At 42.6% G+C, this 72,089-nt stretch overlaps 1 protein-coding gene and 2 pseudogenes across 1 annotated transcript; all 3 read right to left on the bottom strand.

Moving 5' to 3' along the window:
• Positions 1-18,709: 18,709 nt before the first annotated feature.
• On the bottom strand, positions 18,710-33,791 carry LOC147465096 (Major facilitator superfamily protein). The gene is made up of 4 exons (XM_086518259.1): positions 33,597-33,791; positions 20,620-21,240; positions 19,741-19,916; positions 18,710-19,445 (listed from the first exon to the last, which is right to left on the bottom strand). Exons 1-4 carry the CDS (start codon positions 33,602-33,604, stop codon positions 18,826-18,828), a joined length of 1,425 nt encoding a protein of 474 aa, XP_086374385.1. The 5' UTR covers positions 33,605-33,791; the 3' UTR covers positions 18,710-18,825.
• Positions 33,792-37,428: 3,637 nt separating this feature from the next.
• On the bottom strand, positions 37,429-37,980 carry LOC147465095 (pentatricopeptide repeat-containing protein At4g14820 pseudogene; annotated as a pseudogene).
• Positions 37,981-38,460: 480 nt separating this feature from the next.
• LOC147465094 (pentatricopeptide repeat-containing protein At2g03380, mitochondrial-like) lies at positions 38,461-39,482 on the bottom strand (annotated as a pseudogene).
• Between the last annotated feature and the right edge of the window lie 32,607 nt (positions 39,483-72,089).

Genomic DNA, 72,089 nt, shown 5'->3' with positions numbered 1-72,089 from the left:
TTTTTTTTTTGGGGGGGGGGGGGGGGGGGGGGGGAGCTCTTTCTTCCATGATGTGGGAGACTTTTGTTTCTTCCACCGCTTGAAGTGAACCCATCCTTTCTCGAACATTGGTCCTATGACCTCACCACGTCCCTCACCACTTAAGAGGGTTCTATGTGGTGCTCTATGTAATCGTGTGTTAATGAACCACATGAGTTTAGTAGGAGGGCTTTTTTAATACACACATTTTGGAAAAGTAACAGAGTACATTAACAAAAGAGATGTTTATATTTCATTTTTAAAGAAATTCTTAAAATATGTAGTCATTTTTTTCATTTGAAAATCTTAGAAAAAGGGCTTTTTGATTAACCTTGAACGCACATGATATAGGGGTTTTTTGAATAGTGCACCCCTCAAGCATTGGGCAGGGTGTAGCCCACTTGAACGCACATGATATAGGGGTTTTTTGAATAGTGCACCCCTCAAGCATTGGGCAGGGTGTAGCCCACTTGGAACAAGGCATTTGAGATGATTGTCTCCTTGATGGGGCAAAAACTAATTGACTTAACAGAAAGTGTGCAAGGGTTGGGCCACCTGCACGATGGGCGATCTACCCTCGTAGCAAATTTTTGAAGTACGTTTCAGGGAGTGATGCAGACAAACTTTGAACATGTGACCAGCAACCCAAGTGTAATTCATTGTTCCTTCAATTCCATTTCTTATTGTTTTGCTTGCATGAATGATTTGTAGAGTGATAAAGGCGCGCTAAAGCATGTATGTGTATGTTATCTGAACCCAGCCCGGTGGTGTGACAGTGAGCAGCGGAGAGGGTGTGAGCCATGCATGTCAAAAGAGAGAGAGAGAGAGAGAGAGAGAGAGAGAGAGAGAGAGAGAGAGAGAGAACACAAGTGCTCTGCAAATGATGCTCTCAATACACAATTTGAATGACTACAAGACCTTAAGCATTCTATTTATAGAATCTTAGGTTGACGTAGGGCAAAATGTGTAACTGGTGCAAAAAACATAAAAGCCCAAAAATGGCTAAAATTGTGTGCACCCAGCCAGGCTTAGAAAATGACCGATCGGACACGTGCTAAAGTGTCCGCCCATGTAATCTACATGATGTGCGATGGGTGGCCAACCCGAGACAATCACTAGCCGTACAAAATGGTGAAACAACGATGGTGTAACTCCAACACCCTCTCTCAGCACCGTATGCTGAGACAACACAGATGAGTCGAAGGTGAGAAGCCAAGGTCCGCTGAGGTACAACCTTCATGAAGATGTCTGTTGCATTGTCCGTTGTAGGGACATACTCCAAATGAAGATCTCCAGCCAAAACCCGCTCCCGAACATAGTGGTAGTGCACCTCAATGTGCTTTGTCCGAGCGTGAAAGATAGGGTTCTTGGCAATAGCAATGCAACTTTGATTGTCGCACAAAAGACAAGTTCTAGCAGTCTAGGGAAAGCGCAACTCTCCCAGTAATCTTCGTAGCCATATGGCCTCACAGGCAGCATAGCAAGCTGCTTTGTACTCCGCCTCTATGGAAGCTAGCGCAACGGTGGGTTGCAGCTTACTGCTCCATTCAATGGGTCCCGAGCCGAGTGTAAAAACTACTCCTGTAGTAGAGCGCCGAGTATTTGGATTTCCTGCCCAATCTGAATCGCACCAACCAAGTAAGGTGCAACCCTTGGAGCGACAATAGAACACACCATGGTCCAAGGTGCCGCTGATGTACCGCAAAGTACGTTGAGCATACTGCTTATGTTTGAAAGGAAAACGCTATTTCAGACTTTTTCATCTCACGCACATAGGCTAATTCTGCACTGTTTGACAGATATTTCAGTTTTTGTGAACTGCTGCTTTTCAGGTTGCGGAAAGGACAGAGAAGGTGACAAAGCTCTGAGGGAGCCTTTTGGTGTATGCTCCACCATATCCAATCACTTGTTGGAGAAGAAGGAAGCTTCGATTACATCGTCTCTGGTGTTCTCTCCCCTATCCCTTCTTCTTTTCTCTTCTCTTTCGTGCAAAGGTGTTGGCGTGTGTAGGCAGTGTGTGAGCCCCCGAACCAATTGGTATATGTGCAAAGAGGGAGAAGGAGAGAGGTATTATGTGTGTGGTTGAGAATAGAGAATCGATTGTGTTGGTTGAGATGCAGTAAGCTTTGCTTTTGTGTGTGAGTGTGGGCTTGGGTATGCGCAACCGAGTGTTCGCAGCAAAGTTTTGTGGTTTGGTGTGTTTCTTTGAGTGGATCGGGGTGTTGTGATTCCATCTGAGCTATAGAGAGGCGTGTGTATGTTGTCGGGTGTGTTTTCCCTTTCCCCCCTTCCATCTTTTGGTGCCCCCAATGAGGAGCATCTGATTGCTCCTATTTGAAGGTAAAGTTGTGGTTCCGGAGCGGATGAAGTGCAGATTTTGAAGAGCAGGTGCAGTGAAAGATGGCTTGGACGGGTTTTCATTTTTTCATTGGGGTTGAAGATGCGAAAACCTGGTTGCAAGATTATGGTTTATTTGTGTTGGAAAGAAGGTTATCAAGAGAAGAAGGCGCAGTTCAAGTTTTTTCACTCTTGGTTCGTGGAAAAGCAAAAAGATGGTAGGACGGGTTGCGAGATGAAGAAAAGATGGATTGGATAGCTTTAGAAGCGGCTTTTCAACGGCAATATGTGCCAGATGTGCAAGTGCATGAAGTGAATTGAAGGGTTGGATGGTCTAAAGCAAAGCCTGGACAATGATTTTCAAGCTTTTGAATGGGAATTCGAGGCCCTTTGGAGACAACTGATAGAGGTAACTGCTTCTCAAAGTGTTGATTATTTAAAATTGAGCAAGTTTTTGGATTGCCTGCACAAGGATGTTCGAGACAAGGTTGAAGCCGATGGGCCAGTGAGATATGCGGGAGAGGTAAATTTGGCAAGAGGCCGGACTAAGAAGATTTTGAATACATGGCAAGCGAGGCAAAGTCTGTCAAATATGGTGGTGCCCAAGCCAGTTGAAGTGGTTGAAGTGAAGCCAAGGGTTCTGCAAAGAGACATGCCGATACAAGAGGAACCGAGGGTTTTATGGTTGCAAAGAGGTGGAGCAATTTCAATGTCAAGGATGCCAGTTAGGGAAGCTCCAATTGTGAAAGAAGTGCAAACGGTTCCAAATTGAGTAGAAGATGCACGAGCAAACTCAGGTCTGGCTGGTCAAGCTCCATTGACAAGTGCTAGGGATCAAAGAGTACAGTTTGCAGACGATCTTGAAGCGGTAAAGGTAGAGGAAATCCAAGCATAAGAAGAAGTGGAAATAGAGGATAGCAATTCCATAGATGCTGACACAACATGGGATTCCGATTCTTCTCACTCGAGGTATGAGGAATTTGATCTTTTTCATGTAGATAAAGATGTGCAAATTGTGTTGGAGGAGCAAGAGAAAGTGCAAACCGATGTGCTTGATGAAGTCCAAGTGGAGGAATCCAAGCCTACAAAGGTAGACATGCAAGTAAAGATGTTATGCGGTGCCATGTTGATGTTTGTTCTTGTTAAGGTCGCTATGGAGTGTGCCACAGTAGTGCAACAGGTACGGAGTTATGCCATGAAAGGTAAAGATTCTCTATCTTCTTTGACCGAGGATGAAGTGGAAGAGCAGGTAGATGCAGTTGACAAAGCGGTGGTGCTGATTGATCTTGAAGGGCCAATCGACGATGAAGGGCTTGATGACAGTGTAATTGAGTTCGAAGAGGAGGTGCAAGAGAGCATGAAGCCAGTGTAAGAGATGTATTCTATGGCATATGAAGGTGATTCCCAGGATGTGTCCAAGCTTTCAAAAGAGATATGCAACTCATGGTTAAAAGATATGCTTTTAAGTGCAGTTGTGCAGTATGTTATCCATCGGATACAGGGTTCCCTTGAGAGGAGCTCTACTTTACATGGTTGGGGGGAGGGCTAGAAGTGTTGGTTCATACAGATGATGTGGCTACAAAACCAGGTGTATTGGTTGGTTCGGGTAATATATTTGTAGAGCCATATATGTTGATGAGGCAAGATGATATTCGAAGAGGTGCTAAAGTGCTATGGGCCTTTTGTGTGCATGGATGGCTACGTGCTTGGATAAAGCACTATTGGAGGTTGTTGCACATGGATGAAAGTGAACAGAGCCAGGTATTTGATCCAGGAGGACAGACTATGCAGGGGGTGGGGCAACCCACTTGAGGATTGGCAGTAGGATGCAGAAGTAGGGTTTTGTGCATATGATAGTGGCTCTTTAGGTTTTCTCACGATGTTTTCTAGTGTTGAAGTTTCTAGGTGAATAAAGATCTTTTTTGGTTGAACATGAATGTTCAACAAGGGGGTTGGGCAATGATGGTGTAGCCAAAAGGTGTCGATGCCAAAAAGCGTGAAAAGCAATATCAAAGGTTCTTACAAATGTGTGTTGAGATCTCAAAGCATATGTGAAGATCCAGTGCCGATGAAGAAGTTCGTGATGTGTATGATTTATGTGGCTAGATGGACTAAGGTGAAGATTCGATGCTTCAAAGAGGGTTCTCTATGTGAAAAGCATCTTGGGACATGAAGATAAAGTGGAGGAGTGAAGGGCATGCAGTTTATGACAAGAAAAGAAGGTGGATGTGTGGCTGAGCTTTTTTGCATATGGACAGCCGAAAAGTCCTATTCTGTAAAAGTTTTGCAAAACGCATTTTTTCCAAAAAAAAAAAAAAAAGGTTCACATTGTTGGAAGGAAAATGCTATTTCGGACGTTTTTTCATCTCACGCACATAGGCTAATTCTGCATCATTTGAAAGATATTTTAGTTTTTGTAAACTACTACTTTTCATGCTGCGGTAAGGACAAAGAAGGTGACAAAGCTCTGAGGGAGCCTTCTGGTGTATGCTCCACCATATCCAATCACTTGTTGGAGAAGAAGGAAGCTTTGATTGCATCATCTCTGGTATTGTCTCCCCTATCCCTTCTTCTTTTCTCTTCTCTTTTGTGCAAAGGTGTTGGTGTGTGTAGGCTGTGTGTGAGCCCCCCGAACCAATTGGTGTGTGTGCAAAGAGGGAGAAGGAGAGAGGTGTTGTGTGTGTGTGGTTGAGAATCAAGAATCGATTGTGTTAGTTGAGATACAGTAAGCTTTGCTTTTGTGTGTGATTGTCGGCTTGGGTATGCGCAGCCGAGTGTTCGCAACAAATTTTTGTGGTTTGGTGTGTTTCTTCAAGTGGATCAGGGTGTTGTGATTCCATCTAAGCTATAGAGAAGCATGTGTATGTTGTCGGGTGTGTTTCCCCTTTCCCCCCTTCCAACTTGTCTCCATAGCTTTCATCATTGACTTGATCTTGTTGGTCCATGATCCTGTGAAAATGAGATCGTCCACATAGACAATCACTATCGCAACCAAAGAGCCATCAGAGAAAACATAACAGTTGGAATGTGATGAGGTACGATGTAACCCCAGCTTCACGAGAAACTGGTCAAGAGTGAGGTACCACTATCGTCTAGCCTACCTTAGTCCATACAATGCATGTCATAAAATATAATATCTAACTTTACCAAATGATTTTCTAATATTAAAGTGATCATTTAATATGGGAAGATAAACGGAAAACAAGAGTTAGGATATAGATATGTGCTTCTAGACCTATCTCAACAGGGGACCAAAAGGAGAAATGGTTGCATCTCAATAGGGGTCCAAAAGGAGACGGTCTACCAAAGAGCAATGTGCAATAAGTGCTTCTAGATTTACCTCAGCAAGGGACCAAGAGGAGAGATGGTTACATCTCAATAGGGGTCCAAAAGGAGGTAGTCTATCAAAGAGCAACGTGCATCTTATGGAGCTTAAAATACCTTAGGGTTAGCTTCATTAAAGACCTCCAAAGGTTAGTCTTAAAAGTCCTTAGACCTTAGGCAAGCTAGGGTTGTGCTTAAGGTGGGAACCCGGCCCTCTTTTATTCTCCTAATTCCGCTATTCTCAAAGTTCATGGTCCATTTTCATTACATTGGTATCAGAGCATTTGGTTTCTCTTTTCTTGCTTAAGAAGAGAGGTGTAGCCTATCAATGGTTGATTTGTTAACTATATTAGGGTAAGTGGGACTGGGATCTATTATCGGTTTTGTTGAGCCCACTACGTGGGATATGGTGCACACTTCGGGATCTTTGGTCTTAATAATGTGGTCTTTTTATACTTGCCTATGGCTTTACCATTATTGAGCCATATGAAGTCCAAAAGAAGCTATCCCTCGACAATTTTGCTATGTTAGACCCACTCCACTACTCTCTATAATTAACCGATTTGAGCCGTGGGTGTAGATACTTAAGTGCTAATTTTCAAAGGCTAAGAGGAGTAGCAACTAAGGTTTTGAACTGCCAAAGAATACACTAAGTAAATACATAAGTATAATTAGCATGTCTGACAATAACCAAGAGAGTAGAATGAACATTGATAACTTTAATTTTGCACATGAAGGTGCTAATGATGATGCTCCCATGTTTGTCAATTAGTCTGATACTAGGTTGCAACAAGCTATGGGCAACCTCACTTTGCAAGCCGAAGTTACTCAACAACTTTGTGCTTATGGCATTTCTTTTCCTCTCCAAGAGGAGAGAGAGCTTAGGAGGCCTCTTGATGAGACCCCCAAAAGAAGACTCTCTCCCATAAGAGAGGACGAATCCAAAGAACGAGAAAGAAGAGAATCCCTAAGCTCCTCTAAAGATGTGGCTCCATGAACACGGCGGTCTAGACGATCGCCAACTCCTCCTAAGAGGAAACGATACCCACAATCCTTCTCCTCGTCACTCCGAAAGGGAAGAGAGGAAAAAGAAAAAAAAAGGGTTAGAAAGAGGTCACCTTGTTCTCCCTCTTATTCACCTTCCTCCTTTTCCGACAAAAGAAATAGCTATTCTTCTAGAGAATACAAAAGGGGAGGACATCGCAAATCTTATCCTGCATGGCGAAGGTCCCAAAAGCTCAAGAAGTTCAAAGAGGGAGGAAATTGTATTTCTTTTCTCACCTATGATGGCACCTTTGGTGCTACCAACAAAGTATTGGCCTTCATCCAGCAATTTGATGCGGCCTTTGGAGACAAGGGGTTCACAGAGTCCTCTAAGCTACGTCATGTAGCTATGCACTTTCAAAAATCTGCTTGTCAATGGTGGGCTAGCCTTCTTGGCAATGGCAAAGCCCCAAAGACATTGAAAACTCTACGACCTTCAATCATGAAGCAATTCCTTGCAAGCGATGCAAAGGACAAAGTGCTTACCGAATGGCGGAGTTTGAAGCTTCTCCCCCATGAGTCTATCCACAAATATGTGGAGAAGTTTTCGGATTTACATCTCAAGGCTATTGCCTTTCAAAAAATAGACTCTTTTGAGCAAAAGCAACAATTATGTGCAGGATTACCCAAAGAAATGGCCGAGTATGTCAACTCCTAATGGCCTGGTTCTATCATAGAAGTAATCCACCACACTATGGTTGCTTCGCGCATCAATTTTCAACAGGATGCCTATCATGATTATATGACTATCATGTAGTCTATCACTAGTTGAAAACTTCTTTTTCACAATTCAACTAAGCTTATGTGTTATTAGAACTTGTGCTTTATGAGATTGGTTACTATTTGCATGATCAGAGCAAGCAGCTTGAAGTTTATGTAGGATAAAAAATTTGCAGGTGATATTAACACTCAATCGCAAGTAATGGGTGTGTATTTTCAACTAAGCAATATGAGACGAGCGCATATATTAGCTATAGCTTCAGAACATGCTTGTGTGTGTGTGTGTGTGTGTGTGTGTGTGTGTGTGTGTGTGTGTGTGTGTGTGTGTGTGTGTGTGTGTGTGTGTGTGTGTGTGTGTGTGTGTGTGTGTGTGTGTGTGTGTGTGTGTGTGTGTGTGTGTTGCGAAGAGTGAGAGAGGGAGAGAGAGTAAGAACGAGATAGACTTTGTTTCTGTCATCGTTGTTTTTATCTCTTTTCTTGCTACGGCTTGGAAGAGCGTCAGAGCACCAATTAGTTATCATTTTTTTATAAAAATTATTGATGCATGCACGTAGGTAATATCATAATGGGGCACAAATCCTGAATATGAATCTTTGAAAACCAATCATGGATTTAGATCTAGTTGTCTCGAACTCCAGCTAGGTATGAGTTCTTAGTTTCTCAGAGGAAGTGAGCCTTTCATTAATAAAAATAAAAGGTAATTCCAAAATTTTAAATTACCTATTGGCATGTCTTGGTTCCACCAATGTCCTGTTTCGGCTAGATGAAATCAAACAAAGGGCCATGCTAGAACAGGAAGTAGTCTAGCAAAGGAGGAAGCACTATCATGACAGTAAGATTAAGGTTAGAGAATTTAAGAAAGCTGATTTGGTACTACTTTATCAGACCAAGTTAGGACCCAATAAATCGAATCTGAAGATAGCTTGGTTAGGACCCTATGAGGTAGATTGGGTGTTTTTCGATGGTACGGTAAGACTCGGAGATTTGTCAGGGTTGCTGTTACCAGGAGTATACAATGGGGCCAAGATTAAGATATACTACGCCATAACAAAACCAGAGGTACCACCTGAATCAGATGATGAACCCTTGAATTGGTTTCATATTAGACCAATGGAGACAATTCTAGAGCCAGTGCATACTCAACTGAGACTAGTCCCAAACCCGATAAGCTAGTTTAGAACCAGTGGGACAATTTAGTCACATCACATAACGGTTATCAATAGAAAATAAATGCCACAATCACAAAAAGGATCTTGTCAGTAATAACGATTATAATTGACCACTACATGAGTGACATGTCACAAACAGTGTGCATAATTTTGAGACGGCCAAGGAGTGGTGCATTCATGGCGCGTATGCATATAATTATGTGAAGGATGCACCCATCCTCACTGTGACTCACATCCTCTTGTGCAACTTGCATCACCACCTACAGAGATCTCCTCAAGCTTGTAGGAAAAAGCTTCTTCGCTACACACAACCACTCCCTCAACAGTTGCAGCGATGCTACCCAAAACTCCTTGATGTTCTCTGTACGAGCCTTTTACTACCACAAGTAAGTCTTCTTCTACACAAACTTGCTTGTCTGAGTTGTGTATGGGAAGACAAATAACTTCACAGAAAATGCAAGTGACATTAGACATCACGACTGCAGAAGAAGAGATTTTGAAAGCCATTGTAGCAGAAGCATTGGGAGTAGTAGCACACAGTAAAATAGCCAAGTATGTATTTCAAGAAAAAGAGCAGACCTTGTTAATGTTATGGCATCTAGAGGTAGTGGTGGAAGTAGCTGCATTACCCTTCAATGTAGAAATTACACAGCAGGTGCTAGCCACAAATCAAGCAGACAAAGGCACTGCAGTGGTCAATGGCAGGTCACTAGAGTTGACAACTGGGGAACTGGCCCATATTTTCAAAATGCCAATAGCAGAGAGACCCGCACTTGCCACTATTGAGCAGGTTCGTAAATTTTTGAAAGACAAACAAGCCAAGAAGAAGCGGATGGAGCCCAGGGAATTCCAGTAGCAGCACTGGAATGCACCTCAATATACAAGTTCATTGCAAAAACGATCATCTTGAAGAATAATCAGACTTATCTATCTAAAAAGTTGTTTGCCATGTTACTAGCTAAAATCCAGGACCTAGAGGCCAGTATCAACATCACTCGCTTCATGTATAATAGTGTGGTGCAGCAGACTGCTAAGGACAAATCCAAAAATTTGTTCAAAGCATGGTATGTATGGCAATTCCTCTATTGGGCAAACCTAGCTTCGATACACGTCAATGTTCAAAATATTTGGGGTAAGGTGACTAAGGAGAGAGCATCAAAGATCACAATGACATCCTCTAAAGAACCTAAAACTGGGGAGGTTGAAAAGACTAAGGTAGAACAGACAAAGGACGCTGCAACAAAGAAATTTAAAGGCAAAGAAAAAGAGAGAGTGAAAACTAGTGTAAAACAACCATCAACCTAGGAAGTGATTGGGTCATCTTGCAACAAGAAAAAAATGTGGATCTCTTGAAGTATTTAAGGCCAGAACAAAAATCCAGTGAGCACTAAGAAGCCTCCAATAGACACAAGGGCAGGCAGGTGGTCAGTAAGAAACATAGACCACTAATCAAGCTACCGACACAAAACAAGCTCAGACCAATGCCAAGCTTGAGGAGGAAAGACACCAAGCGTCGGGTAGTGGTTCAGAACCTGCCCAAAATCAGATGTCTATTGTGAAACTGGATAGGCTATTGTGTCTGCAAAAGCAACCACTCAAAGGGAGACTATTAATGAAAAAGCAAGATCAAGATGCATTGCCTTATCCTTTCCCAATGATGGTTGAGACAGATCAAGCTGATCCGGAGACCATTACACAAGGGTGCACTGTGGCGATTCACTCTGGCTGGAACACCATCATTGATTCCATAGGCCAGATGATGGAAGCACAAGCATCCATTTCTTGCTCAGAGGTGGACAAGTTAAAGAAGAACTTCAAGCAACTAAAACGGAGTTAAAAAAGGTCAGCAAGGACAAAGCTGGGTGGACACAATAGATTTTAGAATTACATCTTTAACAACAACAACACAACAGAGAAGTGCAAGGTCTTCAAAACAAGATAGATAAATTGACTTATGAAAACAGGGTGCTAGATGAGGAGAAAGGAATTGCTCAACAAGATGCTGACTGATTCCAAACACTCTTGGAGGCCAAACAAGCAAACCACAAGAAGCTGTACCAAAGGATGCAATAATGGAAAAATATATTTATCATTCTCTGGTATAGATACTAGATAAGAATGGCAATTTAACTTTGAATCTAAAAGATCTCGAGAATGTCATCAAGCCCATTCAGTCTACTTATTAGCTGGTACGTACATCACACCTCTAGGAGGCACTAACAGATTATCTAGAGAATCAAAAAATCAAGACGAGGATTATGAAGAGGAAGATAAGGAAGAGGACATTGAGGACAACAGCAGCATATGAAAGATGATGATAATGATCAAGATGGAAACACCAACAGCAGCATAGGAAAGATGAGGATGATGATGATGATAGAGATGGAAACACCAACACAAGGTCAGCAACAGGCGGATGAGCACCCACTGGGAGCCAGGCTCTAGATTGAGCTAAGGATGGGTGTGTTGATGATCAACCACCACCTGTTGATGATGCTCAACAACAGAAACCACCTGACCAATAGCAAGCTGGGCAACATGCAATTCATAGTCAAAGCAAGGATACTAAGGGCAACACCATTGTATTGTACTCACACTAAAAAAAAATGCCTTCAAAAGCAGAAGCACCTCCATATCCAGAAATACTTAGATGATGACTCAGTCTATTTATATTGAGAGAGGTTTTAGATGTTGTATGTGGGGGCCAGATGAATGGCTCAGGATTGGAAATCTACCAGTTATCACAATTAGGCAGTTTGTAAGTTACCCCTAGATCCAATTGTGTCCAAAATACTGGAGAGGGTTCCAGAGTGGTATCTAACCTCTGACGATAAGGCAGTAAACATGGCCATACAAGATGTAACCACTAGCGACCTCAAGTCCTTGGGTTTACAGGTAGATGCTCTTAGGCACAAAATCGACATATCATTGTATGACGGACATACACCTTCAAATCAAAGAAATGCTGATACAAGAGTGCTAGAGAAGTTCTAAAATTGAGGATCAAAGCCTTACTGGAAAATCATGCAACTAGCAGTCGAGGACCCAAGACTAGAATGACTCTCCGAGAGCAAGAGATGCATTTAAAACGAGAGCAAGAGATGCATTTAAAACGTTTATTTCCTCCGGTTCGGATCTCCAAGAAGATGATGCAGTAGGAGAACTAGATGATAATGAACTTTTTGGAATTTTTTCTTGATTCTCCAGTACTCATGTATGCCATCCCTGTTAAAGAAGCAGAGTTATCTCGCTTCTTTCTAGCACTTTATCCTCCACACACTAAGCCAGCTGATTAGCAACGCTACATCTCGATAGTGGATGGGCTCAAGGAATGGTGTGAGGAAGCTACTACGGAGGGGCTAGCTTGGAACTAGGCGCACTGCAAAATGCACTGAAGAAGACTCAAGTCAATGAGCTGATTGCAGATCTTCAGATTTTTTAGCTAAAGATGGGTCAGTGGAAGGTGCAACCTAGCCGCCTCATCAAAATTACAAACCAACTTCTCCAGCTGACAGCCTTGTGCTAAGCTAAGTCAATACTCAAGATTGTGTTTATGAGTCCAAGCTAATCTATCTTGGAACCTAATTCACTTGAGTGATAACCTTGCTTACACACACTCACACACTTGCACCATGTTTCTCTTTCATCCACCATAGCTAGCACGATCCAAATCCTAACATTTGGTATCAGAGCTATGGTGTGCTAGCTAGGATTTTCATTATGCATTAGTGTGTGTTAATCATTAGCATCTCCATTAGATCGATTTGCACTTCATTATCATGGCCCATTAACATTCTTCATGATTAGTTGCATCTCACTAATTAGGCCTTAATCTAGTTATGTGTGGGCATGTCCTTGGCACACCCAAGAGGCCACTACCCTCCATGGCTAGATAGGTTTGATTAGGGAGAAGATTAGCATCCAATTTTTTGCATTTTTAAGTCACTTTTTCATCAATTTTCTAGTGATTTGCACCTCCAATTAATCTCTCCATTTTCGCAATTGCCTAACATCATTAACCTCATCTCGAAGTGCTCGAGGCAAGCTCTCCGTAGAGCCTTCAAGCCGTGCAATCTGAGCTCAAAATCATCTCAAACTCCATCTTCAAGATTGCCTATATTTAGCTGTGTGTGTGTGTGTGGAAAGCCTGCTGAGCTTTGCTTAATAATTAAACTTTCAGAGACCTTCACAAGCAAGCACTTTGGCTTGGTGGCTAGCTTAAAATAGAACAGCTATTCTTGGCTTATGGGGTCCAAGGTTCGAATTTGGAGAGGGGCAACGTGGGCGGACGCCAATCAGGTCTCAAATTGGTTTTTTTTTTGGAGGAATCGGGTCCGCTGGGGCACGTTCCCACTAGCACAGCACGCCTTGGCCCGTTTTTCCTGCCCGCTTATTCGCTGCTCGGGGCTCCTGCCCACCTACCCGCGCCTGCCCAAACGCGCTACCCGCAGCCCGCCGGCCTACCCTCGCCTGCCCGGTGTCGCTACCCGATTGCCCTAACTGCCCGGAGCTGACCCCACCTACGTGACTGCTCTTGGGCCTTAAGAGCCCCTTCCCACGCCTGCTAAGGCTTGACCAAGCCACTACTTGGAACACTTTCTCGCGCTGCTCCCGACTTGATGGCAAGTAAAACTCCAAGGCAAAGCTCCAAGGCAAGGCTTTCTTAAGCCCCTGCTCCCACAGCCTGCTGCCTCAAAACTCCGAGCACCTCAAGAGATCCGACCTCAAGAGCTCCAATCTTCCCGCAGCCAACTCCCTCAAGGGGATAGTCTCACGAGCTTGTTACCTCGAACCTCCGAAGACCCCTTTAAGGGCTTGCTCCCACCAAAGCTACAGCAAGGCACCCTAAAGTTTTCAAAGCCTCCCAAAAGGCATTCAAAGGCGGATCTCATCGAGCTTCAAACTTTTATCGAGCATCCAAGGACTGCCAAAGGGGCCGTTTTCACCGACCGCGGCATTACCAAGCTTCAAGGAGTTCTTTTGAACACCAAAAGCAAAAACAAAAAATCATTTCCCTTATCTGTGAAGAGGGGCTTCACCGACAGTGAAGAGAAGCTTCACATATAGAAATTGGCATTGGAGAGTCTCCAAATCGCTAAAATCTCTCCATGTGTGAAGAATTTGTGACAAATTGTATGAGAAATTCCGCATGCTTGGGCTCTCGGAGTATAACCAAGATGGAAGAGAGCATTAATTTTTGCATAAACCTTTTCATAGGATATTTTAGCATATTGTTGCATGTCATTATGACGCATGGAATAAAGCCTGATTATACCACAAAAAGGGGGACAAAAGTACTTGTTCGAGGGGAGGATACGAAGTCAGACCATGATGCAGTTGAAAGCAACAGCAGAAGCAACGAAGGCAAGAGACCTGACAGAGGATCAGCTCACATAGTAGAAGACAAAAAGGACGAAGATGAAGGTAGCGTTTGGGAAGACCCATTTTGAAGATGCAGACTCTCTACTTGTAGGGGAGGACTTTTTCCTGTGTGGATACCAGCTTATCATCCTGTGTGGACATCACCATCCGTTGTGGATTGTTCTTGTGTGGATTTTACCATCCTGTGTGGACATCACCATCCTTTGTGGATCTTTCTTGTGTGGATTTTACCATCCTGTGTGAATATCACTATCCTTTGTGGACTTTATTTTCCTGTGTGGGTTTTGTTAGCCTGTGTGGATCGTGCATCTTCAGTATCTTGTCTTAGTCCAAACCTCAAGGGGAGGATTGTAAAGTGTGAGCTTTGTCCTAAGGTGTGAGTCAAGGAGAGGAGAGTGGATTTATCCCACATACTGTGGAGCAAGGCTGTAGCGCTACTTAAAGCTCATTTCTTGAATCAATAAACAACAACTCATTTTGCACTACATGCTTGTCTATGGTGAGCTTGTGCTAAGCTAAGTCAATACTCAAGATTGTGTTTATGAGTCCAAGCTAATCTATCTTGGAACCTAATTCACTTGAGTGATAACCTTGCTTACACAAACTTGCACCATGTTTCTCTTTCATCCACCATAGCTAGCACGGTCCAAATCCTAACATTCGAAGATCCCTAAGAAGGACCTAGCCAACAAGGCAGACATTGAACTCCAGTTTAGAGAGATGGTTGAAATCCATTTTGAAGTGCACATCAAGTGCAATCAGCCATTAACTCAAGGGTGGATGCATATTGCTTCATATTGTCATAAGTTAGCGAGACTAAAGGCTTCCATAAGCGGTAATCGAGAGATAGTTACCACGGTAATTGACACAGTACATGGTCAATTAGACACCAGTCCAAGGACTATAAATAGGACCCCCTACTTCATTTTGGAGACCGAATACGTGATAGCCTGATACCTGATAACCAATAACCGAGAGCTTAGAGTCTAGATCCAATCCCTAACCCCAAGCCTCATAATTGTATCTTAAGCCATTGACTGATGTACTTTGTACTTTTATTAAGATGGACACTCATTCAATACTGATTCCAATTGTACACTTTTCTACTCTAAATTATACAATTCCAATTCCAATACCAGTTGTCATTTCCAATGTTTTTCATATTTCCTACTCCATATATGTCTTTCAGTATACTGAAGTCTGATTTGATGTCTTAGTTTGAACCAAACTAACTCTAACTGCCAACCTAGAATAGCTTTTTGAACACATTCAGGTCATTCGAGCTTAGGTACTTTGAAGAAGATAGCTAAAAGTCTTAAAGCACCCAAGAAAAAGTAGATGGTAATTTCAAGATACAATGACCTTAACATTGAATTGCATTATACTTTTTAATGAGTTTTAGTACAAGTTGAGCTTTATGGGATATCCCAAATGTAATATTCACACATCAAGATCTCTCTTAGATGTTTTGAGGGACTCAAACCCTTGGTTTGTTCACAAGTTAAAGGATCGATACACATGTTGTTGTATTGTTCACATCCAGGTGATATACCTCAAGGAAGCATTCATCCACATGAAGCAAACCAAGGCAAGAGTCCACGTTGAAGGTTGCGGTTGCATGTGTGCTATGTGTTTGATAGAAGAGGCCCCAAGAAAGTGTGCATCTATTGTTTACACGCACACTAGCATCAACACTTTGGTTGAGATGGTGTTATGTCCAAAGCCAGATGATTCTCTATTTCATAAGAAACTTGCTTGAAGGGGGAATGTCATCAATGAAGATCACAGTGGTTGATGCTCTATCCCATAGAAAAGCTTGAAAATACAATCCAAATTTCAATAAAGGTATTTGAAGATGTTGCCTCAACCCATATTGGGTTTCCTTTGCATCAGATTATGGCAAAGGAGAGCGTGATGGGGCCGGTGCAATTGTCAAAAGATCTTTGACACATGAGAATTTGAAGCTTGATGCATGGCACACGAAGTGTGCAAAGGATGTGGTCATCCTCTTAAAGCACAAATTTCATGTGTGGTTGGTGAAAATACCCATATGGGGTCAATCACTTTTTTGGGAGATCGAAGGGGCTGATGTGCCTAGGAAAATGAAATGGAACCGCCAACATGTGGAAGGCTCACGCTCATTGCATTTTGTGAATGGATACTCCGCGGATGGCAAGTGTGTGCTTCTCTGCAAAGCTCTCACATGTTTTTTCTTGTTTTGTATGTCACAATGTTGGAGGCAATGCCTTGAAAATACACGTGTTGAAAACTGGGAGTACATCATCATTGAACCCTTGATGGGAATGATAAAGAAAGTGATCAGTCAAGTGACAATGAAGGATCACATTTATCTATGTACGGTGGGCACCGCGATGCAATCAATGATACCCTACACGTAGGTGATACCTTTGCCCCGAATGCCAATGAAGATAGGGCAGACTTCTACCACTTGAAGTGCCCAAAGCAGATTACAAGCCAATACTAGCTCTAGATATTCTTGGGATAGTTGCATTTGTGAAAATTTTATCCTCAATAGAAATTTGCATTTGTGGAAATTTCTATTTGGTTGAGGTCTACTACTATGACCTAGTTCATGCGGAGATTTTCATTTGTGGAAATCTCTATTTGGTTGAGGTCTACTACTATGAGCTAGTTGATGGTACCGAGGATGTATATTACATGCATCCTAGTCAACCAAAAGTGTTATAGGCATCATGCTTAGTTTGATCCATTAAGATACCCTCAGAACTCTCGCATGGTAAGCCACATAAGCATGATCCTTAAACATTGGAAGAGAAAACAAATACGTGGGGGTAACGATTTATAATTTGGACAAGGGTAGTGCTACCTCTTCATCAAAGGTATATATTCGTGTTCTTTTTTGGGGGGTGTCCATGGAATGCACGAACAATATCTTACAAAACAAAAGAAATGTGAATCAAATTTTCTTCAGTGAGCTACATGTTTATTCTTTTTGTAGTGAGGTTTGGCAATTGTAGAACTAAGGTTTTACATGGTATTGTGGGCATTTGAGATGAAATTATGCATCATCTTTCAACATACATGCCTCTATTTGTGAGCTCGTTGGTGAATAGTTTTGTCTAAGGCACTTAAAGGTGGATCTACATTGTCATAAAAATTAGACTATGCCAAAATAGGGGCAAATCCAACCCAAAATGATACAAAGGTACATCGGGAACTTTTGAAATTTGAGGGGTATTTAGGGCATTTCCACACAATTCAGGGGTATAGTTTTCCCTAAAATTTAACTCCTCGTTTGGATAATCATGCATATGCTTCCTCGAAGGTGGACATGATTAACAAAAGCTCGAGAAAATTATGTGAGACTTGCTCCAACAATCAGGATTTTTCTCTGATAAAAAAAGTAAAGGACTGGATCTTTAATTTTGCATCACTTGGGCATGCTGTACCATTTAGAAGATACTACAAAATCTTTGAAGTTATAAATTTGTGACTTACTCAAGATGATGGCCCATACCAAGTTTGCATTGATCAATTTAGTAGTAAAGAGATATAAAACAAGGATTTTGGGAGTATGAGTCTTTTGAGAAAAATGATCCAATAATGTAACCAAGGCTAGAACCAAGGTTTAAAACCATTGGATGCTTCCATGTGGAGTGAAGCATTGAAGAGAATGTTTAATCAGATAATGAATTGCCCATATGAGCACCACGGACAACAGCACTCCTTTTGACCATTGTTACAATCGATCATCGTTTTCACTGCTTAAGTGGAGTGCCAATCAACTAAGAACTAGCTCCTTCCTCTATAGGGCCTCCAAGTTGTTGTGTGACCTTCTAGCCATCTATACACATCACCTTCATTTAGCACATGTGTGTCAGCTAGTGCTTTTGGCACTAGAACTTGCTTTGGTATTCTTCTTTGTACTTTAAGTGGGAGGTATACACTTATGGCCTTCGTACTAGTAGACCACGATAGTATGCAGTGGTCTCAATTGTGAGCAAATGTGTTCTCACTAGATGGAGATCTCTAGATGTTCTTTTTTGCAACTTTTTCTTACACCCAACCAGTACCAAGTCCTACACTTTTTAGTCGATTAAGTGCGTAAAACTAATAAAAAGCTTTGCATTTGAGAACCTTACATTCAAGAAAGACTTGAACATAAAACAACTTAGTATGGCAATATCAAAAGGCTTCTAACACAATGCAACTGGCACCATTAGAGAAAAAGGACTTTGTGACATAATAAAGGGCAAAGTAACTTCATTTAAGCACGCATCCCTCTTAGTTTTGAAGTTAGAAAACATCTTGAAAAGTGTAGTTAGTGTCTCTGCTAGACTGAACCTTTCTGACAACTTTTGCCAAGTGGTTGAAAAGAAAGAGAAGCAAAATGGGTTCGACTTTACCTTAACATGTTTTGAGATGCTAGAAATCAAACAAATAGATTTCAAGGGCAATGAAGATTTTTTGAGCAAATTGGTTTCGACGCGAGATTCAGCCCTCAAGCGTTGAAAACATTGACAACACTATTTTGCATCTCTTCTCGATATGGACAAATCTTATGCCATTTTAGCACCTTGGTAAAGAAAAGCAACCTTGTTCTTTAATTTGTTATGTGCCATGTAGATCTCTTGTTGGAAGATTTGAGTTTTGGTTTTATGTAATCATTTGCCTACCTTTCGAAGTGTACAGTTTATGCAGACATGTAGCCATTATACAAGAAGAGAGAGATCAATAAAAGGAATGGTCAACCCCAAGGTAACCAAGCTCTTGTCATTTTCATTAAGGTTTACTCAATGCATGGACTGGTTCAAGAACATGGCAGCATCAAATTTGCATCGACATTGCCTCATTCCACAGCTCGCTTGTAAACCCCCTCTTCATCGACATAGTATGTAGAATTGTTCACATCGTTATAATCTCTTTTATAAGTGACATACAGAGGGGTGTAAAACAAACTGCACAATGCAAAGGGAATGGCCATCACTGTAAACAAGCCCCTTGAAAGGGCAACAGCTTCCACTTGGGAGCCCGAGTCTGCAACAACTTTGTTGACTCTGTAGCCAAACACCTTCTCTGCCAATAGACCTACCGCTGGTGCAGCCAATGCTGCAAATGAACCCTCAAACGCTCTATCAAATGCATAGATCATAGTCCTATGACTGGGATGAACAATATCTGCAAAAATGGGACTATTTGCACAAGATTGGCACCAACTTATTGTCAAGCCCATGCACGCCAGCGTAGTTGCATACAAATACCACCGTTCAGAATCTTGAGGTAATGCAACCAGTAGAAACCATGAGAAAGGGATACCCATAAAAGCACTGAATTGTGCCGACATTACCCTCCCTATGAATGGATAGTGTTTTGTTGCCTTGTCAGCAACCCAGCCACCAAATAGAGACCCAAATGCACAACCAGTTACAAAAATCCCCATCAAAGAAGCAGCTCCCTCATGACCAAAACCTGTTGAATATTTCCAGGCAGAAAATAAATAACTGAAAAAAAAAATCACATCCTAATATCTAAAAAGGATACCACAAAGCATCACTTTTTCCTGCATATGCAGAGCACTTATACAAATACCTAGGAAGGATAACACAATGCATCAAGCTTTCCTGCATATGCACAGCACTCATAGAAATAGACATGAGAAACACACACCAACATGCGCGCATGCACCAAGATCCAGTAGACAACATCAGTTCCAGCCTAAGAAATCCAATAGTGGCCAATAACTGTTCTAGGAGTATGAATGTACCTATTAACTCAAACCACATTGTAAAGAACACCATTGCCGCCCATGGAATCGAACCCACAAGACCTTGAAGTACTATGATTTGAAAAGAACGTATCCTCAAAACCGTTCGAATCGCATGTAAAGAATCCTTCCACATGCTAGGTGACAGAATTGGAATATGCTCTACATCATCCTTCCTGTAGTCACAGCAGTTACAATATGAGCAACTTTCGTATCTTTTGCAGCAAAAGATAAAAAACTTTCCAGTTAATGACTTGACACTACAAAGGGCAATTGCCCCTTGTGCTTTCTTTTTCCCTTTTGACTACTATAACGGGCAATTGCCCCCTTCAAAGAAATGTAGGTCCTACAACCACAAATGCACAGAAAGTGTGACTTTAATGGCTACATGATGAACTCAGCAATGGTTTTTAAAAGCAGGTAAATTAGGGGTGTAAATTATAAAGCTCAACACATGGTTTTCGTAGGTATGCACACAACATGGTCATAAATTAGGAAGCAGAAAATATAACTTTTGAGGCCTCTGACAATGAATGAGCAGTCGCAAGCCTACTTAATCGATTAACTCTCACATCTCTTTTTAAATTTACCGAGACGTACTCTCTACTATAGATGAGTGTTTTTTCACCATGGTTGAAAATAATTCTACAAAAAATCATTAACCTGTATTCTTGCTTCAATTTAATACTTCCAAACAATTTCTCTAAGAGAGGCATAAACATGCTCTTTATGAAATTGACTAATAACCACAAGATAGAAAAGATGCAGAAAACAAGTTGCTAGCATTTGCTTTGTAAACCTTGTTGCTAGTAAGCAATAACCACAACAGAGCACACCCCTCCAAAAAAAGTTGTAATCAAGATCAAATATAGAGCATACCCTTCATGCAGCATCCGAGCTCCTGTTGTTCGTCCCGAAACCTTTGGATCCACCACAAAGAAATGTACTAATAAACCTATAATAGTACTCACTATTGCAACAAGAATGTGTGCAACACGCCAACCGGCATAGCCTCCAAAAGTGTGACCAGCTAAAATAGTAGCAAGCATTCCCCCTCCAATCCCACCTATACAACCAACAAGGCTTAACCATCCAAAAGCAAGCCCCCTTCCCTCCTCGCTGTTACTATCAGCAATGAAGGAATTCAGGGATGGGATGACAATGGCTAGGCCTATTCCATTGATTGCTCTCCATACTCCACATTGAAAGAGGTTTTGTGAGATGGCAACACCTACAGTAGAGAATGCCCAAAAGAGAGTTCCAATTCCAACCACAGATGGCCTTGAATATCGCAGAGACAAAATGCCAGCCAAAGGAGACGAGAGCGATTGTGTGAAAGCACGGATAAATGAAAGATATCCTAGCTGTGAAGGACTTGCTCCAAAATCCTGACCAACTTCTTTATAAACAGCGGGCATTATGGTCTCATCAGCCCTCTCCATTACAGCTGCCAAATTGATGAGAAAGGCTGAAATAGAAAAGCTCCATAATACCTTCGTTCTGAGAGATTCATAAAATGAAGGCAGAGAAAAATATGTGAGTTGTAGAAATTCTAGAGCAGCTTCTTTTAAAAGCACAAAAAGACCATCCAAACGTAACAAACGACCACTGCTCTATTAAAGATTGAACAATAAGGAAACCTCGTGCATTGCTCAGCTACAACATTGCTCGCAGTAGACAAAAAACATGGTCCAGAACATTATCACACCGATCACAGGCACTTCTTCAACATATACCTTCATAAGTTCAGAGTAGCCTGAACTCACGAATCATAAGAGAGAATAAAGCACTCATAAGACTATAAAAGCAAGGGACACAAGACAAGGAAAAAAAAAAAAACTAAATTACTTTATTTGCTACGAAACAAAAGTAGATAAAACAAAACATTATGAACTTAAAAATGTTTCTAGAAAAGGCATGCGCAAAATAAGTTGACGCAGCTTACTTGGCTAAAACTTAAAACAAGTAGTCAATTAAACAAAAAAGGATAAGACATCTTAAAAACTTAATCGTAGAAATCAAACTTCACACAACAACTTCTAAAGGAACAAATTCTTAAGTCCTAACGTGAGCTAAATACGAAATCGAAAAATGAATACTACTACAAACCTACAAAGAAGAGGCTGCAAATAACCAAGAAGTACAAAGATCCAACCTTGACAATATGTGACCTCAACTTCTTTAACTTAGATTAAACACTTAGAGATGGAAAAAAGGAACCAACACCATGTTGCGGTCCCAACGAACCTTCCCTAGGGGGCTATCTACCCTGTTACCACGTTACCCCCTGCCCATTACTGGAGTAGTATTTCATCCAGAATTAATATAAATAAAGGTGATGTCCGATGTGTATGCAAGGGATGTACCTCATTGAATTTTTCTCAATCAAATGGTGTTTGTTGAAAAAGACAATTTCAGATCTGAAATACATTGCGGTTTTACCGCCGCCTTGAGCTCTCTCCCCAACCAAACGACACGCAACTCCACTAGGGTGGGGCTCTGCGGGGGCTGATTTGGCTATGCCTAGGAACGGATTCAGGCTGAAAACTGGCTAAAGACAGCAACAAACAAATCCACAAAGCAAGCGACAATGCTGCAACCAGTGGCCTCTTAGGCTGCCCACAAGAGCTCTACTCTTAAGAACAAGGTAGCACTATGTTGGGTGCGCAAAAATGCAGAAACCGAAAAGTTGGATCAGCCTTAAATCATAGTTTTTCTCATATGCATCCAGTTGATCAGCCAAACTGCTGCACCAGTTTGCGTCCAATTGCAGATTCCAGACATCCAGGTCTTGTGTGAAAAATTTGGGCCCGATTGACTCAAAGTCCCAGATTTGGCCGTGCGCAAGTATTTCTTTCAGATAAAGCTAAAGCTAATTTAGCAACATGTGGCATGTGCACTTGCCGACGGGCCGAGTCAAGCGCCTAGAGTGGAAATATGTGCAACGACTGAAGCCCCCTCCCAAAAGGGGAATGGACTTGCAAATGTAAATTTGGTGGGCATACTTGGGACAGCGGTCCCTTTCAAATCTGTGCACATATATTGGGTATTCCTGGCTATGGTGTGGGACGCCCATGCCATGGAACGTCAGAGGCCGTTAAAGAGATTGCATGCAAATGCAAGGGGTGATGGATAGGACATAGCAGCATTGGTGAATGATTTGGGAGGAGATGCCTCAATGAGCACACATGCTGAGGGAAGTACACATCAAGCGGCCCTTCCAAGTCTTATGTGGGGTCCTCAAGCAAGAAGAGGAAGATTGCACCAGGGGCATTGGCAAGTGCATTTGGCTTGCAAGCTCACAAGCAAGAAGATCAAGCCTTGTGCAAGTTTTTTTATGTTGAGGAATGGAAAATAAGGAGCCCATACTTTCTAGAGATGGTGAATTCAAGTGGACAAGCAAGTCCTTCACATGTGCCTCCTCTTACCATGCTTTGCGCACCACAAAGTTGAATGAGAAGGTCAAATGCGTACAGACCGAGATGATGAGTGCGCGTGAGAAATGGAATAGACATGGATGCTCCATTGTACGGGATGGATGGTCTGACACTAGACACGAAGCTATCATTAACTTTCTTGCATGCTCTATTCATGGTTCTGTGTTTTTGAAAGTTGTAGGCACATCTGAGGCAATCAAGACGTCATTGTTTACTTTCAGGCATCTCAAGGAGGGTATCCTTGAGGTGTGCGCAAATTTGTGAAGATGAAGACATCCAAGACTGTAAAGGCTATTGAGGTCTCAGACATTGTGTTTATTGCAACCTTTTGGATGAAGGCCAGGCTGATTTTGAGGATTTCTTGCCCACAAATTGAAAGTCTCCGTTTGGGAGATAGGGAAGGAGCCACCATGGGGCTTCTGTAACAAACTGCCGACGTGTCAAAGCCTAAAGAATGGAGCCAACTTACAGATGTGGCCGAGGGGCCTAAACCCTAAAAAGAACGAGTAACAGAAGAAGTGTCACAAAGTGATGACGTGGTTGCCCGAGAGCAAAAACCCTAACCCTAATTTCTGCCAGAAACCCTAACTACCGAAACCCAAATTCCGGAAACCCTAACCCTAAAACCTGCAAACCCTAACCCTAAAACTGCAAAAGCCCTAACCCTAACCCTAAGGGCAGCAGGAAGATTTCCGAAAATTGCGCTGGCTGATGACGTGACAGGCTGTACGGATTTTTGTGATTTATGCTGGCAGCTTTTTGGCTTTGCTTTTGGACCAGAAGCTTTTGAGTTTTGAAGGCTTTTCACTGTAATTGCTTTTTAGGCCAAGGGCCTTTAAATATGAGGCTAGGGCTCATGCTTCCTCGAGAAGGTGCAGAGTCTGGAGTACCGGCTTTCACTGTGTTGATGCAATATAAAGAAATACCGAAAGGGGCGCCAAGGTTTGGGGCCAATACTCTCTAGGGTGGAATTCCGCCACTCCGTGTCGCATGTCGTCTCTCTCTCTTTCAGTTCAATTGTTAATGAAGTGCTAAAAGTCTGTTCAGTCTGTTCTTTTCTTTTGGCACATGGTGTCCGTCTTGTGACAGCTTCTCTATGAGCTCATGGATCGCATGGTGAGCAAATTGAAAACATGCACAGCATTGATGCTGGAAGGATGAGAGAGATTTAAGGGTCTATGCATTGATAGATGGAATGTGATGCACACATTATTGCATGCTAATGAATACATGTTGCATCTTGTATGGCGAGGAAGAGCGTAAGATAGTAATTAAGGTGCATTAAGGGTACACCAAAAGTGATTTGACCTTGACTCTTGGTGTTTGACCTTGCAAGACACCCTTATTGATGAGTAGGACACTTAAAAGGTTGAGAGTAATTCATTTTCTTATCCAAATGCAAAACATCCATCCACTTATGAGTCCTAGCATCAGCTTATCAATCAACTATAGTCTTTTTTAGTTCAGCTTTTCGTTTCTCGGGATGACAGAGAATATACCACACATGTACATTGATTTGTGTCATAGGTCAAGTCCGAACTTTCAAAGATGTTAATAAAATCTCTCTCTCTCTCTCTCTCTCTCTCTCTCTCTCTCTCTCTCTCTCTCTCACACACACACACACTTTTCGCATCCAAGCACACATCAATTCAAGCAAATCATCATGCTGGTGTATCAACTCTAAAAAGATAAGGTGACTAGATAAATTAGGATATAGATGTTCAATGTCAACTAGATTTTGTGTCGATGCATGCTTAGAGAATGTATCGTCCTAAAGAAATGGTCATTGACAATGTTTGCATGAAGTCAATGTCTGCTCAAGAATTAGATTTCTTTTTGCAGGTGTAATCGAACCTCGATTTCACCATGGGCGAATCTAGTGCAACGGGTATGCACAAGAGGAGAGTCACTCCGCTCCTTTGTCGACACATTGCCCCGATTTTTGATATAGAGTCATTGATGTCCCTTTGGGTTTCAGGGATACTACTGAGCTGACCGTATTCTGTTGTATGACTTTATGAATTGGAATTCCCAATAATGAAAATGATACTGATTAATTTGTACTTGACTTGTTTAAGTGCAAGAACTGATAGACGAAATGACTGTAGCATTTCGGTCTCATAAATCTCTATAAACATGATTGCAATATGGATTAATTAATCGGGCATCTGTGAGGTCCCGACTGGATCTAGATGCGATTGCTAATACGTTGCCGATTAAATTTGGAATGATTTTTGAATGTGATTTGTCATGTGATGTCAAGTGATGCTGAGATGTGACTGTCGATTTGGTACATGTGCTAGATGTGTTGTTCCTAGTGAGTCAATACTAACAATCAGTGTCTGCTAAGACAGTTTATGGCCTCTGTCTATTTTGTAGGCGTAATCGAGGGCGATTACAATGCTTTCAAGAGGGGGGTATGTCACAAACTAGTGACGTGGCATGCCCGAACACACTCACACCGGCTGGCAGCAAGGTACATGCCCGTAAAACGCAGCGACAGGCTCACATGGCAGTATTGTACGGAAAATCCCGCTTTTTGCGTTGAGTTGCTGACGTGGCCATACGGCTTTTCACTTTTTATGTTGATGTACGGTATTCCTGATTTTGCGCTAGCTGAAAATTACTGGCAGCTTTTGGCTCCAATGCTTTATTTTTAGAAGCTTTTCACTTACTGCTTTTGGGCATCCCTTGTAACCAACCCTCACTTCTCAGAGCATCTGGATTCTGGACGCAGAGTCTGAGAGTGAGCACCCTCCCACTCTCTTGTACTTTGAACACAGATTAATATGAAAAGAAACATCGAAAGGGGCGCCACTCTTTGGGGCCAATATCTCTAAGGACGGAACTACGACGGGCCGTGTCAAAAGTCTGAACTGTTTTGAAGTGAATCTTTGTTGTGTCGCGGTAGAATCTTGACTTGGGGTGTCCAGTTTGTTACACCTCGCGGAGCCAACCCTCTCTGGAACATTCACACCAATGTCATCGAGATTGTGAAGACTCCAGGGCAATCCAGATCAGGTACGCGACGTTGGCAATGCAAGTACTGTGAGATGCAGATGAGGAGCACGGTCACTCGTGTTGTCAGGCACTTGACGCCGAGATGCAAGAAGTTATTTAAAGGCCCTTGGCCTATCAAAAAGCAGTACATGAAAAACATCGTCTTAAAAGCATCTGGTTCAAAAAGCCGACGCAAAAACAACCAAAAATCTCCCAATGTTGTTTTCAAAAATCCGTACAACTGCCACATGGCACTGTCAACGCAATTTGCGGAATCTGCCCGTACATCAGCTGCCACGTCATCAGACAACTACACAATTTCAATTTGTGTGTTGCTTTACTTTAGGCCCTGTCGAACTCTTTTAATAATATTAGGCCCACTCGGTGAGGACCTGTAAGTTGGTAAGACTTCTTCTGTTTCTGCTAGGGTCTAGGCCCCTCGACTAAGATCTGCAGGTTGGCTAGTGTTAGGCTCGGAGAGCCCTAACCCAGTCAGTCTTCAATGGCTTGACACGTCAGCAATTTGTGACATCATACCATGTCACAGAGGGGAGAAGAGGAGAGAGAAAGTGCACAAGCCCCACAAGCAATCGTACAAGTGGTCTACCCAATACGCGAGAATGGGAGCGGGAGCGGCCCCCACCCCCCTTATATAGAGATGGAGACAAGCTGCCCAACATCTACAAATACTAGACTCATGAAAATAAGGAATAAGGACACACTAATGCTAAAAATAAGGCACCCTCTCATAAGTGGCCAAGTGGAAGGTATACCTGAGAAGAGCTCGTAAATCCCAACCGACCTAGCACCAATTAGAGTTTGACAAGGCTACGCACAGCCACAAAGAAGCCCTCTCACTAGATCTAGAGTCTAGATAGGAAACCAAGGAGATGGCTTCCAAAACTCTAACAATCAAAATTCAAATGCACCAACTCACTACACACATACCATCACTACATTGATGTGTCCGACATCCGTTCTATGTTCTCGTTGTATATATTGTGAGTATACGTGTAAAATCTATTGCAACATACATGAAACTCAAATGTCTATGGCAGTGATTCCTCCAAGGTTACATGAGTTTGGGATGAATGTCTGCAACATTCTATCTCTATTGAACTAGTGCCTCAGTAATTATGTCAGTGAGATTGATTGTTAAATGCCAAACCAGGATTTGCTGACTAGTTAAATCAAGTTCTTCAAATCCTAGTTGAATCAAGTTCTTCCTTTCCCGTGTCTGACATATAATTGATGCTTGAGAATGGTCACACGAAGTAGTGTCTATTCACATAATTTCTCGAGTTTGGTTTTGACAAGTGTCATTGAGGATAATTACTCTTCTTTAAGAGGTGAAGCATATCACAAAGTGATGACGTGGCCCAATTGTGCGCACTTGTCACTGACGTAGCAAATGACTTTACATCATAGTTACCCGGAACGCGGAACGGGAACGACGACGGGATCCCCGCGGAACGGGGGAACGGCGAGGGGCCCGGAACAGGAACGGCACGGAACGGGAGGCATAAAAACACCCACATAATGCAATTTTAAGCTCTATGTGATTGAATAATAGTAGTGTCAGAGTAATACTCACAAAAATCTTAATTTGAAGACCATTCAACCTTACTATGGCAAACGTGTGTCGTATAGACTTGAGAGCTTGAGAGGGGGGAGGGACGCGGAGAGAGAGAGAGAGCCTTGAGGCTTGTAGACTCTAGAGTCTAGAGTCTAGACTAACGAGACTAGAGCTTGAGAGTCAAGACTCGAGACTCGAGAGGGTAGAGCTTGAGCTTTGGCCCTTGGAAGCTTGTGTGCATTGTGAAGGTAAGGGTGTGAGTGCGCGAATGTGGTGCGTGTGCAGAGAGTGAGAAGGAGAGAGAGGGAAAGAGAGAGCAGGACACAGGATGTGGGGTGGAGCTACCAAATCTCACTCTATGAGTATCATGTGAGAGTGTGAGTGAGAGCTCCTTATTCTTTGTATGTATAAAGAATAAGGAGATAAATGTGGGCGGCCGGACACTGGCCGACGGACACGAGTAAAGCACGGTGAGGCACACCGCCTTTACCTAACATTCTTCCACTAAAGGTTGTGTGCCAATAAGTGGCAAGAAGACTAGCCTACAACTAGTATATACAAGAGGTGAGAGAAGCTGGCTCTCAACCTATGCCCACTAGCTCACTCTGTAACCGCTCTAGTGTAGATGCAACATGCATACCACTACGGCTAGAGCTACGATGACACTCCTGATGCAGGTATCTAGTGACAACCTGCATGGCTCCACAATGCACAATGCCAGTGTCAGTCATCGCACGACTGACAACTCCCACTGCAAATGCACCAACCGCATAAGCAAGATCAGGTCTCGAGACCAAAAGGTCAGACATGAGAGACCCGAAAGCCGACGAAACATGCACTATGTGTGCCAACCTATCCCTGTCAGCAACCTCAGTGCCATATGCATCCTCATCAGGAACCACCTGACTATGCATCACTATGTCAGCATCCTCTGGCAAAGGCATATCTACTGAGAATGACTGCAAAACCGAAAAATCAGCACCACTGCAATCACACACAGCTGTCTGAAGGACCCTGTCGCCCTCAAACGTATCAGATGCATCATAGAACAATGCATCGGTCTCTGGCTCAACCGATGTCATCTCAACTGATGACTGGCAAAGTTGTGCATCCCCAGAGATACCACTGTCTGCGTGAACATCACCATAAGACAAATGCACAACCTGCTGTGTCTCACAAGAGCCTGCCTGCTCTAATTGCCTAACCTCAGTAGGCACACACGCAACTGTCTCACTGCTCCGCTGACACAAAGGCAAGGCAGCATGCAACCCACTAGCAAAGGAAACCCGTCTCTACTGTCTACATGGTTGCAACAATGTCACAGAGATAGTGCCATCTCTCACGTGAACATGCATCGGATATGTGCTATCAACACTAGCACCTCTAGCTAAAACAAGTTGTCCACGATGCAAACTAAAACCGTGCTCATCTAGCACAACATGGCACCCACTGTCTCTCAACTGACTCACGGAGACCAAACTCCGAGTCAAACTCGGCACATGGCGAACATGCCTCAGCACTAGCATTGCTCCACTCGACAATGACATCCGAACATCTCCTGCACCAACAATGTCATGGACTGAACCATCAGTCAAGTGCACATGTCCAAGCAAACCGCTAGCATACGAGCAAAAGTACTAGCGTCTCGGCGAGACGTGAAATGAAGCATCAATATCTAGCATCCACTGCGAAGGTAATGTGCCATCGCATGACATAAGAACCTCAGGAGTAAACATGGAAGCAAGAACGACCTCACCGTCGTGTGTAGCCTCATACACAACATCTGCCTCCGATGTAGTCAAAGCTGAAGCATCCAACCTGTACTGACGTTTGCGCTGTCGCATCCTGCGAAAACAACGCCTCTGAATGTGTCCTGTGTGTCCACAATGCCAACAAGTGTGCAGTCTCCGTCTCTGAGACCTGCATCTCGCTCTAGGCGCATCTTTGGACTGTGAGGTGCCATATCTCTGACACAACAACTGCCATAAATCTCTAGTTATACGTGCATGCATAACTATGCAATAGACTGACTCTACTAGGCTCAACATAATCGTCGACTGCGCTAGTGCATCCAAGTCCACCCACGCACTGTCAGACAAAGACTCTGGCCTCGCATCCTTGCCCTGCAGTGGCAATGCCTGGCCCAAACAAGTCAATGCATCAAGCATATGCAAGCTCCACCATGCGAAATTTGACCCATCAAATCTCGTAACAAAGAGCTCAAACTCTGATGTGCATACTGCCATGTCTGGCAACCTGTACAACCAAAGAGCAGTAAAACCAATCCAAAAAACTGTCGACAACCACACAACTGAGACAGAACCAAAAAAGCAAGTGCGGAATAGCTCGATGCACAAAGTATGCAGAAGGTCTCCCACTAGAACCACAATTTGCGGGCAAAAGAGATGGATGCGAATACACGCCGCAATCCAAACTGCCACACACTATGGCAAACAATGCTCGAGATAACAAAACTCTCCCACCCGAGAGAAAAACATTGTCTCAAGCAAAGGTCACCAAGAGGTCAAGCGCACTAGCCTCTACAATAAGCATACATATCTGGCAAAATTTTGGCAAAGTCTCCTCTGTAACTGGAGTAAAAACTCAACAGTAAATCGCAATGGAGACAACAACAAATGCCCAAATGGCCAATCCGGGAATGTACTCTTCCGAAATCACCTCACAAAGTCATATATAGAGCCAAACCGCTCTAGCCGGAGTATCACTCAACGGCGCTACAAATGACATACATACGTGAGTGAAGAATTGCTGCCAAAATGTGTCAATGAATGACCAATGTGCCAGATAACCATAGCATACACAACTCCTCACTCCTACGAGAGTGGGTACAAGAACACCAAACTGTGTCCAAACTGACACAACCTGTCAATGTGAGAGCCAAGCTCGATCACAAACTATGGCGAGTAATCTCCAACCACTATCCCACAAAAGCATACACAAAGCAAAAGCTCAAGACACCTGCTGTGTCGAAACCGGTATGCAAGCCAAAACACTGCAGAAGATGTCCTCAACTGCAAATGACAACACCTGTAGGAGTACTAGACTCAACCTGTAGCCGGGAGTCAAAACTGGAAGCTCCAAATGGCCGAGCACACACAGCTCAAGACCAAAAAAGCAGAGCAAAACATGCTCACAATGCACCATCCAAAAGGAAAAACACTGCACACAAATCCTGAGTGCTATAAGCAATCGCAATCTCGATCGCACCAAAAATGCGCATAAAACTCCTGGGAAAATTTTGCTAGAGTTTTGTCAGTAAAACGGCCACAAAACCAGTAACCAAACTGACTGCACGCTCAAAACCATGAGCAACCAAAGCGCATCAAACCGCACTCGCATGCACCAATCTCCACACTTTGCATACATCATTGCAAACACTTGCAAATCTAGTACACAAATATCTGCTCTACCTGTGACTGCCCAAAAAACTGTGTCTCTCAAGAGACCGCTTCGATGGTGTGTAAACGCCTCCGTACTTCGTTGCCCAAGTCTACCAAAAAACCCTCAAACCACAAGCTTAACACAAGCTGCAATTGCATCTTCAGCTCAGAATTTATGCACTCAACTTCAAGCATCTCCCGTGCTTCCAAAAGTGCATCAAATTCGCACACAATGCGACAACAGAAAATCTGAAATTTCTGTATACAGTCAGTCTGAGCTGAATATCAGCAAAACGGTGAGGAATTTGCAAAAAGTTTCTTCTGCAAAGTTGTAGACCACGTCGAAACGGATGGGCGTTGTGACAGAATTCTCAGATCTGCATTCTACAAGGAGAAAAACGAATCTGAAAACAGTGCTGCTACGCACACAGTTTTAGGACAGCACCTTCACTTACACACAGTCTTCCACACTCCTTTCTGAGCTTCCACAAGAGCATACATCACTCTCAACTGAGCTCACAAGCTCCCATTTCATTCTCACAAAGCTTCCAAGCTTTCTTAATCTCTCCACCGCCGAGAGCGAGCGAGCTATCGCCTCGAAGCTCTAAAAGCCGTCGTGCTCTCCGCGGTCACCATAGCTCTGATACCAATTGTGAGTGCGCGAATGCGGTGCGTGTGCAGAGAGTGAGAAGGAGAGAGAGGGAAAGAGAGAGCAGGACACAAGATGTGGGGTGGAGCTACCAAATCTCACTGTATGAGTATCATGTGAGAGTGTGAGTGAGAGCTCCTTATTCTTTGTATGTATAAAGAATAAGGAGATAAATGTGGGCGGCCGAACACTGGCCGACGGACACGAGTAAAGCACGGTGAGGCACACCGCCTTTACCTAACAAAGGGGTGGGGGGAAGGGCATCTAATAAGGGGGAGCCTCACAAGATAAAGCACATGAATCTAAAAAACTGCCCATTCCGAGCCATTCCGGACTGGCCGTTCCGGTACCAAATGCCTATCCGGAACGTCTGGCCATTCCGGGCCGTTCCAGGCTATGAAACCCCTCCACAACGCCATTCCAACATTCCCAGCCCACGAGATGGCGTTCCCCGGTAACTATGCTTTACATACAAACCATAAGGCCGCATTATGATTTCGTGCGCGATTTACACCATAGACCAGGGTTGATGATACGGCAGCTCACGCTCTTGCTTTTTACCAGAAAGTCTACAAGTTGCTTTACGAAATTCAGTAATTGTCTTTGGCAACACTTTTAAATTAAGAGCTATAACTTAAAGGCCTATGTGCTAATTGTAACTCAGATTTTAAAAGTGGTCTCTCCGAGTAGAGAGCTTTGTACACTTTGCTTAAATTAACACAAATAAAGAAGTACCACCAAGGGTGCTTGTTTGGGGGCAAGTTCTCCTAGGGAGACTCCGTCTCTCATGTGTCTCTTGTACATTCTGTTGTGTGTAGTGTTTAACAGCTTTAAGACTTGTTTCAAAGTCAGTTTCAATATTTCACCCCATGGCTGGTAGAGCCAGCCGGTATAATCCACTCAAGCACCAAGTTGATTTGACATCCAAGTATACTTGCACAATATGCCCTACTCAAGTTGTGTTGACTTCCAACTCTTTTGAGTCCTTCTAGTACTTGCATGCTAACAACCGAGTGGTTGCTAGCTTCTAAGGTTTTCCTTGAGGCATCTCACTTGGTCCAAATTAACTTACCTTGCCATGAATCGTCAATTTTGACGTATTTTTTCATTGCAGTTTTCATCATGCACGTCAAAGTTGCAACATATTCTTCCTGGCCCTCCATTTGCAAAATCTCAATGCCACTCGTCAAACACTCACTAACTGATACAAAAGTATGGTTTAAGTGAATTTCCTTGAAATTTGTCAAACCCAAGTATATGACATGGAAGACTGCAACAACCTCATTTCTTCCTACTGAAAAGACCATTCTGAATGCAAAATTTGTCATTCCTTTTCTTAGTGAAGTATCCATGTTGTATTCACCAAACAATAAAACATTGGACACTTTGTAATGAGCTCACTACTAGGAAATTGGAATCGAGACAAATGAGCTCCTCACTATAGAAGTGTTTAATAAAGCTGGAAATTGGAGAAAGAGAGGAGCTGAGTCCCAACTGACGGGTTCTTATAAAGGTCTCAAAGCACACAAAAAAACATAACCCAAAAAAATTTGGCAAAAAAGAAACTTAAAAGAATGCTTGGCTCCAAGCTCATCAGAGAATTTTATGCTTTTATGGGGGGCAATATATCTTAGTGCTGATGCATTCATTTGACAAAAACCTCAAAGTTGACAAGTTGCAAATCAAACGCAAGATGAAAAAAAGTAGGTGCAAAACGATGGCACTAGTCTGCGTCTTTTTACGGATCCAAGGAATTACAAGGCGGAGCAAACAAGAGGTCAGAGAGCACGTACTTGTCCATATCAGAGTGTAATTCGTTCAGAGTGACTCCTCAGCCTGAGAATTCCATGAAACCTTGTTCGATCGCATTGGTAAGCGTGCGAGTGCGAGTGACAATGAGTGAGAAGAAGAAAGCCAAGTCGAAACTTGTAATAAGTCCTGATAGGCACTTCGTATTTCTTTGTGGTCTTCGAAGCTTCGTAGGTCTATTACTTTGTGGTCTTCGAAACTTGGAAAGCCTAAAACTAGAGTGCTTTGTTAGCCGGTGCGTTGTTATCCGCAGAGTCCGAGGGTAAGAGAAAACAAGAACCTCTAGAAGACAAAAACTTGTTTTGTTTGGGGGGGGGGGGAGGGGGGGGAGAGAGAGAGAGAGAGATGTATACTTTTTATTATTTTTATTATCTCCACATAAGTCTCCAACTTGCTCTCAAATAAGCCTGATCGATTCCCATTCCAGAAGAATGTAACATGCCCAAACTTCATTGTCTCGCTGTCTCAAGCACCCAAAACGATTAATTCCTAAATATACCGCATAGCCCTCCTTGGCACGAGGATTAACAATAGAAAGCCGACTCCTCAGGCCTCTTCCAATTGTACCTGCATGCAAAGGTTCGGAGTCCTTTCTTTGCGAAGTATTCACCTGATGTCCGATCAATTTCGGGAGGGCTCACCGAGTACTTGCTAGGGAGCTTCAACTCACCATCATATTGAAGCATACCCGCATAGTGAATTTTGGGCACACGCACCCTATCAAAGTTATCAAAGTTTGCATACTCGAGAGCTTTTGCCAACATAATCTTTCTGTCTGCTCTAAAGTCGAAGGTTACAACTGCATCACCATCAACAATTGGACCAACATATTTGCCATTTTTGTCCACAATCACAAATGGAGGACAGTATTGGTCATTGAATTTTGGATAGCTGCCTTCAATTGCATAAGAGCTTCTATACCACTCTTGAACTTGTGAGGAGGTTCTCCTAGAACTTGTGCATCCCAGCCTCTTTTTACCAGATTCCAATCATTCTATTTCACAAAGTCCCAACAAAACTAACTCTTCAAGACTGCATTGCAGACCCAAATCAAAGTGAAACAATCAACAGCGACAATTTCTATTGATCATGTCTTGGCTCTTAAGGTGTTTGCATGGATGCATTAAGACCCATATTGAAATCTTAGCAAGCTCTTTCAAACCAAAAGGCAATTGTCGGTATTTGGTAATCACAAGGTACCTCATAGTGATCCATAGTTACATGCATACGCCCCCCTCCAGATGCCAGTGAGGCATCCACTCCTTGTTGCCGTAACTCTTCTAAATCTTTCTCAAGCAAAATATTGGAAACTATATATGCCATTTCAATACTTCTCAAGTGAAAAATTTTATGAAAGGATGAGAGAGAGAGAGAGGCTACCGATTGCCGTGGTTCAGAGATGTACCTCGAAAGAATGAGATACCGATCGTAGTGCTTCAAAGGGTAACCTTGCAGAAAACCACGAGGAGGGTTAGAGGTTTGTCAATCTCAATGTTCGTAATCATACAAGATGTCAATGTTATTAATTGTTTGTTGTTCCATTTTTATGTTTCAAAAAAAAAAAACATGCAAGTTTCCTTGCACGGGGGAGTTTGCACAGTCCTCCCCAATTTTTTTAATACGAGGGAATGTGCCATTCCCACGGCAGCGTGCAATTCTCAGTGTGTTCATTAACTACGTTCGCAGTGTCAAAAATGTCAAAAACCACAAAATGATAATGCTTACGCACCGCGCGATTGAATGTCTGTCATCGATGCACCTTGCATCAACGATGTTGGGGATCTCCTGCTCTTAACCCGCTGCAAGAGACGACAATGAAGGATGAGGAGATAGGCTTGTGACTATTTGGGTGGAGGAACTTTAAGAAGAAGCAGGAATTTTTATATTTCAGCTTGTGTCAATTCAGAGCCTATCAAAATTCACTCGTCGCTTCATACGTCCAAATCTGGTGGAAGCAAGATGGATGGTGCTCAACTGTGAAAGGCAAGTTAATAGTGGGCGATCAATATCAACTGGTGTAAAGAGTTCAAACCAGATTATTTCTGCCATCTGCACTATATGTACTCTTGTTCTGATTAGTTCCAAACTGAAGTTTGGAAAGTTGACAACATCATAGAACAAATCAATCTCGTCCTTCATGTGCATAACCTGCTAACACCATAGTCCATGTTGTCAAGTAGTGTTTTGGACTCATCAAGGTTGCCACATTGCCAAGCACAAAATGTTTCTGCAACAGCCCCACAATAGCCCCTAATTGCATAGGTGATTGCATTTGAAGGAAGGCCTTTCCTTCGCATCTGCTAAAAACATCTTAATGCTTCGTTGCCACAGCCATGTTGTGCATATCTCATGAAAACATCCTAGCCATGAAAAAGCACCTTTCTTTTGCATCTGGTGAAAAATCTGATTACTTCGTTATTGCCATAGCCATGTTGGATATATTCTGTAGTGCACCACATTTGGCATACATATCAACCAAGGCAGTGTCAAGCACGACATCTTTTTCCAAGAGCCTCTGACTAACAATATAATTGTGATTTTTCTTGTTAGTATCACCGTCAAAAAGCATACAAGCATGACTTCTTTTTTCAACAGCCCTTGATTGAAAATATCATCAATAATTCTTTTGCCCATATCAGCGTCTTGCGTAACTCCACATGCCTTCAAGATACAGGTGTAGGTAATTGCATACATGTTGACCAAGGCAATGCCAACCATAACATTTTTTTTCAATAGCCCCTGACTAATGATATCATCCTGAGTTCTTATGTCCATCCTAGCATCTTCCAAATTGCAACATGCCTTCAAGATGCAAGCATAGGTGATCGCACATCTGGAAAGATATGCTCAATTCACATTTGTTGAAAACAACCCAGAGCGTTATATGTTGAGCATATTTTTCAATTAGTGCGTTCCAAGAGACGACATTCCAGGTAGAAAGCTCCTCAAGCACTCTTTGGTGCTTTCCCAAGAACAACACATTTCGCATACGTGATCATTGCTCCTACGTAGTGCCACATGCTTTCAAGATGCAAGCATAGGTGATTACATCAGGAGAAATGTCCTCACTTTGCATCTTGAAAATAGCCAGTCAGCCAGAGCTCCCTAGCCAACCAGAGCTCCGTGGTCATGTCACTGTTGGGCAATGAGATGCACTTGAAGACACAAGATTCCGCACATCAATGCAATGTTACATGCCTTCAAGAAGAAAGCATAGGTGATTGCATTTGGAGAGGTTCCCTCACTTTGCATCTGCCCAGGGCTCCATGGCGTCCCACGAATCGAGGAAGGCCTCGAGAGAAGTGTTCAGAGTGGTGTCAGGTGTGGGTGTTGGAGTGTGCATCTGGCCACCCTTCTTCCCATCAACGCGAATGTTCTTTATGACACATAAGCTTTTCCTTGTGGACTAATTGATCTTTGCTCAAGTTCTGGCCAACTTTTCACTATACTGACAATGCAAAACCTTTTTGGAATCAGCTGATAGATTTTGTGGAACCAATGCACGTGAGGGGAAAATAATTTCAAGATCTTGTTCGTTGCGTAAAGGGCCACTGTGCCCAGGCTAGAATGGCCAATCCCCATCTCACTAACCTTAACTTAATATCCATTTTATCTATATACACACAATCAAAGAATAAGGGTCTGATGTGTTGCTGCACAACTCCATCCACTACTGTGTACTCTCCTCTCTCACTCCTCTCCGTGCATGTGCAAGCATTGCATTCTCGTCACTTGATTTGTCTGCTTTGTGGATGCTTGGTATCCCCAACAACAAAGTTATTGAGCATTTCCACTTACATTAACCCAGCAGCCAGATCATCTTGGCTTATTCCAAGCTGCATTTTTTATTCTCATGCATTCAATATGTTCTACCTCCTCTTGCATCCCAGCAGCTGCATAAATATTAATCATTAAGACATATGCTGCCCCATAATGTCGGTCTAGTTGGACTACACGCTCAAAAGCAAACTTTCCGAGCTTGACATTTCCCCATTGTCGGCAAGCACCTAGAAGGGAGACCCAAACTAGACGATGATCAGATGACGGCATCATCGTAATTACTCTCATTGCTTTGTCAAAGAGCCTTGTACGTCCAAAAAGATCAACCATGCAAGTAAAGTGTTCTTTGTTTGGGGCAATGTCATATTTTTCCCTCATGTTATCATAATGCATCTGACCCTCATCGACTAAACCTGAGTAGCTACATACATAGAGCACATTGACATAAGTGACTGCATTGGGGGAAATGCCATCTTGCTGCATGCATTGAAAACAGTCCAAAGCTTCGTTGGCCTGCCCTTGCTGGGCATATCCTCCTATAAGTGCAGTCCAAGAAACTAGATTTGGGGAGAAACCCTCCCTCTGCATTCGCTGAAAACACCCCTTAGCTTCCTGGCCCTGCCCCTGTCGGGCATATCCTGTAATCAGTGCATTCCAAGAGACTTCATTCCGGACAGAAAGCTCGTCAAGAACTTGTTGTGATTTCAAAAGTACACCACAATTGGCATACATGTCAGCCAAAGCATTGCCAAGCACGACATCTTTTTGTAACAGCCCCTGCCTAACAATCTCATCATGACTCTGCTTGCCCATGATAGCGTTTTGCATAATGCCACATGCCTTCAAAACACAAGCATAGGTGACCGCATCCTGAGAGAAGCCCTCACTTTGCATCCAATGAAAACAGCCAAGCACTTCCTAGCCCTGATCTTGTTGGGCATATTTTGCAATCAATGCATTCCAAGAGACTGCATCCCGGACATAAATCTCGTCAAGAACTTGTTGTGCTTGGGAAAGTACACTACACTTGGCATACATGTCAACCAAAGCATTACCAAGCACGATAGTTTATTTCAACAGCCCCCGAATAACAAGCTCATCATGAATTTTTTTTCCTATGTCGACGTCTTTCAAAGTGCCACATGCCTTCAAAATGCAAGCATAGGTGACTACATCTGGAGAGAAGCCCTCGCTTCACATCCGTTGGAAACATCCCAATGCTTCTTGGCCCTGCCCCTGTTGGGCATAACCTGCAATCAATGCATTCCAAGAGACCGCATCTCGATCACGAAGCTCGTCAAGAACTTGTTGAGCTTTCAAAAGTACACCACACTTGGCATACATATCAATTAAAGCATTTCCAAGCATGACAGTTCTTTTCAATAGCCCCTGATTGACAATCTCATCGTGAATTTGTTTGCCCATATCAATGTCTCGCATAATGCCACATGCCTTCAAAATGCAAGCATAGGTGATTGCATCTGGAGAGAAACCCTCACTTCGCATACAATGGAAACAATTTAAAGCTTCCTGGCCCTGGCCTTGTTGGGCATATCCTACAATTAATGCAGTCTAAGAGATATCTCGGTTGGGAAGCTCGTCCAGAACTTGTTGTGCTTTCCAAAGTACACCACAATTAGCATACATGTATACCAACACATTGCCAAGCACGACATCCTTCTCCAACAACCTCCGACTAACAATCTCGTCATGAATTTGTTTACCCAGATCAACATCTTGAATAATACCTCATGCCTTCAAGGCACAAGCATAGGTGACCGCATCCGGAGAGAGGCCCTCGCTTCACAAGCGATGAAAACAGCCCAAAGCTTCGTGATCTTGCCCATGTTGGGCATATCCTGCAATAAGTGCAGTCCAACAGACGACATCTGGACTAGAAGCTCATCAACAACTTGTTGTGCCCTGACAAGTGCACCGCACTTAACATACATACTGACCAACAAGCTCTGTAAGCATGTGTCCTTCTCTAGTAACCCACTAGCACAAATCTCCGCATGTACCTTATTGCCTTGGCACAATTCCTTCTTCTTAGCACAGGCTTTTAATGAGGTCATCCAAGGTAGTCTCATTATTTTCGAGTGTGTCATTGTCTTCCTCTCCATATTTCACTTCCATGATTTTGTGAGGGAATTGAGAGATTCTCAGTGAAAGCGAAATCAATGTGACTATGGGAAACTCCAAACTAAGATCGAATTGCTGCTGAGAGTTGGTAGTTGGTAGCTTTTGACGGCGTAGTTTTTTTTAGAGCTTTTCAGCACTGGTTTTTTTTAAAAAAAGAGGAGCCACGTGGGCTAATGACAGGCCAGGGATTTCGAATTGCCCACTACGCTAACGAAGTAATGATACTATCATCGTAAGCGGATCGATCACCCAACTTCCAAGTTTAATTTTGCACACCAGATGATTAGGATTAGGTCTCCCCAATCTCTTAAAAATAAAAAGCTTTTCAAAACATCTTTTTGTAGCAAATCGCACACATCTTGTGCGGGTCGATACGAATGTTCTTATGAGCGCACAAGGTCGCTTGGCCGCCTTTGAACCCATGACCCAGGTCACAGAAGAACAAAGACTCAACCAACCAAGCTAGCTCCTTTGGACATCTTAAGTGCGTAAGTGAAAGGTGAGTCTAGGAAATGAAAAGACACATAAAGGTGGAAAGTCAAAAGATTTCTTATGTCCATATAGAGAGGTGGTCTAGTTCACATTGATACTTTTTTTTTTGTCTTCTCCATTATTTTTGGTATGCTGAAGAAAAGGCCTTAGTGTTGGGCTGGGCTGGGCTTCCTTTGACGGATGGCGTCCACGTGGACGGCCAGTAGGTTTTTAGCTTTGTGTGAAGGCGAGGGCTGTAGGACGACATGACTGTGGAGAAGGCGTGTGAGTCACATTGCTGTCACATGACGCTTCCGCCAGCTCGCGTGTGGTTGCAGCCAATCTTTGACGGGAAGCCCTCTTCTCGGCATTGCCCAGCTCTACCTGCCACAATGCAAGCTCTCTCTTCGCTACACACACACGCGCGCGCATATCCTACATTCTTGCTGAGTTATCAGATCGCAAGGCCCCTATCAGCGATTCCTTCAAAGATCTGCTTTTATGGTTTTGGAAGGATGCCCAATGTCGGCTGAGAGGTGAACCCAAATTTCAATTTTGGTAGCTCTTTTGTACTCTACTGGTAGAACACTGATTTTGCTGAGGAAAGCCCTATGATCTCTACTTTTCTATCGGCAAACTGTAGACAAGCCTGCTTTTTGGTTGTATATAATGCAAGACTGTTTGAGCTAAATTATTCGTAGTCAGAGAAACTGTTTGTTTAGAATTTGGCTTGGAAGAGTGGAGGTAAGGGCTACTGTTTCTGCGTGAAATGAGTAATCTTTTCAAGCTTTAGACTACCTCTCTATCCAAAACTTGTACCTTATTTGTATGTCTTTGAGCTGCTCAGCTTAGCTCAATCTTCTTTTTGATCCTTGTAGACCAAGATCATCATCATCATACAAAGCCAATTCTGTATTGTGCGCTTTCCAATTCAGTTGTATGACAAATTATGGATCCTTAATTTCAACTCAAACCAGTTGAAACATAAATTCTAGTGGCCACAGGGGGGCTTCTTGGGGCTTAATCAATGCTAATTTGAACATTCTGGAGAGATATATTGGGAGCTCTTGTTAAGAAGGGCACTTGATTTAAAGATGATGGAGATGGAGATGGAGGAGGTGCGATAAGAGGAAAGAGCTATGTATGGGCAAGGAGGTGGTGCAAGTGAGGAAGGGGTGATGTGCTTAGGGGATGCGAGCGACGAGGGCTTTGATGATGAGCTGTCTATGCTGTTGCGCCACACCAAGGTCATCGTGATAGGCAATAATCGAACAAAATCTGTTCTAGTTGGCCTGCAAGGAGTTGTGAAGAAGGCGGTTGGCCTTGGAGGCTGGCATTGGTTGGTACAATGCCATGACATCATATCTCATTGCATTATCTTGGAAGGTCTGCTTCTGCTTATCTTGGGAATGTCTGCTTTGCTGTGTTGCATTGTCTTGACAGAAAAACAAACATCCCTATACCACCTCTGTCAATCTTTGAAGGCCTCTCTCTCGCACCTGAATTCCACATTTTAATTTTCATGTTTAGGGTTAGATTTTATTCTGCCGTTGAAGTAAGCATTCTCTCAGCTGCATTGAGAGGGATCTATTAATCTTTAAACAAAGAATTACTAATCATCTCTGCAAGCCATCGTGACTCCTTACCTTGTTTCTTTAGTGTTTTATTCTCTTTGAAGTAAGTGTCTTTGCTCTATGTACTTGCACCATGTCACTATGTAGGTAGTGATTTTTGTTTTTAAAAGCCATTAGGAATACCTTATATTTCTTATTTTTTATGAAGGTGCCCCCACACAAGAGAGGGTAAAAGATAAGCCAAGACTGATGTGATGTATGTCTGAAGGTAAAATCCTAATTGCACCTCTTGAGGTCAAGTTATTGGAGACATGAGGAGGTAGTTTACAACAACTACCCCCCCTCCGTGTGGGGGTACCCTAAGACAGTGCTAGAGTGTATGCCGTAAAAGCTGGTGACTCAAGTGTATCCGTTGTGGCCCCACTTTATTCACAATAAGACTTCACCTCAAGATTTCTTTCCACAAGAATACAAATCGAAAGATCAATGGTTTAAATTGTGATATGTGAAGGCCCAAATCTTCCTACCCTTGGTCTCATTTGAGATGAAGCATGCCAATTACATTGGGGGGTTGGTAGAATCATGCCCGCTAGTGCTCAATAAAAACTTTTTCCCATTAACTTGGCAAACCACATATGAGAAATAGTAGAGGTTGACTAAATTTAAAGGTTTTTACACTAAATTTCTTTAAATTTTGTGGGTTTTCTCAACTTCAAATTTAAAATTTAGAGATAAATCTCAAAATTTGTAATCGGGATTACCCTAGATCTTTGTTTTTATAGCATATATGGTCCCAATATGTGCCTCTAATTTTGCGAAGCAGGTGAATTAAGGGGGATCTTCAGAGATCCGTTCCATCACTTGGAAGTGAAAAAGCGGGGACGTGCCACGCGAATGAGAGAGAAAAAGGGATACGTGTGTCGGCCAAGATGAGAGAGAGAGAGAGAGAGAGAGAGAGAGAGAGAGAGAGAGAGAGAGAGAGAGAGAGAGTTTGTTGTCGCTGCGCTGTCGCGTTCAAGCAGGGAAAGTGCAGGCGAGGAGCGGTGCCGGTTGCATGGGCATGCATGTCAGCACGAGGACATTGTAGGGTAGTGCATGCAGAGGGGCGAAGGGTGGTGTTCAAGTTGTGCAAAGATGGACGAGCAAGCGCAAGATCAGCACACTGAGGACTGGGCAAGTCAGGGAGGGGAAGGAGAATGACATTGCAAAGGGCAATGCTCAGGCCTGTCACTCTCTCTCTCTCTGGTTTTGAGCCGGAAATCTGCAATTATGAGTTGTGCGGGTATGGGGTTGAGATGGCAGAGCCTCTTTGTGTGTGTGTGTGTGTGTGTGTGTGTGTGTGTGTGTGTGTGTGTGTGTGTGTGTGTGTGTGTTGAGAGGATGCAACAGGTGGGCGTGCTATAGGACAGCCCCAGGTGAAGGAAGGGGGGGCGGAGGCTCGAAGGGGAAATGGCACGCATGCATTGCCTCTATGTTAGATGTCAGTGTTAAAATGAGTTAAGCTTTTAGTGCCAAAGGAATCTTGAGCCTTACTTAATTAATGAAAGTGGGAGTAGACCCAGATATCCTTTGCCTTAAACTTATTCGTCCCTTCTCGAGTTTTGCGAGACAAAACATGTCCTCGATATGAACGCAGTATTTTGTACAAGTATTGTGACTGAGAAAGACACTATTGGATATCGTCTTTGCGTTCACGCGCGGTCTCGAAGGCAAGTGCCTGGAAGCTTGCCTGTCTCACTGCATGGAACTGTCTTGGCATGCATCTCTTGGAGCTCCATATGCGCAGGTCCTGGCTGCATTGCACCAAAAGGAAGGCTTATCAGCGAACCTCGCTATTCTCTGCCTATCCTACACTCAAAGCAAGGTTGATCACCGCTTTGCTGCCATCCCTTGTCTTCCTTGTGTCCCCCCGCCCAGTCTAAGCATTGCTGAGCCGCACGTCGCCTTCTCTCTCTCTCTCTCTCTCTCTCTCTCTCTCTCTCTCTCTCTCTCTCTCTCTCTCTCTCTCTCTCTCTCTCTCTCTCTCTCTCTCTCTTCATAGAGGCCTGTCGCCCTGCATTGGTCTATGCCTGGCTGCTCTCCCACCTTCCCAGCCATGCCTTGCTCCCCATATGGATGCACACATACCCTTGCTGCCATCCTATGCAGTCTCATACCTTGTGTTACCTACCATCTCGTTCCATCTCGCTCTCTTTCTTGCTTCGTTCAACCATGCACCACTTGGCAGGACATAGTGATAGAACCCCACAGCCCTTGTCGTCTACTCCATATTGCTCCCAACCTCCTCCTCATGCAGTCCAACCATTCCCTCCCACTCGCTCATCCGCATAACTCCTGCAACCAAAAACCTCCAGTTGGGCAAGTACTTCCCTTGAGGCCAACGATTTCCCCCCCCTTTGAGCTTGACCTTCCGCCCTCTCGCTCAATTGCTGCACTGCCAACCCCCAGCCAGGTTCGACAACCTTTCTTGGCACCTACAAAAGTTGATACAGTACGCGAGAGAGAGTTTTGCTTCTCTGTAGTGAATAGTATGCACTTCTCCCTCATGATGCCATTGCACACTCTCTGTGTTGCACCATTCCCTTGCAAGAGTTGTCCGCCGAATCCATAGGCTCTCTCTGTCGCACCATTTGTGCCGAGTAATCTGGCCCTAAATTGGAAAATCAGAGAGAGGAAGAAAGAGAGAAACTGTGCATGTGCTCACCTCAGGGAGCTCCTAGTGTGTAGAAAAATCTCTCTCTCTCTCTCTCTCTCTCTCTAGGCACCTGATGATTGTAGTCCTCCCGTAGGCTATGCCTTGCTTTGTTGAAGATAAAAACATCCTCTCTCTCCCCCGTCCACGTTCCATCTTCCAAGGCGACCTCCACCCCACTAGGCAGATCCTCTCGTTTACCCCTTGAAGATTTGGGAGCATCTTCCCAGATTCTGCTTAATTCATCTCCTTCCCAAAATTGGGAGGACCTACTCGTCCCTTCCCAAACCCATATTTACTTGCAACATGGCACATCAATACCAACTTTAATGACATGTATTTCCAAAAAATTAACACATGTAGGTCATTTTTAGTGTTGAGGTCTCGAGTTCAAGTCAAAAAGGTTTCTCTCTCTCTCTCTCTCTCTCTCTCTCTCACACACACACACACACACACACACACACTCTGTCACACAGTTGGAGAAGTGTAAGAGTTAGTTGTCCTCAAGTATATTCTCGAGGGGATCACTAAAAACTATGTAAAATAGCACATGAGTTTGACATAAGGGATGTTTTATTTCTTTGCATAGACAAAAAGTAAGCATATATAAGGGGGTTTTAAATTTGATAGGTGGAATTTTCCATACTATAAGGGTTATGTCATACTATATAAGGGTGGATAAGGGACGTTTGTATTCCTGTGAGAAAATTGATAACAACTTGCCACGTGGCTCAAAAAGAGCGTTGAGGCAATGGTTGTTTGTGATCGGGACGTCGGCCCACCGAAACAAATGAGAAGGTGAAGAGCCATTTGAGGAGGGGGATGCGAAGAGGCGACTCTCTCTCTCTCTCTCTCTCTCTCTCTCTCTCTCTCTCTCTCTCTCTCGCTCGGGGGCAATCCAATCACTCAACGCAAGTAGTGTAGAGACAAAGCCATAAACCAAGTCCAATGGTCCATAGTTGCAGCAATTTATGATAAAACCGACTCTTGACTCTTCCCTGACATGCAACCTCACACACACACACATAGAGAGAGATAAAGCTCTCTCTCTCTCTCTGTCTCTCTTTGGCTTTGTATACGTCGTAAGACATCACTCTAACATATTAGTCTGTGTAGAATCTACTCAAAGACGGGAGCATAGCCTTGCAGAGCTCTCTCTGAATTCATTGGACATCAAGAAGATCAAGCATCACCGACGTTACAAGCCTTTCATGAGGCTCAGATCTATAATTTCTCCTCTATATGGGATTTTAAGGCTATGCTCCTATCTTTGAGTAGATTCTACACAGACTAATATGTTAGGGTGATGTCTTACGACGTATACAAAGCCAAAAAGAGAGAGAGAGAGAGAGAGAGAGAGAGAGAGAGAGAGAGAGAGATGTGGGGCTAGCATGGGTCTCTACCCCTGGCTTGGTCGACCAAAGTTGTGGCTATTGAGAGAGAGAGAGAGAGAGAGAGAGAGAGAGAGAGAGTCTTTCTCTATCCCTCCCTACCTAGCTTGGCAACTACTCTACAACTTTTGGTTATGAAAACATAAGCTACCCCATGGAATTCATCTACCTCTCCTACCTATTCCAATGCCCAAGTCTGCATGTTGATATGAATGTATTTCTTGCAAGAATCTAAGAGAGATGGCAAAGTTTGTATCCCATGTGATAGCTCTCATTTCTAGGGCCCAAAAGGATGATGGGCAAGGATGAAGGAATCATGTGCATACATAGAGAGGTTAGGGGCTTCATACCCTCCTTTCTTGGGATATACCTATGGGTGATCTTGCAGAATGCATTAAAGATACCAAGCATTGGGCGAGAAGGGTGAAACATTGCATATTTAACAAAAGTGACTTGATATGTGCTCTTTTGATAGGATGTGTGTCACCCATGTTGCCACAATTTGTAGTAGAATTTAGCAAGAGAAATTAATCATTGGTACATCCATAAGAAAATTTAAAATGCTACCCAAGTCTGTGTGTGTGTGTGTGTGTGTGTGGAGGCCACACACACACAGAGAGAGAGAGAGAGAGAGAGAGAGAGAGAGAGAGAGTGATGTGTGTTCCATGGGGATATATAAGAATAGACATACAAGCACACACACACACACACACACACAGACATATTTATATATACACTTAGGTACATACACGCATACTTATATGTTTGAGCTTAGAAAATTGTATAGGAATGACCCCTTGGTAAGAGCGAACGAGACCCGCCGGAGGCGGCTCACATGAGCTCGTAAGAAAAAAAGTAATTTTAATGAGAATTTTATTATTTAATGATAATTTTATATTCGAAGATAAATTTGTCTTTATCTTTTTAAAGGCCTTTTTTCAAGACCAATATTGATATTTTTTAAAAATTTATGCAAATTTGTATGTTTTTAGAGAGATCGGGAAAAATCTATACTTTTCTTTAGAGAGACTTTAAAAAAGGCCGCTCGCTCTGCAACTTGGGGTTGCCTCTTCAACCGCAGTGCCAATTTGTCAGCTATTATTCCATGATGACAAATCGTATATGTATGCACACACGAGATTCGGCCAAGCTGTTATCCACCCAACACATGAGGATGTGTGTGTGTGTGTGTGTGCGCGCGTGCGGGGGAGGGGGGACATGAGGAGAGCATAGAAAGTTTGAATTTGATAGTTATTGTACTAGAACAATAGCAAAAGGCCTCAAGACTATCACGAGAGAGAGAGAGAGAGAGAGAGAGAAAGAGAGAGAGAGAGAGAGAGAGAGAGAGAGAGAACATAAGAACAACAATAACTACTCTCAAATATCTATCCATAGAGTCTTGAACTCAAGTGTAGATTGTGAGAGAGAGAGAGAGAGAGAGGTTGTGATATGCAATAGGCTATACATGTAGGAAGAGAGTATTGATAGTGTTCCACTTGGAAGAGGAGATAGCCCTATGAGAATAGAGGTGAAGTTTCTTTGGCCACGGAAAAGCGCGGGTCACATACTAGTTCAAACAAAACTAGTGATAAAATCACAAGGCCTGCCTTGATATTAGTGGTCACAAGGGAGCAAGCTACAAGCCATCTATGAATGTTTACGTCACAATGTAGACTAAACAAAAAAATTTATTTAGTTTGTGTGCTCAAAATTTGCCTTAAAGCTAACATTACTCGTAACGAAAAACAGCTCTTTTTCCAATTGCCTACTAGGTCCAATCAACTAGTGTACTTTCCAGTTGGCTCGCTCACTCCAAGCCACTATCACCTTGTGAGCTTAGACTGCTCCCTAGCCATACTCTAGTTAAACGCGTAGTTAAGGGGCCCTTCAATTAGCAGAGAGCAAGTGCCCAATAGCTTCAACCTCAACAATGTTGAATTAAACATGAAATTGAACTAGCTAGACCCTTCCTTTTTGTTTGGGGGGTGCATCATCCACCCCCCACACTATTGAATGCAATTAGTACCCATACTATGGTGAGTCCATCGAGCAACAGGTGTCGGTAGAACTCAATGCGCAACAATCAAAATTTATTCAGTGCATATAAGCAGCCCGTCAACTAGGCAGCCCTTTTATGGGTCTATGGAGGAGGGCCGTTAAGCCTCAGGAACTTTTGCCATCAAAGTAGGTACTAGTCCTATTTTTTGCCTGTCAGCATATACGAGGCATTGACACTAAATATTAGACTTGAAATCCCGACCTAGCCTTTAGACTGCAATATGTACGCCTTGCAAGTCAAAATACTTGGCAATCCTTGATGTTGAAAAACCTGCCAAGTATTTCGACTTGCAAGGAGTATATGTGCCTTGCAAGTTGAAATACTAGGCAATCCCCAATGTTCACACTAAGGAGGCCAAAATGAGAGAAAGCTCATAACATCAAAAGAAATTTGCAAACATAGACTTTTAACAACTTGAACATCTATCGTTCTAAGCGTAGCTGCCACATTCGAGTAACTTGGCTTTGCAAATTTGGGACGTGTGGCCACAAGCTTGTACACATAATATGAGCTCTTGTTTGATCAAGTTCAAAATTATGTATCCCAGCAATGAAGACATCATTTGTTGTCTACTAGAGGTTGGTGTGTTATGTGCACAATGTGTGTTCTATGTCCTAAATTTGGACCTCCAAACATACTTTCCTGGATTCTCTCTCTAATGTGTCAATGACCCATTAGCGATCTCATACATCTTCAAAAGACTATCATTTGCACGTAGCCTGAAAGCTAACCACCTTTGTGATTTTTTTCAATCATTGCTCATGATAGAATGCCACTTTAAATGCCACTACAAAAGCCAAATGCCACTGCAAAAGAGACTGAATTTGTTGCCCTCCTAGCCTATATAGCCAACCTCCCAGAATAGAACTCCCTAAGAGCTCTTGATGTGCCATCTTAATGCACAAAGCACAATAACAATGACTCATATTTCACAAGGACAATTCCTTGGGATGGACAACCATAAAAGCAGTTCAAAGTGAGAATCGAGATCCATTATAATTTGTCATCTTCAACAATGATGAAAAGCAACGTGTCTTTCTTCATATTAGAGGTAAATATTTGTTGTAAAGAGCCAAAAGAAATGCAACCATACCAATAATCAAGAAAAGGGTAAGATGTGCCAAAAAATGCAATTGAAAAGCCAAAAAAGACATCTTGTCTGCAATTTCTATTGAGGGAATCTATTGATGATGATTCTAGCCAATGATGTCCAAGGAAGCATCACCATAAGAACCACACTTATTTCTATTAATCAAGGCCCTCTCTTTCTACTTGCTTAGTACGGAAGCAAATGTAGATGATGTCCCACACTACAGCCTTAAGATGAAGATGACTGCTGGCCAATCATGATGCTTGCGTAGGTGATGTCCCTTATGAGAGAGGACTCTCTAGCTAAGCTAGGCTAGGCTCCGCTATGTACATGCCCAAGGGCTTTCATATTCTCCTCTCTCTTGTGCATATGGACACGCCCTTGTACACTAGCAATCCTAAAATTGCAAAAACCAGATGCACACACCAGTTTAGATCATAAAGGGCGCATAATAAGCGTCGTGTCTACCCTATGGACGTGATGATGTTGCCTTGCTCCATTTAATTAATGACATTGCGAGAGCACCATGCACCACTCCACCCATCCCTACTTGCAGTTAAATTTCAAGTGCTTCGATCATCATTGATTTCAAGAACTTGGAACTTTTTAATGGCTACCACTACTGCCACATCAATAGCAGCGCTCAAAATTTATCATCGCCCTCCATCCCTAGTGCGCCCTCTCGTGCTCGCCCCCCCAAATTCACTGCAAGTAGTGCCATCTTTCTGTCTGTCATGCATATGAGAGTCTGCTCGATTGATGTGCCTAATGAAGTGACCATATCATGTTGTGATAAGTCGATTGCAAGAAGGAGGTGCGGTTTTTGCTGGATCAACTAGAAGTAGTAGAGCACCATGAAGCAATGTTGTCTACCACAGATGGCATGATGAAGGAGGTGCTTTATTTGTCTCACTATTGGAAGTGGCATATCCCAGCGCATATTTGGCCTCGACCCATCCCCATGTGATAAAGGAAAAATTACGCAGAGCTGTTAGGCACTTCCCTAGGAGTTAAAGTGGCCCCGTTCATCTCCCTCAACCACCTGAAAAACATGCGGTGTTGCAAACTTAACTTTGGACTTTACTAGAGAGAGAGAGAGAGAGAGAGAGAGAGAGAGAGAGAGAGAGAGAGAGAGAGAGAATTACCCATTCCAGCTTGTGACTTGATGAGGAGCTAGAATGAAAAACACTTGAAAAAATCAATATGCATTGTCACAAAATCCGTTTTGGACTTACGATCGTGTGTGTGTGTGTGTGCGTGCGCATGTGTCCGTGTGTGTGTGTGTGTGTGCACGTGAGAGAGAGAGAGAGAGAGAGAGAGAGAGAGAGAGAGAGAGAGAATATCACCCATTCCGGCTTGTGTTGTGCATGTGAGGAGCCAGCATGGAGTGCATTATGCTTCAATACCTTGAGCATGTGGTTGTTGCGGCAACCAACACCAGTACATTCAAAGTTCTGCACCCTATCTTCACCATCAAGCTGCATGCAATGTATCGATCCTTCTCAAACAAGCTTGCAACATAAGTACTCTTGGCTTGCATTTGTGGGTACGAGACAATAGCATGGCCACTGGTTGTAGGAGAGCGCATACGTTGAGCCAACATGATCGCCAAGAGTGAAGAGGCGCAAAGGGATGTCACAACATGCTCTATTACACAACTCCTTGCATATTAAGAGAACATGCAAGAAGGCAGCATACATAAATGGGCTTCTTTTTTGCCTACCCAAAGGACAAGGCCTTAGAGTTGATTTCTATTTTTTGGCTAAAAATAGAGTTTTGATTTATATCTATTGTGATTGGTTTACAAAGATAGTGGACAATTATTAAGATGAAATGATGGTGTGATCTTTTTGGCCTAAGAAGGCCATATAGAGTAGTTGGTAGAGAAATCGTGTAAATCTCTCACCATCAAAAGTTTCACTATCACATTAAATGTAATGTACCCTTTGTTTGCACTTTAGTCTTTTCATCACCATTTGATTACATATAATATGATTTTTTCTTCATTTTTTAGTGTTTTTAAAAGGTGTCTCTATATTGGTGTTGATGTGAGGCATTAAAAATGTATAAAGGAGATCCTCTCCCTCTCTCTAACAGATGAAAATAAGGGTAAACTTGAAATTCTTTTGATTTTTAGGTCAAAATTTGAAGCTTTTGCCGGTAATAGCACTAAAACTTGTGTAAATTTCTAGATTTTTTAAAAGCAAGCTCAAAATGTAATTGAGATTTTACAATTTTAGCCTATTAAAATACATTGGACCCCGATTTTTTTTCCAATACTACCTCCCTCCTCTCTCTCTCACTCACTCTCTCTCTCTCTCTCTCTCACTCACACACACACACACACACACACACATGTGCACGCATGCACACACACCAATGTTCGAAATTTTTTATAAAAATAGAGTAAAATTACAAAAAATATTGATTATTTTGTAAACTTTCTTCTTTGAATCTACCCAAAGGAAATTTTGTATGTTTTTCAAAATGATTTTTCTCGAACTTTGATGTCTCTCTCACACACACACACACACACACACACACACACACACACACAATTTATTACAACTAAAAATATTGCCTTCTTGAGGCCACCGTAAAAATTTTACCTTGTTTTTGGGGTGATTTTATAGGTTGATCTGAAGTGTTAAATTATAGTCTTTTTAAAGACTTAGCATAATGGGTGGCTACACAAATCCTAAGAGTTACTTTTTGGCTTGCTGAAGAAAAGGCCATAGTGTTGGGCTGGGTTGGGCGTCCTTTGACGGATGGCGTCCACGTGGACGGCCAATAGGTTTTTAGCTTTGTGTGAAGGCGAGGGCTGTAGGATGACGTGACTCGATGTGCATTAACGCTGTGGAGAAGGCGTGTGAGTTTACGTTGTTGTCACCTGACACTTCCGCTTGCTCGCGTGTGATTGCAGCCAATCTCTGACAGGAAGCCCTCTTCTCGGCATTGCCCAGCTCTGACTGCCACAGTGCAAGCTCTCTCTTCGCTATACACACACGCGCACGCATATCCACACGCCCTCTCTCTCCAACATGCACCCGTCTAGGTAAGCACAATTCCATCAGATCCGGCAAGCATATTGGCATTTTATCCCCACGCAAATCCTACATTCTTGCTGAGTTATTATATCGCAAGGCCCCTATCAGCGATTCCTTCCAAGATCTGCTTTTCTGGTTTTGGAAGGATGCCCAATGTCGGCTGAGAGGTGAACCCAAATTCCAATTTTGGTAGCTCTTTTGTACTCTACTGGTAGAACACTGATTTTGCTGAGGAAAGCCCTATGATCTCTACTTTTCTATCGGCAAACTGTAGACAAGCCTGCTTTTTGGTTGTATATAATGCAAGACTGTTTGAGCTAAATTATTCGTAGTCAGAGAAACTGTTTGTTTAGAATTTGGCTTGGAAGAGTGGAGGTAAGGGCTACTGTTTCTGCGTGAAATGAGTAATCTTTTCAAGCTTTAGACTACCTCTCTATCCAAAACTTGTACCTTATTTGTATGTCTTTGAGCTACTCAGCTTAGCTCAATCTTCTTTTTGATCCTTGTAGACCAAGATCATCATCATCATACAAAGCCAATTCTGTATTGTGCGCTTTCCAATTCAGCTGTATGACAAATTATGGATCCTTAATTTCAACTCAAACCAATTGAAACATAAATTCTAGTGGCCACGGGGGGTTTCTTGGGGCTTAATCAATGCTAATTTGAACATTCTAGAGAGATATATTGGGAGCTCTTGTTAAGAAGGGCACTTGATTTAAAGATGATGGAGATGGACACAGAGATGAAGATGGAGGAGGTGCGATCAGAGGAAAGAGCTATGTATGGGCAAGGAGGTGGTGCAAGTGAGGAAGGGGTGATGTGCTCAGGGGGTGCGAGCGACGAGGGCTTTGATGACGAGCTGTCTATGCTGCCGCGCCACACCAAGGTCATCGTGATAGGCAATAATCGAACAAAATCGGTTCTAGTTGGCCTGCAAGGAGTTGTGAAGAAGGCGGTTGGCCTTGGAAGATGGCATTGGCTGGTACAATGCCATGACATTATATCTCATTGCATTTATCTTGGGAAGGTCTGCTTCTGCTTATCTTGGGAATGTCTGCTTTGCTGTGTTGCATTGTCTTGACAGAAAAACAAACATCCCTCATACCACCTCTGTCAATCTTTGAAGGCCTCTCTCTCGCACCTGAATTCCACATTTTAATTTTCATGTTTAGGGTTAGATTTTATTCTGCCTTTGAAGTAAGCATTCTCTCAGCTGCATTGAGAGGGATCTATTAATCTTTAAACAAAGAATTACTAATCATCTCTGCAGGCCATCGTGACTCCTCACCTTGTTCATTTTGAGCAGGTCTTGCAAGTTGAGGTCATAGACTAAGGTTGTCATTATAAGATGCTACTTTTGCTAGTTCAAACTTTAGGCAAGGAATCTATCTTTTTTTTGAAGCTTTAATCTCTAGAGCTTTTAAAGTCAGGTTTATAGTTTAGGGATATAGAGCTTTTAAAGCAAGGTTTCCAGGTCTAGCCTAGACGTTTTCGAGCTTAGAACTCTAGAGCTTTTAAAGTGGGGTTTATAGCTTAGGGATGTAGAGCTTGGGGGATTTATTGCTCAAGGCTCTAGAAGTGGGTTTAAAGCATAGGGCTCTAAAGTTTAGGGATGAAGAGCTTAGGGATGCTTTTCTAATTCAAATCCTTGTGCTTATGGTCAGAAACAAAATCTTAGGGATGCTTTTCTAATTCAAATCCTTGTGCTTATGAGACAAAATCTGTGCTTATGAGACAAAATCTTAGGGATGTAGACGTTTCAAAACAAGGTTTAGAGCTTAGGGATGTGGAGATCTCTCTCTCTCTCTCTCTCACACACACACACACACACACGCACACACACACACACACACACACACAATGGAAAATTATTTGAGAACTTATGGGCAGACGTAGTAATTTTATCACATGTTTTTATTGGTAGCGAATATTAATAAGGCTAGTGATTAATATAAATAGGTAATGAGAGTGCTGAGAAAAATGAAGTAGCAAAAGAAAACTCACACAAGCTAGCCCAAAAATGATGTCACTCATTGCCTTCCACTACCCCCATTTTACAATCATCCACAAGTCATTTAAATGTGTCCTTTCTTCCCATTCTTCTAGACTCACTCCTTGCCGCCATTGCCATTTAGTTTGCGAGCTCAAACCCTTAAACCTTTCTCTACCATTCAATTGTGTGTTTTGATCAGCACCACCATGGATCTCGTTGTAGTGATTGCCTGACTTGAATCATGTGCAAAGGCTTGCAAAATTATCTCTCTACTCACTCGAGAGGCCTCCGCAAATGATAGAATTCATAGGATTAACCTTGATTCCTGTCCATTGTCTCTAGCTCAAAGTGTATGGGTGTTACTAAAACCATGTAAAGCAACATTTAGCTCCAACCGTTTCAACAACGAAGAGCTCAAGAGATCCGAGCATAAACTAAAGCACACCCCTATTCGGGTAGAGAGAGAGAGAGAGAGAGAGAGAGAGAGAGAGAGAGAGAGAGATTGTACTTTGCAATGTGCACATGAGAACTTAGGCATTGAAAAATTGGATGACGAAGACTCTAGTGCAGGTTGCAAAGCACATGACAAAAGACTCTAGTGAGGGTTGCAAAACACGTGACAAAAGAAGCTAGGGCAAAAGTACGGAATTGCTTATAGAAAAGAAGTTTGAGGATGCCTATTCATCAATGATAATGCTACTGCTCAACTCCCTCAAGCCCCAATTGATCCTCATTTTTGAAAATGCATGCCACAACAAAAGAATTCCCAAACCACTCATAAATTATGAGCTGGTAAGAGAAAAGCTCTCTCTCTCTCTCTCTCTCTCTCTCTCTCTCTCTCTCTCTCTATCAAGGACAGAGTCCTAACTAGTAGGCGTGGCCTAGGATGACCGCAAAAGGCCCTCCCTAGGCCAAGGGCTATACACTGTTATAAAGTTAGGGGGGTTGATTGGGAGGAGGGGGAGAGGTGTGGAACCTTGCATGGAGTTTTCATGCCATGATCTCTCTCTCTCTCTCTCTCTCTCTCTCTCTCTCTCTATCTCATTTGTATGGCGGGGGTAGAACCGAGCACACTGTAAGGAGGGACCAAGGTTGGAACGAGGGCATGCAAGGCTGCTCAAAGTCCACTCTAAGTGCTTTTCCCTTCTATGGCGAGGGTGTTCTCACCAAGATGGCCATCACAAGCTTTTCTTTCTCTCACATTGCTCTGCATAGAACTCTCTCTACATGCCACAGTTTCTTCAAGAAGCTTTCACACATGAGTAACCCATTTAAGGTTTTACTAATTCCGACCATGTAATTGGCCATGGCTTACCCAATAATCCCTTCCCACATAGTAAAGGAGATTTTCTCAATCAATAACTCATCAACTGCTTGTTGGGAATTTGTCGAGCAGTACAATATGGGGTTCGAAGCAACAGGAGAAAAGCGACAGACGGATTTAGTTTTGCAAATTTAATTTTTTAAAGTGTGAATTTCACAAAAAAATTTGAGGCAATGTCATCCGACCAAGGGTTTCCAGTGAATCATCAGTTCGACTTTGAAACTGCACCACTTGTGGGTATGGAGGAGGCTCTGAAAGATATGCGGGCTGAGGAACCGGATGTGTTGCATGATTACCATGGATTCATTGATATACATGATTTTAGCACCCTCCTGTACTACACAGATCAGATGGAAAATCATTTGGCAGCCATCAATGACAATTCAACTATGCTCATGGAGCTAGTGAATAACTTATGATGTAGATGGCCAATGATAGGTTGAAAAATAATGTTGTGGGAAATCAAGGGGCTGATGGAAAACCATCATGGTCTAAATCTCTTTTGACAGGGCAAGAGAACTTGAATACCTATTCATGGATGAAGGATCAAAAGCTTCATGTGTATAGAGGTGAAGATAAACAACAAAACAAAGAATCTATAAACACTTTTTGCACAAATGGACTGACTTCCATCAACTACAAGCAACTCCAAAAGTCTCCACTCTCTTGAAACAAGCTTAGTACTTGAGGGAAGCCCTACAATTGGTGGATGTTGATAAATCTAGACAAAATACCTAGCTTTTCCAAGTCATGTTCCAAAAGGAGTTTCTTCCCAGCAACAAAGATGATCTAAACTGGGAGGGTTGGGATGAGTGCTTTATGCATACGCCATCCCTAACCAATTATATTTCATGCTATCAAGGAGTGATCCTCAATCTTGATAACTTTAATGAATATTAAAAAGTAGAAGGATTCTTTTGACAAGTAAGAGGATTCATATGAGGACTACACTTAGATGTTAGAGCTAATATTACTCATTTGCATCCTAAAAATTTGGAAGATGCAATGTCTAAAGCTTTTGTATATCATGTGGATGAAAAAGGGGCTATGGGTTTGACAAAGATAAGACCTAAGGGAGTGCCACTTGGAAAAACATTAGTGTGCTTAAGAATTGGTTTCGTACTTTTCTTTTTAATGTTTTAAAAGAAAAAAACTCTTCTCTAAAGGGGAGTAATGTCAAGACAAGAGTCTTGACTAGTGAGCATGGCCTAGGACAACCACATGGGGGACCTCCCCAAGCCAAGAGCTATAACATGGCTATAAAGCTAGGGGGTTGAGTAGGAGGAGTGCTCATTGTCACCCCAAAAGGTCAGAAGCCTCTCTCTCTCTCTCTCTCTCTCTCTCTCTCTCTCTCTCTCTCTCTCCCCCCCCCAAAAAAAATCTTAAACCTTCTCAATACTTCACCCTTGTGACCCTCATAGCATTGTGTATCAAAAAGAAGATGTCCCATTGCACACATCAATTTGTATTGCTTGTTGTTGTAACCCAGGTATTCAAAAGACTAAAATCTTGCATTCCATCCTTCAAAGGTGTGAATGTTATTTATGGCAGGCTGTCTGTATGGGTAGTGGCTCATGCCATGATTCTAGTAATTTGACAATAAAGTTTGTACATGATATAAAAGCTAATCAAACTTAATGAGCATAGGTTATATTGGGAATGATAGTTTGGATTATGTAGAGCATGTTAAGGCTCTTTTAAGGAAACACTTTGACATGAAAAATTTGGCAGATTTGTGTTATTTTTTGGGAATTGAGGTGATATGTATTGAACATGGCATATGGCTATCGTGGATAAAGTATGAGGTGGATATGATTTCAAAGTATTGTATGGATGATTGTAATCCTATTTCCACATCCTTGGATTAGAATTTGAATCTTCAAGTAGACGAGGGAGAAGCATTGGGGGATGTTACAATGTATCGAAAGATGATGGGCAGCTTAATATAGATAATGATGTCATGGCTAGATTCGAGCTACAATAGAGGTTTGGTCAACGAGTTTATGCAACTTCTAAGAAAGCCACACTCGGATGCGGTGAGACCCATATTGAGGTATGTGAGAGCTACACTAGATTACACTTTCTTCTACGCCACAGGTACAACGGTACAAGTGTATGGCTTCATAGATTCAAATTGGGCTAGTAAATTTTTTTATTGTGGCAATCCTCCAACAGTAATATATCCTCTTTTGCAAATGCGGATGTGACATGAAGCAACAAGAAGCAGGTCATTATAGCATTGTCAAGTACAAAGCTAGATTAGAAGCGTGCAAAAAGTGGAGAATGTGAGATAGCATGGTTGGAGATGCTACTTTAAGACTTAGAGATACATGTACAAGGACCGATTATCATATATTAGACAACCTTAGCAGCATCCAATTGGTGTAGAGCATGGCGTTTTATGAACGCACAAAACACATAGAGGTTCACCATCACTTCATTAGAGAGAGAGTGTCTTGGATGGTGACAATGACCTTATCTATGTTGGCACATTGGTTCAAGTAGCCGGCCTCTTCACCTAGTCCTGAGGTGTGGAGAAGCAATGATAATTTCTATGGATAGTGGAAGTCCAAGCTATGTAATAAAGCTTTGAGGGATTGTTGAGCTATCAAGCTCTATGCCTGGTTGACCACTGCTACACATAAATCATCCCTAGATTGTGTGAGCCATTACAAGGATCTATGCCAATGATACGATAGGTGGACTAGACTAACTCGATCTACCTACTGATCTTCCTATCGAGAGACAACATTCTTATCCCACCACTCACTATGCCCACTTGTACGTAGCTATTTTTTATGTTATGTCACTTATTCTTTGTAGCCCTTACTTTTTCTTTCAATAGTGAAGAAGAAGAAGAAGCTTGAGAATCTCCATCTGTGTGTGTCCTTAGCTCTCTTTGTGTGTGTATGCTAGCAAGAGCTTGAGCTCTCTTGTCTCTTCTTTCTCTTCAATAATGTGATATCAAATCCTACTTAAAAGGGATGTAGTGACATGAGCTAGCACTCATATGTAGGGAAGCGTCAAACGCTATGTGCTAAATCCAGAAAGGGGAAAAATCCCAAGGCTTTGTAGAGATATTTGAGATTCACAAGGCAGTGCCTCGTGAACAGATCAACAGGGTTGCCATGCATAGGCACATAGGCCAAATTGACCTCTCTTGCATAGAATATCTCCCTAATATAATTAAAATGCACCTCAATTGTCTATCAAGCCATTGTAATCCTTGCAACTACCAAAGTACTCGGATTATCTATGCAGAGAGTCGTGGGATGTTGAAGTCAGTCATAAGACATCTAAGATAAACACACTCAATCATGCTTTGAAAGCTACCCTATTCTCAACATCATTGTGACTGCACATGATTGGACACTTGTGTATCACAACATTCATCCCAATCCAAGTCCAAAAAAGCATGTAAATCTTGCCCAAAAATCCCCCCTTGGGATAAAATGAATGAAGATGTATAGTTCCACTCAGGTACCAATATATCCACTTAACTACACCAAACTTTGGTGATGTCATGTACTTAATTCCATTATACATGTTTTCAATTCAAATCCCAAAAAAAGTCATGGTACAAACTACGATTGGGGCCAACTAGGGATCTATGCACTATTAGTGTACCTACATGTTTTGCTTGATTCATTGATTCCATAATTTCATCAAATTTATATATAATTTTCTCAAGTTGCAACTTGTTTTGTGGTATAGCCAAAGCAACTATAAATGAAAAGAAATTGAAACCACTTTGATGCAAAAAATTTAGCTCAAATAGGTCCTAAATGCAATTTTTTTTGCTAGCACGCACAAAAAGCCATGTAGTAGGTCAAGTATGATTTGGTTGCCTTGAAACCCTTCAAATTTCAAGGCCAAATCTATGCATCGACGTTTTGATGTACTTTGTTTGACACAAAGTTGTACCTCCATCATGCTACCTTATGCCCCACTAATATTGCAAAAGCCCCAAATCTATCATTTCAAAGGAGGTATTGAAATCATCATTAAAATTAACAACATGTCTCTCCTTTATTCCATGAGAAGCATGCCATCAGCATAGAGAATAATGATCAAAAGTACACCATGCACTCTCTCAATGTAGAAACTACTCTCGTTTGTATTATTCAAAAACCATGTGCAGCCAATTTCATAACAAACACATTGAGATGGTTGTAAAATATTGACAAAATGGAGGGGAGAAACAAAACTAAACTAGAACCATGGAAACTCTACACAGAATCAAGCATCATTTTCAAGATTTTAAAATCAGATGCAGACATGCCAAAAACACAAACTTATACACACTCAACCAATTAACTATTATAGCATACTATGATAAGAATAATTAGCAAGATGTTGACAAGAGAAATAGCTTAAACACATAGAATAGAGGAAGACAAAGAATCTGCACAAGAATGGCTTAATCTTATCCCGCAAAGTGCATGACGCAAGTCCCTTTGCATGAGTATTTGATAATCTTATTAAAAGCACCTTATGTCAATTTTAAGCCCCTCTTTACAAGCATGCCATTCTCATCCACATATTTACAAGAGGTGCTTTCCATGAGTGTTATTTCTAAAGTACCTTACTCAAAGCTAAGCTATGTACAAACTATGTACATGCCATTCTCATCCACATATTTACAAGAGGTGCTTTCCATGAGTGTTATTTCTAAAGTACCTTATTCAAAGCTAAGCTAAGCTATGTACAAACTAAATTATTACGTGGCAGACATGATCGCAAGTGTGACAAAATGTGACACTACTCTGCAAATTCGTTTTAGCTTCAATCTACAATTTAATGATCTAAAAATTAGTTAAACACAAGACCAACAAGCAAGTACACACAAGTCCAGCTATCCCTATTACATGATTATGGTAAATCACACCAACATGGTGAATTTCCAAGCATCCCAATTCAATCACTTGAGAGACAAGACAAAATCATAGAATAAACCATCCAAAGCCTTTTTTAACCTATAAACATGTTTTCTTGCCCTTTTTGAACAAAATGCAAGGACTTTGCTACATAGGCATCCTCATGAAAATGACCATCTGAAAATGTAAACTAATGCACATATACTATGCGCAAGGCTAGCCTTATAACTTGAAAACCTACTTAATATCAACGATCTTTTTGGAAGGGAAATGGCACAAAAAGACCATATTATACTCTTTGTAATAGCATCATAATGATATTGCATGGATCCTGTTGGGGTATAAAGCCCAATGTGGTCGCCCAGGTAAGTGGGCGGGCCGCCAGGTATGTACACATATTCTTTTGTAAAAACCTAATAAGAACTCACTATGCTCTACACATTACAGTAGAGCGAGTTCACCATATCGTCGTGCTCTTCTTCTCGCACTCTCTCTCGCATCGCACTTCCGCTCGTACTCCTTCAACTGGTATCAGAGCTCAGATCGAGGCTCGGGGCAGCACTGCAGGAGGCTAGAGTCACCAACTCAGATTGGAGTGAAATTCGACAAGCGAAGACACGGCCCCAAATCTCGTGGGAGATCCCTAGGGGCTCGGTGTTGTCAGAATTTCATTTTGAGGTCATCTCGGCCACCGTTCGGCTTCGACAAAGGTCTGTGCAGGCCATTTTCGACTACGTGGTCTTAACGGGTCTAGATCCGCCTCTTCAAATTTGGGGTTTTTCGGCCTACGACTGCAGGTGCTGAGGATATCGACACTCCCAGAGTGTTGATTTGTGGCTGTCTACACATCGAAGGACGGCTCACAGTTCTTGAAGGCGTGTCACATACGACACGGGCGTATCTACACACAGACTGTAGGCGACATCCACTAGTTCATCAAGTAGCTTGTGTTTGCTGCTTGATATTCCAGATTTCATCCTGACATTGCAGGTACTTCCACATGGGATGTATTGTCAGAGATGATGTATGTCTGTTGAGGGTTTGCTGGCTGTGAGTCATGCAGCAAACAACCGCCGCAGCGGTTACAACATACAGTGGGAAATTTGTGGATGTATGACTTTGTGGGAAGTCTATGTACTGTCAGATTTACTACAGCCTTTGTTGAGGGTCGAGTGAGGTTTTATTGAGCTGGGGGATTCTCGAATGTTGAGATCCTTTCGGTGATACAGGTCTTGGAGCGATCCCTCGAGCACCCTTAGATAGGCAGCTATGATATATTGACTGTGAGTTAGACAGTTGGGATTGCATCTTTGCTTTACTGCCGCTGAGGCATTGTCGCAGTCTATGCTTACAGGACAGTGACAGGACAGTCAGAGACAGTACAGGTGGAGGACAGGTTTACCCACAGCTTACAGTGTCAGAGAGACAATGTTTTTGAGCTGTTTTTTGGTCTGTTTTTGAGTACACCAGAGCCATTTTACAAAGGAGACTCTGCCAAAATTTATGCAGAATCTGAAGCTTTCTTGGTTCATTTGACAGGTTGATATTGGTTCAGAGGTCAGTTTACAGGAGAAACTCTGCCGAATTTTTCCCAGGAAAGTAAACTACTGTGAAGCGTAGCTATGGCTGGATCACAGGACACTGCTCTTTACAATATCAAGAAGCTGGATGGAACCAATTTCCCATTGTGGAAGAAGCAGATTTGGCACGTGTTGGTACCAAAGAAGCAGATAAAACCTATAAAGCTCAAATGGATGAATTGGCACTTTCTACCATTATGCTGACTTTGGCAGAAAGCGTTTACTTCAATGTAGTAGACGAGATGTCGGCTTATCAAGCATGGTTAAAGCTGAGTGATCATTATGAGAAGCAAAGTGCAGCTTCACAGGTATACTGGCTTAAGAAGCTTGTTGACTTGAAGATGAAAGAAGGGACACCTATGTCCAATCATCTGAATGAATTCAACACAACCTATAGTCAGTTGTCAGCTCAAGGTGTCAAGTTTGATGAACCTGTTAGAGCTATGTTCCTATATGATCACATTGCCGGAAAGTTGGGACACTTTTCGCACAGCTTTGAGTAATTCTGCACCTCCAGATGGTTTGAACATAGCAGGTGTAGAAGGAAGTCTGCTTACTGAAGAAACCAATAGAAAGACAATGGAAAAAGGCAAAGGAACAGCCTTAGTTGTCAAGGGAAGGACCAAAGAAAAGTACAAAAATGGAAAGAGGAATCAGTCTCGTAGCAAGTCCCGCAGTGCTAAAGGCAAGAGTGACATAGAATGCTACCATTGTGGCAAGAAGGGTCACATGAAAAGAGCCTGCAGAGAATGGAAAGCAGAAAAAGGCAAAGAGAAAGCTGAAGACCATGGTGAGAAGAACAAGTCCTCAGTGAAGATTCAAGAAATAAATGTGACAAACACTGTTGCAGAGGATGACAGTCTAGTGTCAGGAGACATCTACTTCTTGAAGAATACAATGGACTCAGCTCTTCTTACAGCATCTGATGGAAATGCACTGAGTGACTGGATTATAGACTCAGGGGCATCACTTCATGTGTCTCCAAACAAGGAGTGGTTTACTTCTTATGTGACCACTAAAGATCATGTTCGGCTAGGCAATGGACAGACATGTGAGATCTTAGGTGTTGGAGATGTTCAATTGAAGTTTCAGAATGGCTCTTCTTTCACACTGAAGAATGTGAGACATGTTCCCGCAATTACAAAGAGCTTGATCATCACAGGTTTACTTGATGATGCTGGCTACGTCACCACTTTTGGACAGAACATGTGGAAGATATCCAAGGGTTCTATGAAAGTAGCACATGGAGTAAAGTCTGGAGGACTTTACATGATTTATGTATCAAATGTCTCTAAAAATGTAATCAATGTAACCGAGCAGCCGAACGTTTCTTTGTGGCATAGCCGGTTAGGACATATGTCCAAGAAGGGAATGGAAATCTTGTCTCGTTCTGGTTATTTGCTTGGCTTTTCATTTAATGATTTTGAATTCTGTGAACATTGTCTGTATGGTAAGCAAACACAGCAGCCACATAAGCATAGAAGCAGTAGAAGAGATACACAGTTGGCAGTTGTTCATAGTGATTTGTGTGGACCTATGCCTAACCTATCTCTAGGGGGAGCTTCTTACTTTATGACATTTATAGATGATTACTCGAGGAAAGTATGGGTTTACTTTCTCAAGCACAAGGATGAAGCGTTTAGTGTTTTCAAAACGTTTGTGACACTTGTGGAGAATCAGAGTGGCAAGAAGCTTAAATGCTTACGCGCTGACAATGGTGGAGAGTATGTTTCAAAGGCCTTTCAGGACTTTTGTGAGTCAAAAGGTATAAAACGTGAACTTACTGCTCCTTATAATCCTCCTCAAAATGGTGTTGCTGAGAGGATGAATAGGACCATACAAGAGAAGGTCGATAGTATGTTGTCTAATGCACAGCTGCCAAATGGGTTTTGGGCTGAAGCTGTATCAACATCTGTTCATCTTGTAAATAGATCTCCTAGCAAGGTTTTGCAGAAGGATTCAGTGCCAGAGATGGTATGGTCAGGCAAAATGCCCTCATACAAGCATCTCAGAGTCTTTGGCTGTGAGGCATATACTCACGTTCCAAAGGAATTTAGGAACAAACTTGAGCCAAAGAGTAGAAAGTGCATCTTCCTAGGCTATGGTAATTTTGGTGAGATGGGGTACAGACTTTGGGATCCCGAATCCAGAAAGGTTGTCCGCAGCAATGATGTTCACTTTAATGAATCCAAATATCATTCTAAACCAAAGAGGGTTGAGGAGATTAGAAGAGTTGTCTTCCAAGAAGATAGACCTACACGTGCAAGACAAAATGTCAGGGCTCAAGAGGAGCAAGGACAGGATAGAGTGGAACCAGAGGTTGTGGCTGAGCCTGAGTCACCTATTGTGCGTAGATCTGGACGTGTCACGCGACCTCCTGATAGGTTTGTTCCATCTATGAACTATGTCATGTTGACTGATTGCAATGAGCCTTCATGTTACAAGGAAGCAGTGCAAATGAAGGACTCCAGGAATTGGCAATTGGCCATGCAGTCAGAGGTGACAGCTCTGCATAAAAACAAGACATGGAAGCTAGTTAAATTACCACAGGGCAAAAAGGCTCTACCTTGTAAATGGGTTTACAGGTATAAGATCACCGCTCATGATAGTCAGCCAAAGTACAAAGCAAGGCTTGTTGCCAAGGGCTTTAAGCAAGAACAAGGCATTGACTTTGATGAAGTCTTCTCTCCGGTGGTCAAGATGACTACATTGAGATGCTTTCTTGCATTGGTTGCCATATTAGATTTGGTGTTGCACCAAATGGATGTCAAGACAGCGTTCTTGCATGGTGATTTAGATGTGGAAATTTACATGCAGCAGCCAGAAGGGTTTGTTGAGAAGGGCAAGGAAGATTGGGTATGCCAGTTGTTAAAGAGTCTTTATGGCTTAAAACAATCACCGAGGGCATGGTACCATAAATTCCACAAGTTTATGCTTTCTCAAGGCTACAAACGTAGTGAGTTCGATCACTATCTATATACAAAGAAGGCTAAGGATGGTAGTTGGCTGATCCTTATTTTGTATGTGGATGACATGTTGATTGCTGGCAAGCACTTGGAAGAAATTTCAGCTTTGAAGTCAAAGATGGAAAAATCGTTTGACATGAAAGACATGGGTGAGGCAAGTCATATACTTGGTATGCGCATTGAGAGAGACAGATCAAAGAAGTTGATTTGGTTATCTCAAACAGAGTATATTGAAAAGGTTTTGCAACGTTTCAATATGGAGAAGGGAAAGGCACTGAGTGTTCCATTGCCACCATATGTGAAACTTAGCAAACAAGATTGTCCTGTGTCTGAGGAAGAACAGGCTGAAATGGATAAGATTCCATATGCGTCTGCAGTGGGTAGTTTGATTTATGCAATGATTGCTACTCGCCCAGACATTGCATTTGCAGTGGGAGTAGTAAGCCGATACATGTCAAACCCAGGCAAGAAACATTGGGAGGCAGTGTCTCAATCCCTCACTCAAACCTGCACCTTCAATGGTTTCTCTCACCTTCTTCACCATTAACCTCCCCTCTTACTTCCATAGCTCTCATATGAGCTCTCCATGTACATATACCATCTCTATGCCTCTCTCTATTATCTCCAAAGTACAATTCCATCTTACTCCTTATATATATACATACATTCAGCATGTGTACCATGCTTAACCTCTGCAAATCAAGAGATCTCATCAATGGAATTACCATTTTCATCACGATAATCAACCTTGGCGGCGGTGGCGTAAAGAAGGGAAGACGAAGAAGAAGATCGATAGTCATTTTGAGAACCTACACAAGTAAGTCCAAAACTTCTTCAAGCTTCACCATCACAAGGATTTTCTCACTTCATTCAACCATCTTACTTCAACCATCCACCTCATTCCACCCATTGTAAATGTAACATTAACTTTCTAGTGATTACTAACATTAACCACTAACATACTAACACAAAATAGCCATTGACCTAACCATAAAAGACACCTCACCTCAAGACATGTGTATAGTAACTCTCTCTCTCTCTCTCTCTCTCTCTCTCTCTCTCTCTCTCTCTCCTTACTTACTTTCACCTTATCTACCATCAATAATGCTCTCTTTGAGCCCACACCCATGACTCAAGTAGACAAAGAAGGCCCGCAATGTTTTGATATTCAAAAAAATCATAATCCTGATTTGTTAGCTTGTAAATTAGGATTTCCAATAATCTTAATGAGGGGTCTCCAACCTATAAATAGGCCCCTCTCCTTCTTGTAAAACAACCTCCAACATCTCACATAGCACCCCAACACTCTATGCGTGAGGAGAGATTTAGGTGTAGCAACCACTTGTGAGCTTCACTCTTGGTGTGAGAGAAGCCTTCAAGCTACACATTACAAGTGAGAGAGCGTGAGTTCCACAAATCTCAAAACCACTATTGTATATGCTCCTTCATCATCAATAAATTGAGGTTTGGTGCATCAAAGGCGTGATTCGACGTTCAAATCTTCGTCCTTCCATTTGTGCAATACGGTTTGGTGAATTCAAGGTGACTTGTGTATTTTGAGTTTTTATCGGTTGATCTTGATTTTAGAAAGTGTTTTAGTGTGTTTTTCATTACCAGTTTTGTGTCCATTTTAAGAGGGTATTGTGGTGAGAGGTCTCCCACACCCTAAGACAGTGTGTGTGTGTGTGTTGGCAATGTTTAGCAATCACTAAGCATTGAGTGAGTTTTTGTACAAGCTCTACAATAGCAACATAACGAACCATCTCCATTTGCAAGTCACAAATAAGGTATTACGCAAGATTCATTCCTCTCTCTCTTCCCTTTGCTCTAGCTCTCTCTGGTCCATTTTGTGTGTGTCTTGGTGTGAGGTTGCTTGTGTGTGTTGTGTGGTGCATCTTCTTGGTTGTACCAAAATCTCTCTTGCGTCCTAGTTCGCATACCATAACTAGGTGGTGCCCCTATCTTGTTTGGGTTTGGCTGTGGGTTTGCTGTTTTGTTGTGCTTGTAGTTTCCCCAGTCCCAATTGAGCAGCACGGGAGCCTTGAGGGGTGTTTAGAGGTCGCCTCTCTTGTTGCCCGCCCCGGACCGCCTCACTAGGTGCTGGTTCTAGATCCCTTTGGGTATCTTCTACCAAACTCCTTAATTGCTTGACTGGCTCAATCTCCTCTGCAGGGTTTGGGTAAGTTCCTATCTCGTTTTTGGATCCTGGCCTATGAAGATCTGCCTTGTTGGTTTCTATGTTAGTGGTTGTTTTGGTCTCCATGGTTTCACCTGAATCAGAATCTTCTTCAGCGTCGTTTATATATACGGGGTCATCACCAGTCCCTATGTTGGTCTTTGAACTCGGGTCTAACTTCGCTGCTTTTTGCGATCTCTTTCTTCGTATTTTCTTCTTTTTCTGAGATTGGGCAATTGATGCCGTGTCTCTTTCCTCAAGAATATAATTTTGTTTTTGGAGCATCGATCGTGTGAGTACGTTTACTGGTATCACGGGTGTACTTGGTGATGGCTCCTTGGTAACTTCAATCAAGTTTAATGGCGCGATCTTCGGTGCATTTGGATTATTTGGACATTGGGCAATCAAATGATCTATGCCACATCGATTACACATGAGTATCTGCATTGTAGACGTACTCGCTTGATTGGTTTGCATTAGTGTGGCGTTCTTTTGTAGCCTAATAGGACACTTTGCTACACAATGTGGGCCTCCACACTCATAGCATTGAAGAGGTGGTCTCTTAGCAGTGTAGTTGATATTTTGGCCTCTTGCCGCAAGAGAAGCTACTTGATATACAGGTTTGACTTGTCCCCAATAGTCCTCCATGTAGTATTGTGGACTTTCTTCAAGCACATCCATCCCATAGGCGATATTAGGATCTATATCTTCCTCATAGCCTTCCAAACAAGAAATAGATGACTCACAACCCACTTGATTCACAGAAGTGATTCTCGGATGTGGTGGTTGCGGTCCTAGCACTGGAGGTGGTAAGGGTGTTGTTTGAACAACATTTTGGGCCCTAGGGACCATGTGTTGTGCTGCTTGTTCAAGAGGTGGGGCCGGCATCAATGCAGGCACTTGAGGTGTGTCTGTCCATGCTAAGGTTGGTCTATTGGCCATTGCGCGCTTAAATACTATGCAATCCTTAGCTTGATGACCATACCTTCCACATGCATTGCAGTTCCCATTGAATATTACTCTAAAAGTAGGGCATTCACTGGTACTATGCGGTCCATAGCATACTGAGCACCATTGTTGCTCCCTTCTTGGATACATATGATTGTTCTGCGGAGCACGATTGTCTCTAAGACTCTCTTGAATAGCCTTGGTGAGATCTGCTAAGGTCATCTCAGATATCTTTGGCTCCTTAGCAATAGGCTTTAGGGTCATTGGATGATGCCCCGATGCTTGCGAGCTAATAGATTTAGTCTCAACAGACACTCTTTCTCCTTGAATCATTAGATTATCCTCCAATTGGATCGCATTGGTGGTGACTGCTTCCCAAGTGGTGATACCTCTAATGACTAGGCCATTGTAGATATCCTCATGTCGTAATCCCCTAATGAATCTATCAAGCAATTGGTTATTGTTGAAGCACTCATTTGGATTACAACGAGAATTCAAATGCTTCAAGCGACTTATAAAGTCTCTCACTGACTCTCCTTCCTCTCGTTGGGCTTTCTGGAGCTGAGAGGCTACACCCCAAAGTACTCCCTCTCGTATGTATTCTTTTAAGAACAGTCTCCTAAGAGTAGGGTAAATCGTTTTTTCTTCCACCCTTAGGGTTCTATACCAATCCCCAACCTTCCCACTTAAGGTTAGGCTTAAAGCATTGCTCTTATGTAGGTCATTGTGTTCTCCTAGAGAATCGCATATTTGTTCAAACACTTCAATATGCTTTCTCACATCCCCGTCTCCACTAAATTTTTGTGTGAGCTTGGCTATTTGTATTGCCTTACTTCTAGGCTCTCTATCAGGCGTGTTACGCATATTCTCAGCAGTAGATCGACCAATAGCTTGAGCAAATGTTGCCAAGTCACCTAAGTGAGCGGGCACCGTGGGCGAAGGCGCTCCAGAGACTACATGTGGAGTAGGTATTGGCATTGGGCTTGGCGCATAGGAAGCCCTTGGGCTCCATGTTGGGTACGATGTCCCATGTGGTGGTCCATAGTTCATATGAGTGGCCGTAGGCATAGCATACGTCGGATGTGACATGCTAATGCTAGCCGGTATAGTCCCATGGAAATAAGAACTTGTGTATTGTGGTTGTGGAGCATAGGTAGTTGAAACAATGGGAGGGGTAGGGACTACATGAGTTCGTGGACCCATAGGTGCATACGATTGGTTCGCACTTGTAGGTACTATTGCAGGCATTGAGCTACCATGTAGCGGTGCTTTACTAACAAACGAGGTCCATGGTGTGTTTCTTGGCATGCCCATCATTGGGGTAGGCATGGTAGCCGTGGTGTCATCAAGGGAAAGATGAGCTAGACTTGGAAAAATAAAGCTATCACTTGTGGGCTCAGATTGCATTGAGACCCCTGGCGAAACAACATATGGGGGATCGATGGGACTCACTGGGGGAGTCTCCATTTGTGATAGAGTGGGTTGTTTCCCTTTGCCCGTGTCTAAAAATCGCATAGGACCCGTCGAAGGTATGTTTATTCCTCGATTTTGCCTCTCGGACTGGATAATCCTATGGATGACATTGCCGATCATGTGTTGTTGTTCCTCCAGACTAGTGGCACTAGATGTGGATTGTACAACTTCTAACCAACCCACATGGTATGTGTAGCCCATGTATAGGTCGGTCAAAGTCACCGTGTGTAGGTCATATTCCCAATTTTCATTGAGAAATACCCCGTCCAAACTTGGTGTACTAGAGGGTTGTCGTGAGGTGGATGCAATGTTGCTTCCCGTGTTTTGACTTTTAGTCACCGCTACCTTAGAGGCGACTGTGGAAGGTGGTAGCTCGGTAGGGCCCTCATTAAATGAGGTAGGTAGAATGTTCACGTGGACACTCTGAGGGAGTGTGGGGTCTACAGGAGATGTGAATGGTGATTCTACTTCCCCACCCCCTTCGTTTACTTCACTAGCCGTAGGTTCAGAGCGCGTAGCTCTACTAAAAGTTTCCATCAAACGGCTAAAAACACTAGTTCCATGTTGTTGGACCCAGCTAGGTATGGTTTCATTTGTTCCCCCGGGGCTTTGTGTAAGATGCTCTTCCATAATATCGTAGTCAGATGAAGAGTCGCTAGCCGCTATATTTGGGTCTTGGGTTGCACTACCTTGGGTCCCCGCCGAGGGCGTAGACCCTAGCGTGGAAGGATAGTGAGTACCCCCGTAAATCGAAGCATTAGCTAGTTTTTCGGACTCTAGCACACGACCAGAGCGTAGATACATGTGCTTTGGGTGCCCTACAAGTGTTGTCAAGTACCCTCAAAGGTTACTTGCTTTGTTTTGTGGGTGTTTTGCACCCCGTTTTCTACTTGATTTTTTCTTGTTTTTGATGTGTTTTTAATGTTTTTTTTTATGTTTAATTTTTTTGATTGAAGTGTGTGATAGCTCGAAACGAGCGTATCACTTAAAGGGTCGTTGTGTGCTTTACAACACAATTTTCGGGTATCTGACGTTCCGTTGGTCCTCAAAAATCAATTTTTAGCTACGTGTGAAGCTAAAATTCGTTTTTTTGAAAGGCGACTGAGTCCTAAGCCTGAGCGTGAGCTTGGGCTTGGGTCTGGGCTTGGGTCTAGGAGATATTCCCGATCTCGGACTTATCTTTAAATTTTTTATTTTTTTTAAAAAAATTTAACTTTTTTTTATTTTTAAAAATAAAAAATAAAACCGCGGCCTGCGCGAGAGCACACACACACTCTCTCTACCTACTTCTAACTAATACACCTACTCTTACACACTAACACACTCTATTAACTCTCACTAATCTACTTCCTACTTACTGTACACAGAAAACTAACTACCTTAATACACAGAGAATAAACACAGAACCTTTGAAATCTCTATTAACAAAGAAAACTAACTACCTTAATACACAGAGAATAAACACAAAACCTTTGAAAAGTCCATTAATAAAAAAAACACACAATATAACACCAAATCCCTCTTCTCAACACACACACACACACACACACTCTTTCCTTACCTTTCCTACAATAGAAATTGCACCTCGGAGAAGCACAGAGTGCTACTCGAGCTTCATGTATGGCACTCCCCGGCAACGGCGCCAAAAATGTGCGCGTATGTCGCACGTGTCAATGCAAGGAACTTGCCGATACACCGGGTGCGAGCCACAAATGGCTCCAAGAACACAACAAGCCTAAACTAGTAAGCTCAAAGAAGGCGATGGTGTGTCACTCACCGCTCTACGCTTGCTTCGTGGAGGTTTCCTCGCCGCGAAGAAGAAGGAGACGCCGCTACGCCGCGCTCAACCGCTTCACCGCCTTCGTGCCTTCGTAATGCTCGATCGCCCACTCTCTCTCTCTCTCTCTCTCTCTCTCTCTCTCTCTCTCTCATACACACACACACACAAGGAGGTGAAGAAGAAGAAGATGGAGATGGAGATGGAGCAAGAGCACTCTTCTATTGCACAAATGAGAGAATGAATGAATTTTAGGTTTAGTTGACTTTTATATGAGCTCCCCCCATTCACACTTGGGCGCCCATGCTTAGCCAACTAATCCCTTGAATGTTCCAGTTAGAGTGCGCCTCTCATCGGCGATCACTCTTACCCTTTTCCTATTGGACCGACAAGCCCGGTACCTGACTCTACCAAATAATAATACAATGTCCGCCGTAGGTTACAACATCCGTCGTAGGTGATAGGGTGTCCGTGAGCCGTGAGGGTTAACATTCACATTAAAACCACTAATAGGTTGATCAAAAGACAATTCGACATCATCATCACTAAGGTAATCGTCAAACTCATCTTCATACTTCTCTAAAAGACCTTCAATCGCTTCTTGCAACTTGGATATCTGCCTTATGGCTCAGCATGACTTCCTCTTTTTACCAATTTGACTAGTATACCACTCATGTGCATCATCAAGAAAATAAAAAAAACCAATCTAGATCCTCTTGAGCATCACACATATCCTCATGACATGATGCATCCTGATGCACAACTTCAACATGCAGTACTTGACACAAACATCTTCATTCTGACAAGGCTTACACATATAAGGACATTTCTTTGCACAGTGCCCATCTTTTTGACAAATAGCACACTTTTTCTTCTTCTTCTTTGCCGCCTTAAAGCAAAGATTAAAGCAATAGAGAACAATAATAATTGCATACTGAAATAACCTTCAAAAAACTGCATAAAACTGTGTATTGCATAAACTGCATACTTTCAAAAACTAAAAACTGTTTACAGTAGCAAACTATGATCACCTGGATTGAATTGAAATTGATTCTGCAACAAACTGCACAAAATTTGCACAGAAACTGCACAGAGACTTCAAAACTGTTTGGGA

The sequence above is a fragment of the Adiantum capillus-veneris genome, chromosome 1, assembly GCF_014529385.1.
Source record: "Adiantum capillus-veneris isolate H3 chromosome 1, ASM1452938v2, whole genome shotgun sequence".
Classification (NCBI taxonomy): domain Eukaryota; kingdom Viridiplantae; phylum Streptophyta; class Polypodiopsida; order Polypodiales; family Pteridaceae; genus Adiantum; species Adiantum capillus-veneris.
The sequence above is the reverse complement of the archived record's forward strand: the minus strand, read 5'-3'. Positions and strand labels throughout refer to the sequence as shown.

Coding starts and splice junctions, on each gene's coding strand:
- LOC147465096 (XM_086518259.1), bottom strand. Junction 19,917..20,619: donor GCTCGGATGCTGCATGAAGG/GTATGCTCTATA, acceptor CTGTGACTACAG/GAAGGATGATGTAGAGCATA. Junction 19,446..19,740: donor AATGTGGTTTGAGTTAATAG/GTACATTCATAC, acceptor AATATTCAACAG/GTTTTGGTCATGAGGGAGCT.